This window comes from Akebia trifoliata, chromosome 5, assembly GCF_017979445.1.
Source record: "Akebia trifoliata isolate Shusen 1 chromosome 5, ASM1797944v1, whole genome shotgun sequence".
In the NCBI taxonomy this organism is placed as follows: domain Eukaryota; kingdom Viridiplantae; phylum Streptophyta; class Magnoliopsida; order Ranunculales; family Lardizabalaceae; genus Akebia; species Akebia trifoliata.
Genome location: NC_141379.1, coordinates 10,475,140 through 10,547,228, shown reverse-complemented (window position 1 = coordinate 10,547,228; position 72,089 = coordinate 10,475,140). Strand labels below are relative to the sequence as shown.

At 34.8% G+C, this 72,089-nt stretch overlaps 1 protein-coding gene and 1 long non-coding RNA gene across 3 annotated transcripts; one reads left to right on the top strand and one right to left on the bottom strand.

The window, feature by feature from the left end:
• The first annotated feature begins 3,633 nt into the window (after positions 1 to 3,633).
• On the top strand, positions 3,634 to 4,974 carry LOC147401453 (uncharacterized). Its single transcript, XR_015178478.1, has 2 exons — positions 3,634 to 4,113; positions 4,781 to 4,974. It is a non-coding gene; the product is annotated as an uncharacterized LOC147401453 (long non-coding RNA).
• A 10,204-nt stretch (positions 4,975 to 15,178) lies between these two features.
• On the bottom strand, positions 15,179 to 42,492 carry LOC147401452 (putative isoprenylcysteine alpha-carbonyl methylesterase ICMEL1). 2 transcript variants are annotated; one of them, XM_086442774.1, is made up of 11 exons: positions 42,061 to 42,492; positions 31,888 to 31,964; positions 31,611 to 31,680; positions 31,427 to 31,507; positions 31,162 to 31,236; positions 27,325 to 27,426; positions 27,100 to 27,243; positions 19,603 to 19,668; positions 19,345 to 19,488; positions 17,498 to 17,588; positions 15,179 to 15,620 (listed from the first exon to the last, which is right to left on the bottom strand). In XM_086442774.1, the coding sequence occupies exons 1-11, from the start codon at positions 42,420 to 42,422 to the stop codon at positions 15,456 to 15,458; spliced, it is 1,377 nt and encodes a 458-aa protein (XP_086298900.1). In that variant the 5' UTR covers positions 42,423 to 42,492; the 3' UTR covers positions 15,179 to 15,455. The 2 variants fall into 2 exon arrangements, with proteins under 2 accessions (XP_086298900.1, XP_086298901.1); XM_086442775.1 differs by having other exon boundaries at positions 31,888 to 31,959; positions 42,061 to 42,201.
• Between the last annotated feature and the right edge of the window lie 29,597 nt (positions 42,493 to 72,089).

Genomic DNA, 72,089 nt, shown 5'->3' with positions numbered 1-72,089 from the left:
CATTTTAAAACTGACATTACATCAATCAACAGTACTCACTATAGTATTTTCTTTATATACAAATCTAATTGACCAAATAGAAACATTAAATGCATTTCATTTTATATATCAAAACAAATACATAATACATTATGGTGGAGTATTGGAATTAGAAAGTTGGGATTCACGACTGGATCGCTCTCAGTCGGGACATGATGTTACAATTTTTCTCTGGCTTTTAGTTCCTGATTTTGTAATCGGTCGCTGCACTTACCATGTTTGGTTGATCATTTATCCTGCTCAAGCTGGCCGTTTGACGTAATCGTAAGTAATGGGTCTATTTTCGATGTGTCAAAACGTTAGACTACTATATATTGTTAGTGATCACTAACTAATCATCTTCATCTATGCCTATTAGGCATGCATGTGATTCCCAAATATACAAACCATTCGTATACGACCACCTTTAAATTACAAGTTCACTGGTAATGATAGAGAGGAATAACCCGGATTCCAGTTGTGACTCCACTCTCATATGCGTACCATACCACGTATGAGCTTGGTGGTCCTTACCGTACATCGCAAGATAGTACACTACTCCGGATGATATGACACACTATCCATTCAGGTATTTACAGACTCTTTAACAGCTCACAAACTAGCTACATATATATTATTTTCATTTGAAAATAAAGAGAAATTAATAATACAAGGTTGAGAATGGATATCGAGTTTCCTACCATGCAACTGTGGCTACCCGACCTAAAATAAATAACTGAACGAAAAAGTAAACAGCGCCTCGCGCTAATAGAAAGTAAATAAATATGCAACTAGTAACATTATCCCTGGATATCCATTTACCAACTTACACACAATACAACAATGTAAAATGTAGACATCACCCCTCGGGTGTGACTTTGACATTTTACTATTTCATACCCTTTTTCCCTTTTTTCGATTTTTATAGTTTTCAATCTCTCAAATAAAATATATATTTTCTAATACTCATCAACTCACTATGAGTTCATTGAATACTAAATCATATTTTCCAACTATGGAATTTACTTTTATCAATAATATTAAAAAAATATAAAATTTATATCAAAATGGGGTCCGAGTAGTGCATAGGACCCAACTGATGGAAATAACCCGTTGAAGTATCCTACTCACGTATAATTTGTTATAAAATACAGTTAAACATATCAAATATGCAAGTTCTTGCATGAATTTGAAATAATTAGTTGAATTCTATATTTTTGAAAACTCGCCACAAATTTTTAATAAAATCCTAAATGAAATTTTCACAATCTATGATTACTAATAGAAATTTGAGAGTTCCTTACAATCTCTATATGACGGAATTGAAGCACTTGTATGAAAATCGAGACGAACGACACGAAAATCGAGATGATTCAAACTTCGAGGTGACTGATTTTTGAATCTGACCCAGTGATTTCGAAGATCTCGATGCCATTATCCTTTCTCCCTTCTGCAACGGAAGACGATTTGATCCCGAAATCGATGAAATTTGAGGTCGAAGTTTCGAAACTCCCGTATATGAATACAGCTGATTTTTGATGATACGAGGCGAGAGAGAAAATGAAACGAAAGGATCTTGGGTGGGTTTTATAGATGTCAAGACTACGAACCTTTTTCCCTTCTACGGCGAAAGTCAACGGCAAGCTGTTTACAACGAATCTGAGGTTGAAAATTGAAGAAAAAATGAATTTAAAAAAAAAAAATGGGTTGGCTGGTTTTGAGTCATTTAAAACAAAGGTGAATAGTGAACAAAATTTATTGATATATATTTTGGGATGAAATCGATATTTTACCTATTATTTTGATCAACGATAACTTGACCGTCTAGACTCCAAAAATGACGAATGAATACTCTATTTCGTCTAATTTTTCATTTCGGATCTAATGGTGTAGTCAATTTCTACAAATTCTATGTCTAACAAAAATTTACATTTTTGGCCTGTGGTGACTCCTAAAATTAACGTCATTTTCGTTTTTGACGATAATTCGACTTTTTGTGCTTCAAAAATGATAAATAAATAGTCCATGTTCAATATTTTTTTGTTACGAACCCAATGGTGTAATCGAATCTTAATAATTCCTACTTTAACAAAAAGTCACTATTCTAATCTGATCCGACTCGGTAATCGAGGATTTTATAATTTTTCTATTCGGACTCGCACTTGAGCGTGCTTACAGGCTAAAGTATATTTTTCAATCATTTTAAATCTAAAGGTGAGCTCAGATTTCCTTAAAAATGATTAGAAACCTCCTAAAGTTTTACCCCTAAGTCCCACTTTCAAGATTTTATCAAATTTTCATTATTTATTTTTTTCCTCGAGATACGAATTAAAAATTCAAAATTTTACAATATTGGTATTTGGAGGTGAGAAGGAGACATGTTGGCACAAGTCACAAGACTGGAAAAATCATACTAGGTAGTGGGTGGGTGCATTGGGCTTCCCTCTTCTCCTGTAGTGGGATCACTACTTTTTATTTTTGTTCCATGATGTTTTTTTTTTTTTTTTTTTTTTTTAATATGAATCTCTTTTTAAATAACTCTACTAGCTAATGCAACAACTATGTTTTATTATATTATTGGATATAAATAAATAAAAATTAAAGCTTAGAAAATCAAAACTAATAGCCCATGTTGAATTAATAAATTCAGTCATGTTGTAGTAAACTGGTTATTGAACATAGGGTGATTTAGACATCCCCCTTTATGCTTTAGCAAATATTTCAGGTACCCCTGTGGTTCCCAACTGATGAAATACCCACCTTGACTATGGTCTTCTACAAAAGACTAACATAAAATGATCAAAGCACTCTCTCTCATCTTCAATACCTTAACCAAAAAACTGTTATTTTTTCCTTCAAAAATCCAGGGAGTAATCCTCTTTAGGCTTTTTTTTTCTTGTAGTTCTTATGTGTATGGTAATGAAGTTCCAATTCGGTAATTATTCAGTGGGTTTCAATTCAGATAAATTCAGGAAGTTTCACCAAAAAAATGGCAAAATTTTGGAGATTATACAAAATATGTTTTTGGGTTTTTTACCAAGCCTATCATCTTCAACCTCTCAAAAAACCATTGTCGTCTTCTGATGTTTGAATGTTGAAAAAAAATACAATTTTGAAGGTGAATGGTGAAAATGTTACCATGATCCATTATTAATTGAAGAATTGTCAATTAATTCATCACTTCGATGATTTAATCAGCTAACCTTAATTCAAAGAATTTTATGAATTTGAGAATTTTGTATAAAATCGTGATAATATGACGCCCCTCTTTGACATATGCCCCATCACAAAACCGTAGATCATTTGCTTCGGGATATACAAGGGAAAGATTTATGGGTTCGATTCTCAGTTTGGTTCCATTCATACAAGCCTTGAACCGAGAACCAAATCGAAGTAATCGACTCTCCATTTTGTTAATCCAGAACCCGAACCACAATTTATTCCAAAACAGTTCAAAGCTATCAATTTGGTTCGATTATCGATTTGAAACAGATCAAATTGTAACCCTAGATGAGAGATGAAGGTTTAGGTAAGGGCTGGGGTGAGGAGATGAGAAGGACGACAAGAGGGAGGAAGGGAGGGAGGGGAATATAATTTTTGAAATTGTTACTTTATTAGTTATCCATCTCTTATCTCCACAATTGGATTGAAGTATAAATCCAACGAGTAAATGATCACACATATATATTCTATTCTAAGAGATATTCTCCTAATAATGGAAGTCAGGAATATTAAGCAAACAAGCATCCACTACCATATTCTTCCAACTGCTCTCCATTTCTTTTATTCCATTAATTCCTGTCCATATCAAATTGCTGAAACACTTGTATAAATAGAAGTAATTTGAAGAAGATAATATCAAGGCCAATAAGGTAACAAAGCTTCTGATTTTTTTTGTGTTACAAGAGTTTAAGAAGAATGGCTTCATTGAAGGCTGAGAAACCTGCTTGTTGTTCTCAACCATGTAGTCAAGTTAAGAAAGAGCCTGCAAAGGCTCCCACTCCCACTCCTACTCCTACTCCCATTCCCACTCCCACTCCCAAGGGTTTGGCTTCTAAGCCAACCCCTAAGAAGGTTGAGCAGAAGCCTAAGAAGGTATATAAATAGATACAACATTTTTTACAATGCTAGGATGCCGTCCATATTACAAGATCCAACAGCTTCCGGTGGTGGTGTAAAAAACACTGAAAAAATGGATGGCATCGGAATGGTTTTGTAAAAGATATTGTAACAAATAGTTGTCCCCCAATCCTATGAAAGATATATACATGGTAGGGATCAGGGGACAATTTTTTGATACAACATCTTTTATAATATGGATGCCATCTAGTTTTACAACAACTCCAGATGCTAACGCATCGTGTTGAGTTTAGTTCCCACATGACATCGGACACTAAGTGCCTTATCTCTCTTCTTATAAGCTCCTGGGCCTCTCCATTCATTGCCAACTGGTTTTGAGTTGAACCCCCAAATTTATCACGTCGAATCTTTAAAAATTAAAATTTCAATTTAATTGAAATTGACGATTTTTCAACTGTGGAATCAAGTGAAGTGAGGAGTTCCATTTTAAATAAAGATTTTGAAGATTTTTGGTAGAGTTTATTTATTGTATTACTCAACCATTGGTATCCGTAAGTTGATTTACACAAAATAATTTCAAATGTTCTATTTTAGGTTATTAGTATGATTAGATAGATGACTAGTGAAGAGAAAATAATTAGATAGTTTCATCTCATCAAATTTTAATGGTTTGTAATTACAGGTGACGACAAAAGGTGGAAAACCAGCAACTAAGTGATAACAGCCCTATGCTAGCATGACAAGTGGGGGAGCCTATGAAGCTGTAGATTTATGGGTGTACTTATAGTGTGACCGTTAGATCTTGTGTCCTGCCATGTATGATGCTTAGAAGGCAGTAGTAATAATAATAATGAAATAAAAGAAATATTATCCTTACATCTCTGCTTATATATTGTTGAGGACAGGTTTTCTTTTTCGTATACTTGGGAAGAATGGCTTTAATTATAATCTCAATATACAAACTGCCTCCAAAAGTCACACAAAGTGATTCCAATAGATATTTAAAAAAAAAAATTAAACTATTTTATGATAAGAAATTAATGAGAGTGGCAGTATCATATTCTTAAACAAGAGTTGCATATTGATTAGCATTAAAATGGCATTTCCAAAGACCTTGTCCACTCCTTACGTGGTCAGACAATTTCCAAATTTTTGAAGGAACTCTCCTTTCAACATGACACGTAATTTTTGAGTTCATTTCAAACCCCTACTTTTTCATTAACATTTGGAAAAACTCCCTAGGGACCAGGGGTCTGCCCTCTTCAAAGTTTTTTCCAATCTTCATTCTAGAAAGATAACTAGAAGAATCGTCAATTCCAATTGTTGATCTCGAGGAATGGAAATCTCAACGTTTTCAATTGTTGACGAGGCTCAAATTGGACAAGCGATTGGACTGATTTTCGAACAAAAGTTAGATGAGCAACCAACGTGTAATCAGATGGAGAAAAGTTTTCTCACAAGAAATCCAATTCCCAAAGAATTCACTCTCTTAAAAAACTTTCCCATGCAATCAAACAGAACTTGAAAAGAAAACTTGAGGTACTTTCACAGCAATGGCTACTCAGCCTCAGCTTGGTAATCATGAAGCGGAGGTCTTGAGTTTGAATCACTCCCTAGGGGCCACCCTTGGGGATTTATGCCAGAAATTACCTGGTGCATATTGGGGGAGGGGACTGACCGTGCCCCCAACTCGTAAAAGATGGTTGTCAAATGCTTGAATTGGATAAAAAGTTTTTTTTATTAAAAATCAAATAATAATAATAAAATTAAAGAGCTCCTCCACATGAAAGCTTCATCAAAGATGCAGATAAAGTGAGAAAGGATCAAAATGAATGTCTTGAGACAGTTGTAAGAGAACTAAGAGAATTTCTTTATGAAGTAGAGGACATTATAGAAGATTGTGGGTTGTTACTTATACAACGACAAAGAAGGGGGCAATTCAAGTAGTCACATTACCAAATGGGGGAAGAAGATCGAGTCAAATTAATCAAGAAATGGTTATTCTTAGAGAAAGGATGAAAGCTTACCTGCGTACAAATCCAATACTTCAAAACAAAGAACATATTGGCAGTAATCAGCCAACTGCATACCAATCCTTGTGAATGTTGAGATAGTAGGCCTAGATGATGATTAGAAGAAAATTAAGAGGGTGGTCATGGAAGAACATGGCCCCTTGAGGATCATTGGGATTGTTGGGATGGGTGGAATAAGCAAAACCACCCTTGCTAAAAAGATATAAGTAACGTGGCGGATAAGCAAAGAGCCATCTTAGCTAAGTGGTAAGACGTGTGGAATGTTGTTCCCACATCTTAAGTTTAAATCCCCTTGAACTCAACTTCCTTTGCAAACCACTAACCTTATATCTATTGGAAAAAAAAGTGGGTACTAAGTGAAAATTAGCTTTGAACATCTCTTGCTTGCGACAGTTTCCAAGAGCTTCAATTTTGAAGAATTAATCAAGATTATGTTGAGAAAATTGGAAATGAACATGGACTTATCAAACATAGATGTATGAGGTCTATTAGAGAAACCACATCAATAGTTGGATGGGAAAAAGTACTTACTTATCTTGGATGTTTATGGGAGTCAATGAAAAGCAATGGTGGGTGAGCTTGAGTCATCTTTGACTTTGTCGAACAATGGTTCTTGTGTCATTCTTAGTTTGTTACAACTAGGAAGGATCAAGTTGCTCTATCAATGTGCACTATTGAGATTTCAAAAAAAGCATTTGCAAGCATTGGAGGTCAATGTACGAATTCAGAAATAGAGTGCATCACAAGGATGTAGTTGTTAAATGTTGAGGGGTCCCTTTGGCTATCAAGGTCATGGGAGGAGTGATGTTGGGGAAAGGACCCATGGGTGGAGAATGAAGATACCATGATCCAAGTATATGGATCAATATCGAAAAATGTTGGAGTTGAGAGGAAATCAATGAAGATTTGTTTCTATTCGTGTAGGCGTGTTTGACGAACAAAGTTAAGAGGTTTCCTTGTGAAAGTGCCCTTAATCCACAGGTACGGGTCCGTTTTTTCTTTTTAGGAGTCGCCATATAGTTTTATGGTATCAAAATCAAAAAATTACTCCAAATGTATAAGAAATACAGAACTACGAATAGATTATAAGTATAGGAATCAGATTACGAAATTGGAAAGTATTAGGCACCAATCTCGCTCAGTGAAAGTCGGTCTCTACTCCTCTCAAATATTTATATTGCAAAAATGGCCTAAATTCAAAATCAAAATAAAGAAATTATCTTTTCTTTTACCTGAGTGATTACAACGATAGTTCCCTCAAAAACTAGTGGTGAACGTTTCTCATGTGAATCTTCTCATGTTATCTTTATTTTTAGATCTGTTGTCGATCTTCGAGATGAGACTTTCTTCTTCTAAATCTGGATATTTTTATCATTTTTTGGATGTTTTTAGAATTTTTGAATATTTTTTAGGTTGAAATTTAGGACTTGGGGTTAAGTATTGACTTAAGATTCTAGATTTAGGATTTTGGGAAGATTTTAGAGAGTTTTTGACCTTGATTTTCAAGGGTTTCTCTTAAGCTACGAAATTAGGTGGTGATGGCTCATTTTTAAAGAACTTTGTTAATAAGATTAGGGTTTAATTAAGTTTCTTAGAGATAAAGTCAATTTCTAACTAATTTGTTAAATGGTTTAGATAATATTTTAATTAGTTTTTAATTAGGTTTTATTTTTTTGACTTACGTAGAATGAGAATTTTTTAATTTTTGGAGAACCCCTAATGGAAAGTTATTTATTAAATTATTTTGAATTCTTTAGGACGTCCGGTGGAGGGTACTTTATTAAATATTATATAGGCCCCACTTGAATAAATGGGTCGCCACTTGAAATTTGGCCCATGGGCATTATTAATTGAATTTATTTATTCAAAAAATTTAATTTGATTTATTAAGATTTCACTCTACGTTAATTAATATTTTAATTATTAATTTTTTATTTTTGAATGTTAATGTTGAAAAATTATCGTTTTGCCTTCAAAGAGGACTTTTGAGTTGCGATGTCTTTTTTTTTTGAGATTTTGGAATGTTTTAGAATTAATTTTTCGTACAGAATTCAATGAGAATATTGTTTTATGTCACTTATGGGCTTTTAGCATGAAATGATCGCGGACCCTATTAGGGGTGTTTTGATAATTTTATCAAATTTTGAAAAAATTGACGAAATATTTTATTTGATTTTAGTTTATTATTTTATGTATTCGAAAGGATTTTCTTAAGCGTAAGATAGCCCTAGAATGTTCTGATGTCAGGGGTATTTTGATAATTTAATCATTTTTTAATGATTTTTTTCGTAAAACTTCTTTTTATCTCAAAATGATGATTTTTATGTTTTTGGTCATATTTTCCTAGTGTAGTGTGATTTCTAGAGTTTATTTGAATGAAATATATCATCTGAACTTGAGAAACATATCTAGGAACAAATAAAAAAACTTTAGAATATTCATCTATCATCGGGAACTATCGCAATCGAGTTGACGAATTGGTTAATCAGGCGAGTGCAAAAATGATGTATCTAAGCCTTGTTTGACTAACACAGTTAAAAGGTTTTCTTGTGTGGGACTTTTGCCAAAAGTGTGTTTTCCTATCTCTTAGGAAATCTAATTGTAATATATATAAAACTCTTTGTTGTATTCTTAATTGTAAAAAAAAAAGGAAAACAATGAATAAGAACATATTTTCTCTCTTTTCCCGTGCACGTAAATTGTATTTCTAAAGCACGTAACTATCTTGTGATCTGTTTTATCTTCTTTGTTTTTTATCTTTGCTACATGGTATCAAAGCGGATGTTTGAATCCGTGATCTTGCCGATTTGTTTATTTGTCTTGTTGAGAATTTTATTTTTATTCAACAATGGCGAACTCAGATGGAAACCTTGATTGGAGACTGTCATCTAAGTTATTGAATGGTCACAATTACAGTCTGTGGTCTAGAGCTATGTCTTTATCTTAGGGGCAAAAAAATCTTGGGTATATCAACGACAAGATCACTCGTTCGACTACTACAGATCTGAAGCGTAAAGAATAAATCTGCAACAATCAACTTGTGAGTTTGTGGCTTCTCAACTCGATGCAACCACAGATAGCAGAGATCTTTACTTTCTTAGATTCTACAAAACAATTGTGGGACACTGTGGCGGAGCTGTATGGTAATCAAAATAATGCAACCCATATTTTTGAATTAAATGGTGAAATCATTGCTGTAGAACAAGGCAACAAGACCTTTATAGAACATTTTTGGCATTTAAAAAAAAATTTGTGGCACAAGTTGGATATGTATCGTCCACATACTATTGATGCTAAGACTCTCTTGAAGAGGGTTAAAGAAGATAAGATTTTCTCCTTGCTTAGTAGTCTCAAATCTGATTATGAGAATCTTAGAGGTAATATTCTCATGAATGCAACTCTTCCTTCTCTGTCTAGTGTTTGCTCTACTATTCAAAGAGAAGAAACTAAAAGAAAAAGGCTATGTCCAATTAATCAAATTATCATACTGATAAAGTTGAAGCGAGTGCTCTCTTTGTTGGAAAGATGACAAGAAGAAATTCTTTAATAAAAAGGAAAAAGATAATCGACATAAACCTAGGCGAGATACATATCGCTGTGATCATTGTGAAAAAATAGGTCATACTAAGGATCGTTGTTGGCAGCTTCATCCTCATCTTCGTCAAACTTTTGACAAAAGTTCTAATAAAATAGAGCGAGCAACAGTCGATGAGACCTCTATCTCATTAAATCATCTCACTGGTCTTCTACAACAACTCAGTAAGAATCTTTCCTTAGAATTTGATCCCTCTTCTAGTACTCATGCATCAGGTAACCTTCATGCCTTTCTTTCTTCTTCTCATAATAATGTTTGGATCATTGATTCTGGGACCACTGATCACATGGCAAACTACTCACGATTTTTACATGATTTTGCCCCAAGTTTTGACAATCAAACAATTTTTCGTAGCTAATGAAACCACGGTGCCTGTTCAAGGCACTCAAAAAATAATTTTTTTCTTTAGCTCACCCAGTTCTAAATTCCTTCTTACGCCATCGTTTCCTGCCCAATTGTTGTCAGTTGGGAAGATAACTAACTCATTAAACTGTGATGTCATTTTTTCTCCTACAACTATTATTTTTCAAGATCGAGTGTCGGGGAAGAAGATTGGTAAAGGAGTCTATTCGAATGGTCTCTATCTACTTAAACCTATCAATAAAGCCTACCATACTAATAATTTGTCCGAGAGTCATATCTTCCATCAACAACTTGGACATCCATCCAGTCACATTTTATCATAATTATTTCCTTCTTTTTCAATTGAATCTAGTACTTGTGATGTTTGTCAATTTTCAAAACAAACTTATTTGCCATTTGTTATTTTTGAGTCAGTTACAGTTAAACATTTTCAGTTGATTCATTCTAACTTGTGGGGCCCTGCCCCAATCACTTCTTATGATGGCTACAAATATTTTGTGATATTTGTTCATGATAAGTCTTGTGCTACTTGGATATATATCTTAAAATCTAAAGATGAGATGTGTTTCGTTTTTCAATATTTTCACAATATGGTGACTACTCAATTTAATGCGAAAATTAAAAAAATTTGCTCTGACAATTGGTCCGAATTTGCAAAAGGTCCATCGCCTATCTTTTTTCACAGCCAAGGAATTATTCATCAAACTAGCTATGTGAGTACCCCACAATAGAATGGGGTTGCAAAGAAAAAATCAGCATGTTTTAGAAACTACAAGAGCCTTAATGTTTTAGATGACATTTCCGAAGCCATATTGGTCTTATAGGGTTTTGACGGCAACTTATCTCATTAAAAGGCTTCCAAGTCACATTTTAGGCTTCAAATCTCCTTTGGAGATCTTGTTAACTCGTAAGTCAGCCACCTCCTACTTGCAGATTTTTGGATGTATATGTTATGTCCATCGTCAGGCTACTCATCATGACAAGTTTGACGCTCGAGCAGTCAAGTGTGTGTTTGTTGGATACTCTTCCACACAAAAAGGGTACAAGTGCTATGATCCTATCTCTAGGAAGTTGGTGATTTCTCGTGATGTGCATTTTAATTAAGCTGAACCTTATTTTCAACTTGAGTCTTGGAATCGGTCCCAAGAGGGTTATTTAGCAGATTTGGTACTGCTTCCAACCATTAGCTCTATCAATGAGATTAATAACATAGAAGAACATGATCCTATGGTGGCTAATCTTGACTCAACCCCTACTGAAGTTGCAGTCATTGATCCGACCTCATCCACTGAAATAGTTCAAAGGAAATCTCAAAGGGAAACTCGTCCTCCTAGAAAATTGAAGGACTACCTTACTTATCATACTATGGCCTATCCTATACAGGATCATGTAACTTATGATCATGTAACTCAGTCTCATTTAGCATTTTTAAGTGCTATATCAAGTCATGAAGAGCTTCAAAATTTTCGAGAAGCTAATCTTGAACCGATATGGAAATAGGCCATAAAAGAAAAGCTTCAAGCATTGGATGAGAACAAAATTTGGTCTGTTGTGTTGTTACCTCCAAGGAAGAAGAATGTAGGATGTCATTGGGTTTACAAGATAAAGTACAACAGTAATGGCACTCTTGAACGACATAAGGCCAGGTTGGTTGCAAAAGGGTTTACCCAAATTTATGAAGAAGATTACATAGAAACATGTGCGCTAGTCGCAAAAATGAATACCTTCAAAGTTTTATTGTCACTAGCTGTGAATAATGATTGAAAATTATTCTAATTAGATGCTAAAAATGCTTTTTTGCATGGAGATTTAGAAGAAGAAGTGTATATGAGTATTCCTCCTGGACACCCTCAAAAATCTCATGTAGGACTAATTGGCAAGTTACACAAGGCCATCTACGGCCTTAAACAATCACCTCGAACATGGTACGCCAAGCTCAATCACATGCTTAAAAGCAACAGGCTTTTACAAAGTGGCGTCGATTCTTCATTGTTCATCAAAAGGACTACTTTAGGAACTACTATAGTTCTAGTCTATGTTGATGACATAGTAATTACAGGTGATGATCAAACTGAAATCTCAAGACTCAAGGCTATTCTTCATAAGCGATTTGCTATTAAGGATTTGGGGAATTCTAAAGTTTTATCTTGGTTTAGAGATTACTTATTCAAAAAAAAAGGTATATTTCTTAATTAAAGAAAATATGTGTTGGACCTGTTACATGAGATAAGAAAAATGGGTGTAAAACCTGCAATCACTCTTACTAAGAGTGTAGGAAAAACTGACTTGGATGGTAAATTATGGTCTAATTTTGGTCGATTCCAACGATTAGTAGGAAGGTTGATTTATCTTACAATTACTCGCCCTGTTATTTCCCATGCAGTTAGCTTGGTTAGTCATTTTATGTATGCGCCTAGAACTAATCACATGAATGCAATTACAGGAATTTTGTAGTACTTGAAGGTATCTCCTAGAAGAAGAATCTGGATGAAGAAGAATGGTCATAGTTATATTACGGCCTACACTGATGCAGATTGGGCAGGATGTCCGATTGATCGACGGTCTACAACTAGATACTGCACATTTGTTGGAGGTAATTTGGTAATCTAGAAAAGTAAGATGCAGAGTGTTGTTACACGCTCGAGTACTGAAGCAGAGTATAGAGCCATAACTACGACTACTAGTGAAATTATTTAGCTCCATGCATTGTTACAGGATTTGGGTTTTGAGTCATCCCAACCATCAAAAATGTTTTGTGATAATCAGGTTGCAATTTATATCGCTTCTAACCTGGTTTTCCATGTGCAAACAAAACACATCGAAATTGATTATTCCTATGTTTGAGAAAAAGTTCAAGCTAATACTATATGTACTCCCTTTGTTCGAAGTCACCAAGAACTGGTTGACATTTTTACCAAAGGACTTCCAACTGCTTCATTTCAAGATATCATTGGCAAGTTGGACGTTCTTGATATCTTCACACCAACTTGAGGGGGAGTGTTGGAGTTGAGAGAAAATCAAGAAAGATTTGTTTCTATTCGTGTGGGCGTGTTTGATGAACACGGTTAGGAGGTTTCCTTGTGTGGGACTCTTGCCAAAAGTGTGTTTTCCTATCTCTTAGGAAACGTAATTGTAATATATATATATAATTCTTGGCGTATTCTTAATTGTAACGCAAAAAGGAAAACAATGAATAAGAACATCTTCTCTCTCTTCTCTTGTACGCGTAGGATGTATTGTTGAAGCATGTAACTATCTTGTGATCTATTTTATCTTTCCTTGTTTTTTATCTTTGCTACAAAAATTTGGATTCACCACCTAGTTTTGGATAGTCAAAGAACTGAATCTTAAAGCACAAAATAGATAAAGCATGTGGTCTACGCAAGAAAACAAGTTACAAAATTGGAAGGTGTTAGGCACCAATCCCGCCTCGCAAAAGCTATTCTCTACTTATATCAATGAGTTTTACATTGCAAATAGTTTAGATGACATATAAGAGGATTTTAACTTGTAAAGATATTTATTTGGAAAAAAAAACCCGAATGTTGCCCAGTTCCCTTGGAAGAAATAATTTATTTGAAAATTAATTATTCACAATATTCCAACCTCTCTTCGATTTTGGATCAGATTTGAGTTTTTAAGATAATTTGTTCATCAAGTTTTCTATTGATTCAATAGGTTTTTCGAATTATTTTCAAGTAGAATGAAGGCTAGGTTGATGGGGGATAGTTGGGTGGTTCGATTTCTGATGTTGGAAGGATTTTTTCATTAAAAAAATTAGGGATTTTGGGGACTAACGAATTTTGTATTTTTTTTCCCTTTTTTTTTTTAAAAAAAATTCTTATAGATATTTTGATTTCTAAAGTTGTGTGAAGGATCTTAGAAGCGTTTTTATTTTAGAAAATTTTTGCTTTTTCTTATATAAAGATTTTGAAAGTAAACTTTTAATTGGGAAAAGTGAGGTTTTTAAGATAATCTTTTCTAAATTTTGGTTAGATTTTTATTCTCTTTTGTCTTCTAATTGATTTGATTGATTGATCTTTTATTCTCTTTTAGATTTGACATTTTCTAATGACCATTAGTTAAGATTTTAAAGAGATTTTGGTGAGTACAACTAAATTACTCTTTTTTTCAAATGTTCTAGAAGATGGGATTGTTTAAATCATTTTAGGGGTTTGTAAGGTCAATCCACCGGTTGTTGAAGTTTGACTTGACTTTGATCAGCTTTATGTGTTTATATTTGTTAAAGTTACAATTATAGAAAGTTTCCAAATTTGATTTACACTTTCTACCTATTACCTGGATACCCCAAGAGAGAGATATGATCTAAATGAGACTATTATGAAATATTTATTCATGAGTGGGACAAGTTCTTCTAATCTATCTAAGGGTTTTTCTAAGTTAATTTTTGAAAGTTTTTCAAGTTTCGTGAACTACAAAATGTAGGTGACTTTATGGATTCTGCAGAGGTTATGTGAAGCATGTGTAAAAATGTCGATTTCGAGGAAAATGATTGTTTTATCCTTGAGATGGTTTTTTAGTTTAGGATACTGTTTTTAAAAGTTTTGAGGTATTCCGGATTCAGTTTTTTGCATGGAATTCCTTTTAGAATGTTGTTTCAAGTGTTCAGAGTTTTTCAATGTGAAAATTTGGTTTAAACTCACTAGGGGCATTTTGTTCATTTTTAGAAAGTTACATGATTTTTTTACTAAATAGTTTGTTGTCTTGAATCGTCGAAGAACGCTTTGTTCAAAACAAAAATGGATCACCCGAGGGAAACTAATTTTCAGTTTTTTCTGACAGGAGGATTTGGTTGATTGAGTGGTCTCATCCAATGTGCATCTTTTTTATCTTCAAATAGAGAATTCATAGGAAACCTTCTAGTTTTATCTATAAAATGGTGCCAACTTTTAAAATAAAAAACAGCAGCCAACACAGTTAACTTCTTTGGAGAAACTATGTAGGTTATAAAAAGAATTTCTTTAGTTTGATTGGTAGGATTCAATCGTATAACACTCTAAAAGCAAGTACCATTAACTCATCACCAAGACATGCACAGATAACTTTAGGTGGCTCGTATAGTAAAATATTAGATACCTAAAACTTCTCTATTATTTTCAAACATTTGCTTAAAAATGAATAGTAACAAATAACAATAACATCAATGAGCACAAGCTTTCAAGTAAACCATGGATAAATGGAAGTAAAATATGAAAAGAACATAAACGAAACAAAAAAAAAAAGGGACAGAAAGAATAGTGCCTCGCAATCTATACAAACATGGAGAGAAATAAACAAACATGAGAATCTTTTGGTTCATGAACCAAATGTGGAGGTGATCAAATCAACATTGAAACTCAAAATGATTAAAAGGGGCTGATTTTGCGAGCCAATTGCAACATGAACTCAGGCACAAGGCGTTCTTTTGGAGATGATGCCATGGCATCCTTGGCGAGGGCTGCCTTATCACCAGAATGAATGGAAGTAACTATATCTTCGAGAAGCTTATCTGTACCACCTCTCAGAGGATCCTGCATTTGCATAAGGGCGAAAATTAAGGTAGATACCAACATCTTAAGAAAACAACGTCTTCCAACGAAGTATCACAAATTCAATCAGGACAAGTATCCACAACTGGTTAGCAATTATCAGATTTCAGTTTAGAATGAATACAAACAGCTAGAAGCAATGGAGTCCAACTGAAGGAAATAAATAAATAAGCTCATTTCATGAAACCACTGGACTGAGAAGCTGCTTGTGTCAATTTTTGAAGGTCTAAAGAAGTTTGCTTAAAAAAGAAACCTCGCTGAATAAAACATATGGAAATAGGAATGCTTGAATGTAGACCCACACAACTGAAGTTAAAAAATGACATACCCAAAGAAGCTGTTGTAAATCAAGAGAACTTAAAAGTATTTCACGTGATTTTCATTTTAGGTGGCTTTCGAATGCAAGGGTTACGAATTAGAGGAAGAGACATGGAATGAAAATTGAGATCCGTTGAGAAAGGAAACAATTCAGTCAAAAAGGAGTTTCCGTCGAGAGAGAAGATGACACATGCATATGAACTATAGTCTAGGATGTATTTATTTTCTTGGATTGGTAACCATGGACTTGAGCTTTTATCTTCCAGAAAGAAAGGGAGGGGGATTCAACACAAATTAGTTCTCAGTAGTCAGCATTTCTCCCTACTACACTTCGTCTGTTTATTCATAAAGTCCATTCTGACATGTAGCCTTCCATATCATCATTCCTAATTCAGACTAAATTGTAAATTGTCGTACGGAAATCCCAATCGCCAATCCTATTCCAGTCCATTTAATCCATTGGTTTTAGATTCTGATGTTATATAAAACAAAAGGTAACATGGATAATAACCATGGTCTTGCTTGACTTTCGAGGAAAAGAGAAGTTTTTAAGGAAAAGAGAAGTCCAACAATTTTACGTGATTCCTCAACTGAACTCAAATTAGTTGCCACTGTTTCAGGAGGGAGAAAATCATTGGGATTTCCATCTCTATCCCAAATATCCTTTCACCCTCCCAGATGCCTGAGCATCATATGAAGGGAACACGAGAAGAAAAATTATTCTCTCCCAGCTGAAGGACTGATGCAGTACAATCTCATCATTTCGGCCCATATTTTTTTTGCTCTACCAAGAGTTACAACACTTAAAACTCTAAGTACCAAGTGAGTTATTTTCTCTACTTTCTAATGAAAATTAAATTACACATTTCTGACATAATTTGTGCAAGGAATGACCAAATTATGGACAAAATTAAAGTTCCTGACGTGTGTGTGTGTGTGTGTGTGCGTGGTGGTGGTGGTGGTGGGGCGGGGGGGCGCCTGATACAAGTTACACAACGATTTTGAATCAGGAGAGATTTCAGTAAATGGCATCACTTCACTCTTCAATTTTTAGCTCAATGTTAATCTTCATTGTGTCTTAGGAAAAAATCAGGGTCTCAAAGAATATTGTCCAATCTTCTTTATACAGCCTTGTATTCTTGTATTGTAAAATCAAATTTTATGACTTCTTTAAATTCATTCCACTTTGTCTCTCGCATTGTGCTTTTTATTTACCACTAAATAACCCTGCTCGCCATATAGCTTAATCCTAACCCCTTAATCTACAAATCTTAACCTTTCAAAACCTAAGCAGACATTCTTTCCTGTTAGAGTCTCTCTCATCAATTGATGACGACATCATCAATCTTATTGCAGCCTAAATTCTGTTGTACATTAGCCCCAATGGTAAGCCATGAAATATGGAGGACATCCATTAAGCAAAAAAGAATATACAGTAAAACTCTCTTGAAAATGACCTGGTAGACATGTTACAATTTTAAATCTTGCTTAAACGGGAACAAAAAATAAGAATGCATTGATCAAAAAACCAAATTGCATACCTGAAGAAACAGATCTGTGTGAGTTTTTCCTTCATATAATATAAGTTCAGCTTGAGCTCCGACTCTCCGAAGAGCATCAGCAAAAGTCTTACTGCATACAGAAACATGTTACCATCTGTTAATAGCATTTGAAAACCTCTGAGAATTTATTGGAGTGCTATTAACAAGAGTCCATTATTACAACGAAGACCAAACCTACCATTAAAGCAAAAGAATGAGGATATTGGGGAACAACTAAATTTCATTTAATTAATATTCAACAATAGTAGAAATATATTTAGATAAGTTTACAGTTTATTTACATGGCTTTGGGAGGCTCACATGGAGATGAGTTGATGGACGATTTTTTTTTTTTATTTTAGAGGATGATCTACTAGTCAGAAACTTATTTCTCAGTCAACTGTGAATTATATGTTGAAACATTCTGGGCTGTCCATTTCATCATGAAAGTTCGGTCAATTTTTCAGAGTTACAGAATTTTGAAAAAGGCTGGTTTTTTAGTGAGGATGCTCTTGATGGTGAGGAGATTATCCTCACCAAATATCATCACACAGACCCATTTTAATGTCTGTCCCACAGATGCCTGTATAAACCTCTATCAAATGGATTAAAAGTTAAAACACTTCATACAATCCATTTCAATGTTAACATTGAGTTCTTTTCTTACAAGTACAGATTTTATTGAAGAGACGGAAAAGAAAAAAAAAAAAATTTTAAGCATTCCTGGGAGGTCGAGGATACCTACAAAAACACTACTTTTTTCCACACACGACTAGATCCCATTGATATGCAATATCTTCAAGGAAAGGCCCTATCAAGTCACTCAATAACAAGGACCATGTGAACATGAGAGGGTAAATATTAAATGGAATATGTCGAATCTCTTGTTCTTAGCCTTCAAAGATCTTATGGTTCCTCTCTTTCCATAATTCCTAGAGTCACAAAGGTAACAACCTCCAAACCCAAGGCCACTAGAAGAATATGAACAGATGAACCAGATCTAAAAATTATTAGTAACTGATCTCAGAGTGATCCAACACATCCCAAACAATGAAAATAAGGAGCCCATACTTCTCTAGCCAAGTCATTGGAGGAAAATGTGGTTGATTGAACTGCCACCAGCCTTACACTAAACAAAAGTCAATAATTTCTTTAAGGGATACCAAGTGATCGATACTAAAAATTTATCCAGAGAAGTTGTCCATGGGAAAAGCACCAATTTAGAAAGGAGTTTGGATCTCTACACAACTATAGTCAGAAAACAGATCTAGAGTATTTATCCAAAGCCAAATAAAAAGATCACACTAAGAAAGTACAATCTCGAGTCCAGATCCATAATGCAATTTAACAATATGGAAAATATAAATAATTGCCCCTTCACTAAAATTAATTCTAAAACCAAGTCCCAAGTATAAGCCGATATCTTGTATTTTTTACTTCTAAGTCCCTAGGAAATCTTGATAACCTTTTTTTTTTCACTTTTTCTGAATATAAAAGTTAAAGGCCCTGCTTAAGTCAAGCCCCAAAACAGGCTGATCAACCCACCTTAAGAGACTTTTTGGAGGAGAACTAAAGAAACCATCTAAATGCTATCACCCAAAGGAATAATATCAATATTTGTTAGTTCTTCTTTTTTGATTGGTTAGAAAACAATTTTTTTACTCATTTCATCCATAACATCTGAAACAAATTATAGATGACTGAAATAAGAAGGTTATTATTTGACAAGAATGAAAATTATATCCGGAAAAAAAAATGCCTCCAGAACTAAAGTGCAAGAACTCTCTTTTTAAATAAAAGACAAATTACTTCACAATCTTAGCAGTTCATTAAGAAAAAATTGATACCTGGCATCTGATGGTATCGAATAATCTGCAGTACCATGTAAAAGGACAATAGGAGGCAAGAGAGAAACTGCATTTCTAGTGCTTGCGTCTTGTACCATTACTTCAGGAGAAAACCGTCGCAAGGATTGCTCCCCTTCCATTATGCTGTAATGACACTTTCGAACCATTAGATATAAAAACACAATACAAAAAAAAGTTACAGAGTAAAGCATGAGAAAAGGTATATATCACTAGCAACAAATTACAAAAGTCGGGTACCTTAGAAAGATGGAACGATATAGACCTCGTCCATGGAAGTGGTCAACTAAGTTACATATGTTATACCTGTTGGAAACAATTGAGAGGGAAATTGTTGATACATCTGTAGATTTAAGTACAAATTACATCCACAAAAGACAATAATAACAAAAGTTTCTCATAAAATTCACAATATATAGTAACGACTATATGGCGAAGTAGTAAATGAAACACATACGTGTAGACCAGACAGAAAAAGTGGAAGAAGAATTGTAAAGTCACTTTCTGAGAGCGTGGTAGGAATTTATATTAATAAAAGAGAAAAGATAAAAATGCCCTTACACATAAGAAATAGAAAAATAAAAGCTATTACTAAAAATAACTAGGACTAAAATAACTAAATTATTTCTAATACTCTCACTCAAGTTAGGGCAAATATATCAACTAAACTCGGCTTGACAAGGTGAGAACTAGTGATAGAAGGACCAACAAACTTCGTAAGCATGTCGGCAAGTTGATCTAAAGAAGGTACAAATACTGTCTGAAGACTACCAGATCGAACTTTATCCCTGAGAAAGTGAAGATCAACCTCAATATACTTAGTTCTTTTGTGAAAAAATAAGTCAGAAACAAGCATAATAGCAGACTTATTGTCACAGAACAAAGTAGAACAACCAGAAACAGGAAATCCCAACTCTATCAGTAAAGATCGAAGCAAATTAGCTCACATGTGCCCAAGGGTCATAGCACGATACTCAGCTTCAATAGAAGAACGAGAAACCATATTTTGTTTCTTACTTTTCCACGAAATAAGGTTATCACCGTAAAAAGTACAGAAACCAGAGATAGATCTCCTATCTGTAAGATAACTAGTATAATCAGCATCTATAAAACAAGACAAATGCGGCTGAGCAGTAGAAGAGTAGAAAAAGTCTAAGACCAAGACGTGACTTTAAAGTAGCGAAGAATACGATAACGACATCAAGATGAGTATGCGGAATATGCATGAACCAACTGACAACATTAACCGCAAAGGACAAGTCCGGTCTAATGTTAACCAAATAAATTAGACGACCTACAAATCTCTAATAAGAAGAAAGATCCGATAAAAGATCAGCAGAGTCAACATGAAAATGATGATTCTGATCCACAAAGGTAGAAGCAAAACAACAACCAAGCATCCCAGTGTCCTGAAAAAAAATCCAAAATTTATTTACGTTGAAATTGCGCAATACCACGGCGAGAACAAGCCACTTTTATTTCCAAAAAATACTTGAATGAACTCAAGTCCTTAACCTCAAAAACATGACCCAACAGCACCTTAACTCTGTCAATCCACTGTGCATCATCACCAGTCACAATAATATCATCTACATAAACCAAGACAATAGTACAACGACCATCTACTCGTCGATGAACAAAACAGGTATGATCTGAGTGGTATCTAAAAAACTCCATATATAAAATAACCTCAAAAAAACACTGAAACTAGGCTCGTGGGAACTACTTCAGACCATACAGAGATTTAAGGTGGCATATCTTCCTAAAATACTCCCCCGGAAGATGAAACCCAGGAAGGAGGTCCATATAAATAACCTCGGCCAAATTACCATTTAGAAAGGCATTCTTCACATCGAGTTGGTGAAGTGGTCAGGAGTGACACGCAGTTAAAGAGATAAAAAATCGAACAATGGAAAGTTTGGCAACTGGAGCAAAAGTGGCACCAAAATCTTTTCTAGGAATCTATATAAACCACTTAGCAACTAGACATGCTTATACCGATCAACAGTCCCATCAACGAGATATTTCACAATGAAGACCCATTTACAACTAACGGTCCGCTCTCCAGATGGAAGGATAACGAGCTCCAAGGTATTATTTTTTTACAAAGCATCCATCTCAACAATCATAGCTTTAGTCCACTGAGGGTCTTGCAAAGCCTCTGATACAGACCGAGGAATACGAATAGAATCAGTGGCTGCAAGATAGGCTTGATAAGAGAAAGAAAGACCCTGATAGGAAACAAACTGGGCAATTGGATGATCATTCAAATATCCTCGCTTACCTTTACGAATGACAATAGGCGAGTGAGTGTAAGAAATAAAAGGGATAACAACAAGTATATGTGTAAAGGTAGGAGAGGATATTCCCGAATCCAAAGAGGAGGTTGGCAAATGTGGAGGGTGAGGGCGACGAGTGTAGACCTTAAACATCAACAAAAATGGAAAAAAACTGGAGAAGGCAACACTATAGGAAACGGGTCCTATTAAGTAGAAGAGTCCTGCAAAGTAGATATAACACGAAAATATGAAACATTTTCAAAGAAAGTAACATCAAGAGAGTATATGACACAGTAAGAAATTGAATCATAACACCAATATCCTTTTGATATAGAGGAGTAACCCAAGAAAATGTACCAAATAGCTTTGTCATCTAATTTTGTATGATTAGGAGTTCTGTCCTAAATAAAGCACGTGCGCCCAAAGACTCGAGGTGTAATGGGAAAAAATATGTTATCAGGTTGAAGGACATAAAGAGGCACTTATCCCTCTAAAGTGCATCTCGAGACACAGTTAATAAGAAAAGCCGCAATAAGGATTGTCATATTCCAATATGCCTTACGAACAAGCATTCCTCGAAGAAGACATTGAACAATGTTCATGAGGTGGCGATTCTTATGTTCCGCCACCCCATTCTGCTCAGGAGTATAAAGACAAGTCAACTGGTGAAGTATATCATGCTCATGAAGATGGGAGCGAATCCCATCAGATATACATTCCCCCGCATTATCAGACCTAAGAGATTTAACAATGATATTTTATTGAGTCTGAATCATTTTAAAAAATTTGAAAAAAATAGGAAACACCTCAGAACAAGAATGCATCAGATAAATCCAAGTAGAACGAGAATAATCATCAATAAATGTAACATAATATCTATGACCATTAAAAGTAATAACAAGGGAAGGCCCCCACACATCAAAATGAACTAAATCAAATATTGCATTAAATCGATACATACGAGGAATATAAGTACGTGTGTTCAGAAATTTCAAACACAGAGCACTAAAATTTATGTCCACTACAAGTAGTTTCAAAGCATGAAATAAAGAATATAAGTGTTGAAAATCGGTATGTCCTAAGCGAGCATGTTATAAATCTAGAGTCTAAGATGAAAATGTGTGATTCCCAGATAAGGGAAGCACAGAAACCGGAACAGCAGTAGGCTGAGATCCAAACAAGTACAACCCATCCCTCTCATAGCCCTTGCCAAAAATCCTCTTCAAAGTCGGATCCTAAAAAATACAGTGAGTAGAAAAAAAAATTAAGCAATTAGAGATTTAGTAATACTATTCATAAACAAAAGATTAAAAGATAGATGAGGGACATGAAGCACAGTATCTAGTGAAACCTTAAGAAGATAAGGAGGTGATACCCTTGTTGTAGATTGGTATAAGAGATCCATCAGCAAGACAAACCTCCCTTCGAGTGTTAGGAAAAGTAGAAGAAGTAAAATGGCTAGACTCATCAATCACATGATCAGAGGCACCAGAATCAATAACCCATGTCAGAGTAGTTGAGCCAGATTAAGTGACATGAAAAGCAGAAGATGTACCTGGAGGCGTAATAACTTAGGCCACAGTCAAAGAGGAGTGAATGTGAGCATAAATCTGATCCCGGACAATAGTAGCAATCTGAGTTTGTAGCTGCTGCAAGTCAATCATGCCAAGTGAAGGAAGATCAATGAGAGGAATGGATGATGACTCCACTGTAGCGGCACAAGGAGCAAACTGTCCCAAAGATGGACTGGAATGAGATCGTGGTATCAGATGAGGATAGAGTTGAAAATAGTGAGCTTTCTCATGGCTAGTCTTTCCACAATGACTGCAAATAAGGCCACTCTATTTACTATGACCACGATTGCCACTGCCACAATTCCATGATCCCGGGATACGAGAATCGGAGAAACTCGAGTTCGTAACTATAGCCATCTGATCTGTAACTAGAGCAGAAAGAATGTCAGGGACCTGAGTTTGAAAAGGAACAATACGACGACGCTGCTCATCACTGTCAATGGTCGCAAATATCTCAAATATAAAAGGTAAAGAAGTGGTGTTGAGGATCTATGTCCAAAATGCCTCAAACTCAAGACGTAGACCCATAAAAAACTGGTAGGTCCGATGTCGAGCAATCCTCTTAACCACATAATCGGTTGCCTTTGAAGATAACAAAGTTATAGACTTATAATGAGAAAGTTCCTCCCAACATGAATGAAAAATCCAAAGTAATTCACTACACTTTTAAGTCCCTTAGGTAACCTGTACAATGTCTCGATAAAGCTCATAAATCCTCGAGTCATTCCTGACATGTGCATATGTTTAAGTAAGTGCTGACCACAAAGATGAGACAATCTCATGATACATGAACATGGTATAAATGCGCAGCTTCATGGAGTTGAATAGCCACCCAAGGATAGTGCAGTTGTCGATATCCCATGATTTAAATTTGGGATCAGTAAAGGGTGGTTTAGTAAGAGTGCGAGAAAGCCATTTAGAATTCCCCTCTACTACCTAAATAAAGTCGCACAGATCAAGACCATGACTAAAAATTTCCGACCATCGAGAAGAGTAGTGGTAATACGTTGAGTTGAAGAATTAGACCCAAGAATTGTGGCGGACGTCGTAATTGTTTATTCTGAAGTCATTGCTTTGCTTTGAAGGAAGGTCTAAAGAAGAAACTTGCAATACCAAAAACACTGAACTTCACAAACACCCTAGGTGCTGCCGCAAATTTCCAAAGGCTTTGCAGTTGTTGTCGTAGTCCTCAAAAGCACTATTACTGATATCGTAGATCTCCATGAGCACCATAGGTGTTGTCACAAGCCTTCATAGGCTATGCAGATGCTGCCGCAGGCCTTCAAACACACCTACGGGTGCTACTGAACCTAGTTGCTGCTATAGCAAGCCTCCCTAGGCTGTGTTGTTGCTGCCGCTGGCCTCTAGAAGTACCTACAGGTGCTGCTGAACCTAGTTGATGTTGCCGCAGGCATTCAAAGACACCTACAGGTGATGCTGGACCTTGGTGCTGCTGTCGCAAGCCTCCCTAGGTTGTATTGTTGCTGCCGTTGGCCTCCAAAGGAACCTACATGTGCCACTGAATCTAGCTGCTCCTGTCACAAGCCTCCTCAGACTTTGTAGGTGCTGCTGCAGGCTTTTAAAGGGACCCACAGACGATGCTAGGCCTAGCTGCTCCTGTCACAAGTCCCCTCAGGCTTTGTAGGTGCTCTCACAGACTTTTAAAGGGACCCATAAGGTTGCTGTATGTGGCTGCTGCTGCCACAAGCCTCCACAGGCTTTATATCTGTTGTCGCAGGTTCCCAAGGCACCCTAGGTGTTGTTCCAAGATCTTATAATCCCTGTGGTTGCTGCTGCAACTCTCCAAAGACAGAAAAGGATGGAGAAAAATCTTAACGGGGGGCAAAAAACAGTAAGAAAACCTATCAAAGGCAGAAACCCTATCTTAGGATAAGAAACATAGCACAGAAAGACTATCGCAGCATGTGATCAAATCCCTATCGCAACATGCAATAAAGGGAATAAGAAGCAAAGGGCCCCCGAAGGGGAGAAGGTCTAACAAAGTTACTCTAGATTAACTATTAAGGCCTAGGGAATAAAGAGGAGAAGAAAACGAGGAAAAATGCGGGGAGAAAAACGAAGAGGGGAACCAAAGAGAGGGAACGAAATTCCTCTGCTCTAATACCAAGAAGAATAATTGTCAAGTCTCTTTCTGAGAGCTTGATAGGAATTTATATTAATAAAAGAGTAAAAAGATAAAAATGCCCTTACACATAAGAAATAAAAAAATAAAAGCTATTACTAAAAACAACTAGGACTGAATGAAATAACTAAATTATTTCCAATACAGACGAACCAACAATTTTCCAAAATAAATAAGCAATCATGTTGCAAACCACTCTACCTAAAACCAATTGGTGTTAAGAGAAAGCACAACTATTACATAAGAGAGTCAAGGTGTCGAACTATAGCATAATATGTGAGCACGTGACACCCGGGAGCGGAGGCAGATAACACAACACTCAACACTCCCCCCCTCACCTATAAGGGTGGAAAATTCATTCGAAGAGACTCGAACCTGTGACCTATACGGACCGTGCCGCTTTGATACCATGTTGACAACCATTTACCCCAAAAGACCGATCTGCTGGGGAAGGCGCAGGTACGTGAGCACGTGACACCCGAGAACAAAGGTGGATGACACAACACTCAACAAATCCAACTCTGGATATGATCATGCTAGAGGGCCAAGATACCTACATGCCAATTCTAATCTATATTTTATATAGATCTATATGTATTCAACAACTTTATTTTATCTTCTTGATTAATAAAATGTTATAAGAATGGAGGTCAAGAGACCTATCAAAGAAAGGTAAAAACAAGAAGGAAATTTAAAAAACTATTGTCACAAACCAGGTCCAATAAAAAATAGAAGACCTCAAAAGACAATCCTCTAAATTTGTTAATGGATTTGCACCAAATGAACAAGAAGCCTAGAATATTCATAAGAACCTCATGCATGGGGTGATCTTTCCCTTCCAATAAGCAGCTATTTCTTTCAACCCAAATGCCCCAACAGACAACAAAGGAACATACAGCAAAGTGGACTAACCTTCACCAAACCCGTTCTCTAGAGTGGATATGATTGACCTTCACCATGGAAAAAAGATTGGACAGAATAAAGAAGCGCCCATGAGATATGGGATAAGAAGAGAAAGTGACACAGAATGACACTAGAAAAGGAGCGATGTATTGGTAGATGATTGACCAACCCAACATAAGCTTTGCACAGGTAACAAACATTCACATTGGTGATGCCCTTCCCAATTATATGATCAGTGGTCAACATCTTATAAAGAGCTGCGGACCAAATATTCAACAAATTCAATTGATTAATATGAGTGTATGTTTTGTACGGCTGAATTGAAAAAATAATGGCCAGTCTAATATCTGCTATATCGACCAGATAACTATAATAGATTTCAAGAGAATGCTTCCTTTACTAGGAAACTACTGAATAAATCAGAAAATGATACAAAATAATGCTGGGTTCAGAGTAAAAAGAATTTCTTTTAAGAGTACAAAGCTAGTTCTGTAAGCTAAAACGGAAAGGATGCATTGATTGATTGATTGATTGGTTAAGAAAAAGCAGGCTATTCATACTGATTAAAAATTCTTTACAATAAATGCTTATTTTAGTAATTAAACCTGGTTCTTATAACTTACGATAACCATTAATGAAAATAATCCAATAAGAATTAAGAGTGGATTGGCAGAATAGGATCCATGTAAAGAATCCAAGTAGTTGAGAATTGGGACAAGTCATTATCAATTATTTGAATGTCAAAATTATGTAGAATAATCTATAAATTGGATGATTGGCTACCCCAATAATTGGGATAAGGAGTAAAAGGTAATTATGATGATCAATAAATATTTACCCTCCAGATATACCAAAATAAGCTTTAATCTGAGAGACACTCCAAGAAGTACTCTCTTCTCCTTCTCCGGATTCCTTGATTGCCTGTTCAAGTATGGCACAAGCAGCAATATGCGCACCAGCTGATTGTCCCACTACATAGATCCTACACGAAGAAGCATGAACAATACAATGAAATAAATAGCAAAAATGAATTATCAAACAAATAAATAAGAAAACTTGTTACCTGCTAGGGTCACCTCCATATTCAGCAATATGATTGCATACAAAAGAAATCCCTTGGGAAGCATCCTTCACCATATCACTGATAGTCCCCTGAGGAAAATTCCTGCACATTAACATAAACCATGAGATGATCTCATGTGGATAGGTAGGTGTTACATTTGTGCGGCAGGCAAATGCATAAATCTTACTTAGGTATCAGTATGGATGTCAACAATGATATGTTTGAAAATATTGGTCTAGAATCTGAAAATTTTAAATGAAAAGAAAATGATTCAAGAGAGGTTGAACTCAATGCACAAATCATTTTCTTTAAAACGCTATTCGCTCCCTACCTGAGTATGAACTCTAGTTTGCAATAGGTTCACACAATGCATTTCCAAGATACAACTAGTCCAATCTCTTAATTACTAATCGTCGCCTTGCAATGACAAGGAATAACCCGGATAACTCAATTAACAGGTGAAAAAAAAAAAAAAAACTGAAGAAGAAAAAATCAGATGATTCTGTGTGCAAAAGAAAGCTAATAATTGACAAACATACACCATGATTGTTTGCCTCAACAATCAGATGCCTGAAACATTCTAGACCTAATCTAATGGTCAAAAGGTTTATAGACACACCCTTTCTACAATTCGGAGGGTCACAACCTTTCATGAATCAACAGGCAATTGATTTGAATCAAACAAACATGATCGACCCATGGTCAAACAATTTTGACCAATAGTCATTTCCTTTAAGCATGCTCAAAAAAACTTGACCAATGGTCTAACAAACATTTTCATGTTCAAATCCCCATGACCAACTAGCAAAATGAGGAATAGATGAGACCAAAGTGGTCAAGTTCAATCCTCGCTCTCTCTATCACTCCCCCAACTTCTTTTCTCATCTCTTTCCTTCTTTTCTCATCTCTTTCCTTCTTTTCTTTCTACATAGCAATGAAAAACATGGAGAGTCTATCAAATAAGAAGAGAATAAACATAAACACTCATTTAATCTTACATGCACAAATGTAAATACTTGCACGATTCAAAGTATTTCTTTAGTGTGGGAATGCCATAGAGAGGTATCCAATCAACCAGGAGTTCATGGAGAAAAAGCAAGTTGAGGTGCTCCATTGCACATATCTCAAGGTGTGAAATAAAAAATAATAACTCATAATGCCAAGACGTGGAAAGAGTTCCATTTTTACTCTAACATCTCATGATCTGTGCAACAAATTACAAAGATCTGAACCTACTCCATCAACTCAAACTCCACACCAGCTAGGTGCCTATCAGAGAAACCCTAACACTCAAGTTAGATTATTGGGGGTGTATAATTACACCTGCCGGTGTGGATCTGTAGAAAACTCCCATATGGCCACTAACTTATGAAAAGGTTGAGTTAAATAAGATACATGTTGCACTATCTGAATTGAAGGGCAACTGAACAGACAAGTGATTTTTATCCGAGACATCCCCGTGTCAACCAAGCTGGGACCTTGAAAAGAATCATCCTAAGTGACATGTGGCAATGGCAAAGCACTTGACTGAGTGCAGCTGGGTGGATACATAGTTAAGGAAAGATCACGGATGTGGTGATAGAATCCATGAGAATCCTAGCAGCAGATATCCAAAGATCTTTAGGAATTTAATAAGAGTTAAAATCTTATATCAAATTAGAAAGAGACCAATATAGGTTAAGTATAGAAGGATCCTAATTCGAGAAGGAAATTGAAGATATGGGAGATTTGACAAGATTCTCGCCAGAAAAGTTGCCAAAAGAGGATAGACTTTGCAAATCTATAAATAATAGATTCGACATACAGGTAAGGGACTTTTTGACTCGTTCTCCAACTCAACTTTCTTGATTTCTTGCTAACTTGATTGTTGGAGGGTCTTAATATGGGAAAACCTCCTAGATTTGAGACTTTTGTAGGGATCATGAGGGAGATCTACATCGAGATTTGAGTCAGGGAGTGAGGTATAACTTTTTTGCCTACAATTCTAAATAATGCAATTTTCAAGTCTACGAAAGGAGAATGTAATGAAAATATTTTTTTTTAATCTCTTCTTAATTAAAGATTTCTCACATTTATTTTCTTTAGCATGTATATCTTCTTTAGAAAGTTTCTAGGATCTCAAGGATTTTCCTTAATGTTAAGAATTTCAGCTTGATTCTTTTGTTATATTTGCATTTCCTTGACCTTCGAGATTTTCCCTTGATCTCTTTTTACTTCAAGCCAATTACCATTTCTGCCCGCATGTAGGACTTTTGGTGATTTTCCTGAGATCATGTGAAGGACTAGTTACTAAGTATCCTAACTTACATGTCGAGGCTCTTTAATGATGTGTATCCCAAGGACATACGTATTAGTAGATTTAAAATATAAAAAAACTACATTTCTGTCTAACAATTGAATGAATTAGTTTATGAAGGGGATGGATCGCACCAGCCCCTTAAATCATTAAAACAAATGATGAAATTGTCTTTTGTGTTATGATGTGTCAAGAAATGTCCGTATGTCAATTTTTCCTACATGAAAAAAAAAATATGCAAGTGTTATACCGCTGTTACGCAACCCCAAAAAAAAAAGTAATAAGGAAACATGGTATGGACATGTTTGAGGATATATGCATCTGTATCTGTGCCCTGGATTTTTGAAATGAAAAGTTGTATCCTCGTTTCATGTACTCATGTCTATACTTGTACACATATATGGGAATCTTAGCCATATAATTTATTCAATAAATTGAGACTTGTGAAAGATATATGTTAAAAATGATTTCGTTCATGTTAAGAAAATGATAAATAAATAAATAAAACACGTTTAGACAAGCTGATATACCTTAAAATCATATAATATATATGTATATATATATATAGAAATACATATATAGGATCCCGTTCGGCAGCCAACACCTTTGTCCTATATGGATTAGAAGTTTCGGAATGGGCTGATTTTTTGTAAGGATGGTCTCTATGGTGAGGAGATCATCCGCACAAAAAATCAGCTCAATCTGAAACTTCTAATCTCATCAAAATTGGTTTATAATTGTGGACCGTTGACTTTTTACCGTTAATTTGTAAATCAGTTTTAAGCCATATAGGACAAATTTTGGCTCCCAACATTGAATAAAAACATGCTTGAAAAATTGTGTTGGCATGTGTCTAAACCATGAGTACAAGACGATGCATGCAAAAAACAAAATATAACTAATGGAGTTTCATTGTCACATGGAGTAAGTAAACACTAATATCTTTAACATATTTAATATTTTTGGACATTAAATAATAAAGAATACAATAATTTAGTATAACGCTGAGTTCCAAACTGTTAAGCAAGTCATAATAAGGACATGCAGGTAAGATATTGTAAACGCATGGTGACATTGCACAATAGCATGGTTTAATAGGAACCAAATAATAAGTTTTCAATCAATCTATTTTTTCTGGGTTTAAGTACAAAGGTGGGATTTTGATCCCGGGTCTGCAGTCTGACTATATACAAATTTTACCACCTCACTGATGTGGCACCTTCAATGTATTTCTTACATTATAATCAACCAAAATGCAGCTTTTCTATCAGCAATCATGTTGCTTTTACTACAAGCATAATTTGAAAATCCCCCTAGCACCTATCAAAAAAAATAATAATAATAATAATGGAAATATGCAATGAAATCAGTTAGATAATAAAACTCTAATCTTGAGCTAATAGAGCCTGGAAATGGTTCCATACAAGCACCGGTACCCCCAAGAAGTCCTAGTGCATATCTGCTGGACATACATGCATAAACATCTATGCATTAGGAACTACAAATCTACAACATGGCATTGCTGAACAAAGAGAAATCACCTGTAATCTATGCATGCCACAATGACATCTCTTTCTGCTAACCGTTGTCCAAAAAGTGCACCCCATGCTTTGTACCTGCACCAATAACTCGCAAGAAGTTAACAAGAACAGCTTCAGGAAATATAGTTTTCCTATTATATTAACATTAATATGATATTATTAAATATCATCATATAACTGAATGGAATACAGACGGTTTCTTAATGTAAATGTCTCTTTATATATCAGTTTAAAGTATTTTTACTGCAAGTTCATAAATTCTCACCCAATTATCCAGGCTCCACCAGTGATAAAAGCAACAACTGGCTTTGTCCCATCACTATTTATCGGTAAATATAGATCGAGCCTGCAGAATCACAACTTCATTAGCTATTTATGCCAGAAAACCCATGAAAAAACATGACATCTGCAAATACATTGCATCCAAATGTCCAATCAAGTATAACTACCTATTTCTTGGTTGATCTCCATAAACTACACTTCTGCGGACCTGACTTGAGAAGAAATAGTAATATCCAACTGCAAATGCTTAAACGGATTAGTTATGCTTCAAGAGAACTGGACAGAAATGGCTGAATCTACTACTATGAAAACTAAGATTTAGATAAAGTTGAATAAAAAAAAGAATTCTCAAAACATAATCATAACAACTAAAAGGGCTTCAAGTAATGAATCAGAAGGTGCATCGAAAATATGGTGTGCGACAGATCCCCTCATAGCACAGACCTTGAAGAAAACCTGGCATTAATAGTACAGCATAACAGGCAAGGGCAAGAAATTTTGCAATCCACCGGTAGCCTACCCTGAATGAAAATAAATGATCAGAAAGCATTTCAAACAAAAACTACAGATAGTTGATCTCAATTCATGGAATGAGTTATTTTTCTTCGGGTGCATGCCTTCTCTTTATTCGTTCTAAGGTGTGCACATTCCACGTGTTAAAACTCACTAATATTAACAAAGAGTTAGTTTATACTTACACTTCGTTATATTCCCTATTAATACTTCCACATATGTGATTCATACGAATATCATATTGGACTATAATACCACATAATGAGTCATGCTCAGCATGATGATCAGTGTCCCAAAATATCAATCTGGTCTAACAATAATAACTATATTAAAAAGTTGACCTAAAATATGGATTCCAAATGGAATTCCAAAATGTTCAACTTCAAGTCAATTTTTCATGAGGATAGGGAGGGTATCCAAGGTATAGAGAACTCAAGGGAAAATTACTTAATGAATTCTAACAAAGGGATTTCTTTCGAGATACTCCCTAAATTTTGAGCAATAACATAGTCTAGTTAGTGAACTTTTTCTTCTTAATACCCCCTCACCCCCTTTCAATTGTTGAGATCAACATTTGTTCTAATCATTGAGATCGACCTTTTGCAATCGTCGTCAATCCCGGCGTCTGAACACAAATCATTGAGATCAACAATTCAAATCATCAAGATGGATGATTTAAAATGGTTGATCTCAATGTTTTAAATGATTGATCTCAAAGATTTGAATTATCTATCTCAGCGATTTGAGTTAGATGTTTTTTAGGGGCAAGGGAGCATTATGAAAGAAAGATTTTACTAACTTGGTTATTAAGCTACTTACCAAAAGTCAGGGTGCACTTAGAATGAAGTTCCTATCACAAGGCTCATGAAGTAATTTTCCCATAATGCAATGTACAACTGGCTCATCAAACATAATATCCATATGGGCCCCACGAGCAAGAGTACAAACAGAAAGTAAGTATAGACGAAATAATTAAGAAATTCAACTTCTCTACAAGTCTTAATATCTTAACCCTGACTATTGAGGAAACAAATCCTCAAATGGACCATTACGACAAGATATTCCACATTCGTCAAGGCTATACAAAGCCAACCATAGAACCTGGACATACCTACGAAAGACTTGTATAAAAGATGGAGCAAGCAACAATTAAGTATATTCTATGCTCCATTCACATTAGAAATAGCATATTATTGAATCTCCCTTTTGGATTTATTCTAGAGATACTTCTATAGTTGAAGAACATATCAACATGGGGTCATGCTGTTACCAAAGATAAGACAGCCAGCCACAAAAAGTAGAAGAAGAGAAATCTGATGTTATTAGTGCAAAATACTAACCCTTGCAACTCAAACTTACAAATTATAGAGATATATTTTGTATTTATGTACATGACCAAGTAAAGTAATCTTGAAAGGGATATTTTATCAAGGTATTATCTTCATTTCAATTGTATGTTATAATGAGTGTCAAACAATAGTTTACGTGGAATAAAATATTTTTCTGCTCCAAAACATATCTTGGTTGTTCTATACTTACATATGAACTTTATGGTACCAGAGTTGGTGGTGATACGTAACTTACGTTCACCATCATCATCATCAAATCCTTATCCTAAAAATTTTGGACAGACTTAGAAAATCTTGTTTATCCTCTTAGTTCACAAATTCATTGCTAATTTTATCTTTATTTGTCTTTCCATTCATCCTTCTTAGAACCATCATCTTTGTTATGGTCAATCAATGAGCATGTGGTTTCTTGATTTTCCAACATTCAACTCTATAAAGCATAGCTGGCCTTACCGTCTTCTTGTAAAATTTTTGTAGGAAACTGAATTTATTGAGAATTCTTGTATATCTATTACAAATGCCCTAATAGGGTATTTATAGACCAACTATCCTATTACAAGAATATTCTAGAAAACTATCTTATTGTAGAATATTACAAGAATATTCTAGAAACTATCCTATTGTAAAAGATTATAAGAATATACAAGAATATTCTAGAAACTATCCTATTGTAGAAGATTATAAGAATATACATGAACATTCTAGAAAACTATCCTATTGTAGAAGATTACAAGAATATTCTAGAAAGTTAAGAAAAACAAAAAATAATCAAGAATGTCCTATTTTCCTAAAATAAGCCTTGGAGATTTTTCAGCACTCCCCCTCAAGCTGGTGAATATATGCTTTCCATTCCCAACTTGCCAATGACCTTTTGAAATGTGGTTCCAGGTAATCCTTTCGTTAGAACGTCTGCCAATTGCCCTTCTGTTGAAACGTATGGGGTGCAAATTAAACCACTGTCTAGTTTTTCCTTTATGAAATGTCGATCCACTTCCACATGTTTTGTACGATCATGTTGCACTGGATTATGAGCAATGTTGATGGCTGACTTGTTATCACAATACAATCTCATTGGACTATCCCAGGTGATTTTAAGATCTTCCAGAATTATTTTGATCCACAGAAGTTCACAAATTCCTTGTGCCATTGCCCGAAACTCTGCCTCTGCACTTGATCTTGCTATAACCGGTTGTTTTTTACTTCTCCATGTAACTAGATTTCCTCCTAGAAATGTACAATAACCGGATGTCGATCTTCTATCCACCATGGACCCTGCATAATCTGAGTCTGTGTATGCTTCCAAACGCAAGTTTGCTCCCTTTTTAAATAAAATTCCCTTACCTGGACTACCTTTTAAGTATTGGAGGATGCGGTATACGGCTTGCAAGTGTATACTCTTAGGATTGTGCATGAATTGGCTAACCACACTAACAGAATATGCTATGTCAGGCCTAGTATGAGAGAGGTAAATCAGTCTTCCAACCAAACGTTGATACATCCCTTTGTCTACAATCTCATCTTCTGGAGCTTCACTTAGCCTATGATTTGCTTCTATTGGTGTCTCCATGGGCCTGCAACCTATTTTTCCAGTTTCCTTGAGAAGATCTAGCACATACTTCTGTTGTGAGACAAATATTCCTTCCTTTGAACGAGCAACCTCTATACCTAGGAAATACTTCAACTTGCCTAGGTCCTTTATTTCAAACTCTTCTGCAAGACGTTTCTTGAGTGCTCCTTCTTCCTTCGCATCATTACCAGTGACAATAATATCGTCCACATATACCAGTAGTGCAGTTACTCCCCCAAAGGCTGAGTGTTTTATGAATAAAGTGTGATCACCTTGACTTTGTTTGTAGCCCATTCCTAACATTGTCTTTGTAAACCTTCCGAACCATGCTTGTGGAGATTGTTTTAACCCATACAATGCTTTCTTCAACCTGCATACCTTCTTATCTCCTGAATTGTCATCAAATCCTGGAGGCCTCACCATATAAATTTCTTCCTCTAAGTCTCCGTGAAGAAAGGCGTTTTTCACGTCGAATTGGTGTAAACTCCAATCTAAGTTGGCTGCTAATGACAACAAAATCCTTACTGTGTTCATCTTAGCCATCGGTGCAAATGTTTCTTCATAGTCCACTCCATAGGTCTGTGTATAACCCTTTGCAACTAACCTGGCCTTGTATCTTTCAAGTGATCCATCAGCTTTATACTTTAGAGAAAACACCCATTTGCATCCAACAAGTTTCTTTCCTTTGGGTAGCTCTACCAACTCCCAGGTTTTGTTCTTCGCGAGTGCATCCATTTCTACTTTCATAGCATGTCTCCATTCTTCTTTGCTTAGGGCCTCGGATAGTGTTTGTGGTATGGTTGTGGAGTTTAGATGGGTGAGAAAGCTTTTGTGTGATGGTGACACTTTTTCGAATGACACAAAATGAGACAATGGATATTTTGTACAATTTCGGGTACCTTTTCTAACTGCAATGGGTAAGTCAAGATCATTTTTTTCAACAACTTCAGAAGACAAGTTGATGACAGGGATATCAATATTTATCTCATTTCCGAGAGTTGGTTCAGACGCTTGAGTTAGCTTCGGCTTAGCAGTGGAACCTCTCTTCCTTGAGTAAACTTGCAATGGTTTCGTGATAACTGATTCAATACAAGTATGTCCTGGGGTTATAGGTTCAAGCTGTCCAACTTCGGGTTGTTTTGAAGGCTCAACTTGTTCTTGTTCAAGTTGTTTTGGTGGTTCAATTTCAGGCAAGAGAAATGGTGGAGTGTTTTGGGTTGGTGGTTGGCTAGCTTGAGCAGGAAAGTCCATTAGAAAGCCATGATCCCCTTGATCCTTATCTTCACTAGTAAGTGTCTCCCCCTGAAGAGAAGGTTGGAAAAAACTTTCACCTTCAACAAAAGTTACATCGGCGGACACAAAGATTTTGCGAGATGGTGGATGATAACATTTATAACCCTTTTGAGTTGAGGAATACCTCACAAAGACACACCTAAGAGCTCGAGGATCAAGTTTACTACGACCATGAGAATGAATATGAACAAACGAGACACATCCAAAAACTCGAGATGACAATCGATTGTGAGATGCAAAATCAGGAAAAAATTTGGAAAAGACCTCTCAGGGACTTTTAAAATCAAGAACTCGAGATGGAGTACGGTTTATTAAGTGGGCTGATGTGAGAACTGCTTCACCCCATAAGTATTTGGGGACATTCCGTTGGAATAACAGTGCACAAGTTGTTGACAAGAGATGGCCATTCTTCCTTTCTGCCACTCCATTCTGTTGGGGTGTATCTATGCAAGAGGATTCATGTATTATCCCCTCTTTTTGAAAATATGGAGATAATACTTGATTAAAATATTCTCTTGCGTTGTCAGATCTTATTTTTTTTATTTTAACCCCAAACTGATTTTTGACCATGTCATGAAAGATAGGGAGAACCGTACAAACATCTGATTTTTGTTTTAGCAAAAAAACCCATGTGACACGAGTACAGTCGTCAATAAACGTGACAAACCATTTAGCCCCTGAAATATTTGAAATTCTTGACGGTCCCCAAATGTCACTATGGATTAATTGAAAAGGAAATGAGGATTTTTTATTACTCAAAGGAAAAGAAACTCGTTTGTGTTTGGCAAACTCACAAATGTCACAATGAAATTCACGAATATCAATATTCTTAAATAAGAAAGGAAACATGACACTTAAAGTCCTAAAGGAAGGATGTCCAAACTGAAGGTGATAAAGCCAAATCTGGTCTTTTATTGGAGATCTTGTATCTGACAATAAGGAAGATGGATTGTCAATCCTACAACTCTTATTTTTATTCTGCACATCAAGGTAATAGAGGCCACTGCTTTCCTTAGCATGCCCAATCGTCATCCCCGTAGCTTGGTCTTGAAAAATACAAGAGGTGGATGAAAAGGTCAAGCTACAATTCAAATCCTTTGTAAGATTTTGGACAGAGACTAGATTTATTGTAAGTTTTGGAACGTGCAAAACATTTTTCAGAATAAATGAAGGACTTATGTGAATATCTCCTTGACCTGCTACAGTAGCAAGTGACCCATCGGCCAATGTAATTTTTCTGTTACTAGAACATGGACTATATGTGGAGAATATAAAAGAGCAATGAGTCATATGGTCGGTTGCTCCTGAATCAATGATCCAAGAGTCGAAATAGTTACTATCCGAGACACTAAAGGCATGAGAAGAAGAAACCATACCTGAATGTGCAAATGAACACATACCCGATGGTTTCTCCAAGGAGTTGAGAAGTGATCTTAGCCATTCAATGTCTTCTTTGTTGATCTCCTTGCTATTAGAATTCTCTTGAGCATCCGAGCCATCACTGCCGGTTCGTGCCAAATTAGCATGTAACTTTTGTTGCCAATTTCTTGATCTTCCCCCATTTCTACTAGAAAAGTTTTGTGATCTCCCATGAAGTGTCACCATCACAGACTGATTGGTGGCTCCTGACTCTTCTGACATCGTGAATTTAGCAAAGATCACAAGGAAAAAAATAAAGGGAGGGTAAAAACAGATGAACAACGAACAAGATGGCAAAAAAGAGAAAAAAAAAATCGATTCCCAGGATATGAACCTAAGGCTCTGATACCATGTAGGAAACTGAATTTATTGAGAATTCTTATATATCTATTACAAATGCCCTAATAGGATATTTATAGACCAACTATCTTATTACAAGAATATTCTAGAAAACTATCTTATTGTAGAAGATTACAAGAATATTCTAGAAACTATCCTATTGTAAAAGATTATAAGAATATACAAGAATATTCTAGAAACTATCCTATTGTAGAAGATTATAAGAATATACATGAACATTCTAGAAAACTATCCTATTGTAGAAGATTACAAGAATATTCTAGAAAGTTAAGAAAAACAAAAAATAATCAAGAATGTCCTATTTTCCTAAAATAAGCCTTGGAGATTTTTCAGCAATTTTCCTTTTAATTTGATTGGGATGCATCAGTCACTAGCACACATCCACTTTACCATTTAGATTTAATTATATGGAAATATGGAAAACATCCCAATCTCTCCATCCTAATAGAAAATAGAACCAAGGTAACAAAAATGATTGCTTTTCAATACTTCTCATCCATCAATATTATTGGCCCCTCCTTTATCTTTGTCATTGCTAAAACTGTATTCCATATACTCTATTTTGGTTGTAATTATAAAACCTAGGACTCTAAAGGAGCATACTAAAGTTCTAACAATGTGTTGAATCCCTCTCTAATCCTATCAACTAACATTATGTCACTTATAAATAATAAGTGCCCAAAGACTTAATTTTGAATATGAGGAGTTACTTCATCTCTGACTAACTTAAGCAAACTTAAAGCTGTATAAACCAATTGTAACTGGGAAATCATTTGTTTTCTCATGATTTGCTCTCATAGTAGACAACATTTTCATATACGTTCTTCCTTATGTCAATATATCCACTTTGGGATTCTTTAGTTTCTCAATACCCACCAAATTAACTATCTAGGAATTTAGTCATATGAATTCTCTTAGTCAGTAATCGTTTCACTTCTCTTTGAACTTCTGTCATTTGTTTAAGTAAAAGTATTGCCTCAACGATTGACCTAGAATAAATCAAATGGTTCTATGATATTATTGTTCTTTGCCTTGGTATTTATTCCATCACTCTTTTGAATTGATTTATATATTTGACGACCTGATAGCTAGTTTTCTTCTAGGTCGTCTTTATTCTTATAGTACGGTATTACAATACATTTCTCCATTCACATGTATTTTTAACTCTTCAAAATATTATTGAACAACTTAATCAGTAAAATCCAATACTTCTCATGCATTTACATTGACAACCCCAATATTTAGAATATGGCATAAACAACGATGATATGGCATCAAAGCATTTCCAGTCAAAGGGAATTTTTCACCTTCCATTTTATCTAGAAAGGCATTCAATTTCTAAAATCATTTCTTTGTTTATCCTCTATTTCTTCTCACCAACCTTGGTTATAAACTTTAGTAACTTTTTATCTTTTCTATTTTAATTTCTATCATTATATTCTCCTCAACCATACATAATGTTCCCTTTTGTTGTTAGCAGCCTTAAAAGTTGAAACACCACAAACCCACCTCACTATCATCATTCCTCACTAGTTTCTATATATTTCTTTGCTCAAGATATTTCCGTACTAAATAGGTGCAAACTAGCATTTCCTTTGTGAATGTAAACATAGCTTAAAGAATAAGGTTAACTTTACACTCGTTTCTTAGTCTTGTTGAAGATCATGTTGGACAACCGAGCTGCGCAATGAGTTGTCCTCACCAAGTTAATCACCATCAACATAAAATTCAGTCCACTATAACATTGCCAACCATATGAAAATCTGACCTGAAGTCGTGGTCTATCTGGACAATTTCGATTTTCTAAATTTAGGTCAACTTTTGATGCAGCTAGGAGTGTTGAAATGGATTGATATTTTTAATCGACTACACAATTTAGATAATGCTTTTAATGTGGTTCTAGGGGTGTAAAATAGGTTGGGCCGGGTCAAGCTTGTCGAGTTCAGGCTTAGATTGGGGCAGACCATCAGGTTGCAAATAGTATCGGATTGAGGTGAAGACCAAAACCCAAAGCCTGGCCTGAAGCTCGTATATACAGGTTTCAGGCTGAGGTTGTCAAGTTGGCAAATATCATATAATATTTAAAAGCAAAACAAAAAAAAAAATCTACATGAAATCTAAAATCCAATATTTTGGGGTCAATATGGTTTTTATAGCCGTTGGGTGAGGGGTAAGTTATTTTAAAAAAAATTAATTTATAATCTTTGGAGGGTGGGGATTGGGCCTCAATCAAGATCTGGGCTTAGCAAGTTCAAATCGAGTCAAACTTTGGGCTTCAAAGCCTTAGGTCAAAAAATTAGGTAAAACCGTGAACCACCCTCTATTCATTGTAAATTTTCTTTGTTTGAACGGTCTAATTTCCTTGGTTTTTTTTGTATGCATTGGACCCTCCCACATTTTGTATTCTCAATTTTTTTAGTATTGGGAAAGCTTGACCTTTTATTTCCAGAGATAGGATTTTATAGAGAGTTTATTTTTGTAATATGATGGAGCTTTTGGCAAAAGAGGAATAGGAGAACCTTTGATGAAAATAAAAACTTGATTTCCAATGTTATCCTTGGCATCCAAGCACTTTTGTTTTTTGCCCAAGATTCATAAATAATTTCGGGGAGGGTTTGGTTTTTGAGGACTTCATCTTTACGTGGTAGAATGTGTTGCATGGTGGCTCTTAAGTTTGATTTTCTATCTTAATTCTTGTTTCTCATGCCCATTGGAGTTTTTGATTGATCAGTCTAACCAACCACCTCTAATATTCTACCCTTTTCATTTACACATCTTTTTACCCTATTATACCAAAAAGTTGATGGATTTGGATCCACTTAGGATTTTGACATCATTTCATCTTGGCTTTCAACCTGATGCAACCCTCCACTTCTATCTAGGTTTGGGACATGAAGTGCAAACCTAATGCCCCCATATAAGGAGTCAACACCCAATATCAACAAGAAGAAATACATGTCCATGTATGCAACTTGACAAAAAGAGAACTGAGATTTTTGATGGGTTAAACTTATTTAGTTTGTTTATAAAGTGATGTTACATGATTTTGATACTTCACTTTTAGAAAAGATAATTTTTGAATAGCTGCGAGTTTAAATAGTATTTGTATAGTGCAAAACCTTGTCCTTATATGATGGGTTGTGTAGTAGTTAGGCATATCATTCCGTGGATGCTATTTCATATTTTTTAACTCAAAGAAAAATAGTTATGAATACTGAAACCCAATGTTTGAATCGACATTCAATTTAACTTTGCTAACAATTTTACAATCTAATTTGATGTAAACAAAATTCCTTCCCAAATTATGAACCAGAAAAGATACAGGTCTATCCATTTAATATGCAAAACAATATCAATGATTTGTCCATAAAAACAAATTTCTTCGTCAAACTAACATGCCCAAAGCTTTTAATTTACAAATAATCAATTTAACAGAAAATTTCAAGGTTTCCTACTTGATGGGAGGATTATAATCCAAACTATAACATAAGACTTAAGATAAATGTCTCACTCACATGGAAAATCTTTCACACATTATCTATTCAATGGTTAACATAGTGCGACTTCTAACATTAAATATTACTTCCATCATGAATTGATTTGTATGCCCCAATCATAAATCCTTTGAATCCCCAGGTCCCCTTTAAATTAATCTTTCTATAAAATCAAGAATCTAAATTTCAACAAAATTTTATGTTCAAACTTGGAAAACTTCCAACATTTTCAGAATTTCCAACAATTTCAGCTGAGTTTTGTGCAAATTGACATCATTTTGAAAATTAAAATTATGAGATCTCATTAGATTTCAGGATGGATCAAAATTGAAAAGAAAACCGAGATTTGTAAACCTTGCTACTGATCAATCAAAACATATCAGACCCAAACAATAAATAAATAAGCACAGATTTTTTTTTTTTTTTTTTTTTTTTTTTTTTGCAATAGTAATCAAATCCACATAAATCTCATACCAACCACTTTCCAACAAACATTGATAGAAACCAAAAAACAAATCAATTAACTCTACCAAACAAACACAAAAATGGGTACCCAAGAAGACAAAAAACAAAAGGAGTAATTAAGATAAAAGAAAACAGAGCAAAGAAGAGAAAGTAGTACCCTAGAAATCCCAATAACTTAAAGCTAAGTCGAGTAAGCAAATAAGTCTCTGCAGCTGCATGTCCAACATCCCGTCTAAAAGACTGTTTTCGAGTTAGCAAAGAAGGGAGAGAAGCCTCGCTAGCGACTCTCCGCCTCCTCTGCTGGTTGCTTTTGTTGCCATTATAAGTAGAGCTGAAATCTTTAGATTCAATAGGGGTTTTTTTCTCCATTTTCGTCTGATCTTCGAAAGTTGATGGAGATGAAGATAGGAGCGGAACACGATCTTGATCTTGGTCTTGTTGTTCCTCTTCTTCTCCTCTATGTGACATTGTTGTTGTTATTGAAGAAGAATGGGGGAGATGAGGGATTTGAGATTGCATTTTGACGTGTAAGGTAGAGGAGATGATCCGTGTTTGTTTTGTGTACTTTAGTCTGATATTTGTTGTTTTTTTAAATTTAAATATAAATAAATAAATTTAAAGTTTGAATCTTTGGGTGGGCGATTCGAGATACACAAAAGTTTGGAGAAATATATATTTTATTTATGAGATGAAATGTGGCCGACCGGTGTTGGGTAGCTTTGCCCAACTCCTTGTCTATTTTGTTGCCACGTGGATTCAAATTGGTCCCTTACCTCGGAATGAATCTAGAAACGTTTGTGTCATTCCAGTATTTTCCAAAGAATGATGAGTCGTGCTGGGGTGACAAAAAGGTGATAAAATAACGTGGTATCGCTCACATTACCGTAGATTCTTTTCTGTGAGATACGAGTAAAAAGCATCAACGGTTATATGCGTGTCAATACATCATTTTTGTCACCTTTGTGCTTCTGATCGTGTCATTCCAGCATTTTCCAATAATTGGTTTGATGCATAGGCCTGCCCCCAATAATCACAACATCATAACATACGATTCGAAACTTAAGAGGGGAAAGCATATTTTATTAGGATCCCAAGGGAATATGTTCCCATATCAGCCATTCATTTTCTATTTTCTGATTTTTGGTGATATAACAAAACTAGAAGATGGCATGTGAAAATGCATATGTATCTCGAGGGTTTACTTGTAATTTAAAATATTAAGTTTGAAGATTTTGTCATTTTAAAAATTAAAAAAAGTAAGTTTACGGTTGGTTGCACAATATAATTTACTCGACTTTTGATCAAAATGACATTGATTATAATCATGTCTAAATATAACAGTAGAGGTATTTATGAAATCCAAATTTTAGTGTTGAATCACTTATACTCCACCTTCTCTTATTACAATAGTAGAGACAAAAGGTTGCTAGGATTATGAATGAATGGTATCATGTCACGTCACAAGTATTCAAAATAATAATAATAATTAATTAATTGATCAAGCAGAAAGAAAATTATGATAGAAGACAATTAAACGGTTAAGATTTTGAATTTTACCATTTTCTTTATACATGTCATTAGTTTATTGACGTAAGACCGCTTTCATAAAAAATAAATTCAAATTCATACCAATCAATTTTGAGAAGTCATGTTGAAATAACTATATTAAACACCTATAGGGGGTAAATAGGTTTTCTACCATTTTTTTAAGGATAATACAGAAGTAACATTAAAATGTACATCATAGGGGACATTTCTGACGTGGATGTGTGTCAGAACTATAGATGTTTTCATCGAGATTTCACTCATATCTCGATGGAAATCCTTTATAATTTTTTACACACATCCACGTCAGAAATGTCTCTCACGATGTACATTTCAATGTTACTCCAACACGACTCATTTTTTAAATATCAAAATAATTAATGTTCCATTCAAGCAAACATACAATATATGTATAATCAATCAGATTTTCCAAAATTAATAACATAGTAGAGTTAAGAAAAATTCAAACCATCAAAGAGATACAAATTTATAGTGGTTTAGCAATATCGATCCCTACTCCATTCTCGAAAAGCTCAATAACTTGAGTTGATGTCTTTTTATTCAATACTTTTGAATTACAACCGCTTATAAAGAAAAACGAGCAAACCACCACAACACTATGCTTGGGGTTTTCACCCACTATCTCAAAAATGTCAAATAATTACTATAACGTGAAATTCAATGGCTCTAGTCACTTGTTTATTTTTCGTCTGCCCAAAGCCCACGTTTAGGCCCTAAAAAGAAATTCAATGACTTTAGCCCAACGAATTTTGCTATTAAAAAAAAAATCCTCCCCTACTACGTGCTTTCTCAAAATCGCCTCTCTGTCAATCTCTCTTCTCTATCTTTCACTATATCTCTTTCTCTCTGTCAATCTCTCTTCTTTATCTTTCACTCTCTCTCGATTTCTATTATCTCTCTCTCTTTCAATCTTTATTCTCTCATCATATCTATTTATTATAGATTGCGAATCATTGAAAGCTATAATTTATCGATTAATCAAATCCTTAAGAACTTAAGCTCGAATCCTTTATCTTCTCTTTTCAGCTCAAAAATCCTAAGAACTGAAACTCGATCTCATCAACCCCATAAAAAAAATCACTCCAGAACTCAAAAATCCTAAGGTGCTTTGATCAAAAACCCTAAGAATTAAGTTATAAGGTGATTTTCTTTTCCAATAGTTTTTAATTTTCTTATTTTTTTCCCCTAATTTATGATTTTGTTTCTATTTTATCTCCCTCTATTTAGATTTGTCTCATTTTCTTGAATGTCATAGATTCAATTGGATTCATCAATTTTATATGAAAATTTGATTTGATATGTGGATCTTCTTTTCTCAAAGAGAAGAAGGTTTCTAATTTTGGAGTTCATAGGAAAATTGATTATGTAAATAACGAACAGAGTATTCATTCTATGAAAATCTTTTGCATTGTGGAAATCCTTACCAATCAATTAATTTAGATAGGTAGATTATGGCTTTCAAATTTATTCACACTCGTTTAGTTATAAAATTGAATCAAGGAATGTGATTCAACTCATCTATTTTTTATCTTTTAATTTCAGTTTTTTATCTAGGATTATTTATGTGTTTGTTGGAGATAATTAAATTGGCCCAACTAGAATTTAAATATGTCTTCAATCTTAAAAGAGATCGGATTGATTCGATGAGGTTCCGAACTTATCTTCTTGACTCCATGGGTTTAAAGTGATAATATCTTCAAGAGGAAAACAATATTTCTCCTCAATCCCACCTCTGATTAATTTATTCTATACTTCATGTTCATACACTACAATTGAAACAACAAAAGAAAAAGAAAAAATTTAGATCAAGTGTCAAACCAATCAGTGAATGAAAATCAAAAGGATAATTGTGTTTTACATAAAGAAAAATCATGGAAGAGTAATAATCCAATTTTTACTCATTAGGTCAGGACCCCCACCCCTTTTTTTCCAAGATTTTTTTTTTGTGAACGAAGTATGCCAACAAAGATTACGAAAAAAGAAAAACAATTAAACCCATCAATGAAAATGTAAATTAATTGAGGTGAGAATTGAGTTTCTTTTATTCTTTTTTTGCATTAAGAATGTAATAAAATTTTATTAAGAATTCTGATATCTAGTTCTACCATGAGATTACAATTCAATAAAAGTGTTTTATTTGAGATGAAAAATTAAAGAAACACTTTATGATTTAATAAATATGCAACTCAAGTGAAGTAATATTTAGGTTTTCAAAGATAATAAAATAAAGAAACGAGTTTAGACAAGAAACTCTTGGGTTGTTTTCTTGTCATCACTGCCTACATGGTTGGTATTATTTAGTAAAAATTCAGATATAATGGAAGTATTTTTTTTTTTCAATCTATAATATGGAGAAAGTTAAGTTCAAATTCCCCTATACAAGTTTGTGAAACTAATATTGCAACCAGTTATTTGTAATCCATTGATGACTTTCAACTATGTTTTTTTAAGGTTGTTGAAACTTCTCTGCTTTCACGAATATAACATTTGGAGCATAAGTTATTGGATGTGGATCCTCGTGTGAGTATGGGAACATAGTGAGTAAATGTTTGTTCTTTCTATTGTTGAATTGTTTTCAAAAATTTTATGTGCTTTCTTTTGGAAAAAAAATGGTGATTTATGCAATAGAAAAAATAGTAGCTTCAGCATACTCTAACATTTTTATAGACAAAAAGATTGATATAAGCTTCTTTATTGAATCTAAATTTGCTTAAAAAAAACAGTTTAGGAATGGCATATGACTTACACCATCCAACATAAGTCATTGACACCTTCTGTTAGGTCTATTTTGATTTTGATTTTTTGAACATAACAAAAAAATGAGATATGAGGTATAATCTTCAGACCACTTCAACATTATTCGATTTTTAATCCTCGATCCAATCAGGCCTCCTCAAAAGTAAAATACTTAGTATGAACCCTATACTACAAAGATCTGAGACCCCATTTTGTAAGGAATAGCAAGAGTAGAAGTTCACTTGTTGAGAGAGAAAAGATAAAATGGTAATCAAAAACTATGTTTATTAAGCGATAAAAAATATCTGTAATTTTGTAATTAACCTTATGGTTTCTAGCAAGGAAATATTGTAAAGAAAGACTAAGTATGCATTCCAATTTAGCAAACAAATCCTTTATGAAGTGTTTAGTTAACAAGGAATCAATAATTGAACCTGTGGCTTGGGGAGAAGATGAAATTTCACAAAGAATCTGGAGAATTGAGATTTGAACTTTTGGAGATGTAAGAGATAGAAGGCCCAACAGATTATAAATGATGGATTTTGATTGCATAGAAATCCCTTCCTTGTTTGTAAATGCTAATTCCCAATGTCCTTGATTTGAGACTAAATTTGTTATTGTTGATGTTGCCAACTCCTTCAAATCTTGTAGGCCATCCTAGTCTCCAAAATGAATATCTATGAGGGCTATAAGCATGCTTGAATTAATAAGAATGGTAGCATTGTCATCCAATGCAGACGGATTGTGCAATGCTTGCAAGCTAGCTACCATTACCTCTGACTTGAATAACATGTCAATGAGTACTTTGGCACCTTGTCTAGCAATTTGTTCTTTGATGTTGTTTGTCAATGTCATACTTCTTACCATTGATGCCATCTCTATTTTGACATCATAAGTATCCGTATTCCAGAAAAACTAATAGACTCAAGTAAAATATGATTGCCTAGAAGTTTTCAGAATACATACTAAGCATAAACAATAAAAATAAGTTAGAAATCTCTTGAATGTCTTCAAAATATCTATCGAGAGTCTGCCTTATATGCTTCATAATTATAACTTCTATAACTTTTCTTTGAATTAATTGATATTTTAACTCCTATTGGCCCTTGGCATTTTCCTTGACTAAAGAGAGATCTAGGGTTATTTTGAACTTTAATCATATATAGGTTGTTTGTGACGTCCCTTTTTGGGCAACCTATATATGATTAAAGTTCATATATAGGTTTTTTGAGCTGTAGATGATAATAAAATAAAGAACAAAAGAAAACCTTGGTAAACAAGGGGTCGAACCACAGATACAACATTAATCCAAAGAATTTTTACTTCTAATCCAATTCGATTTTAACAAGTGATTTAAAAATAGTTGCAAGAGAGATTTATCTAAAATAAACTACTAAAAAAAATATGAAAGAGAAGTGTAGATCAATTGGATCCACCTTCATAAGTTTTATCAGTGAATTCTAGTTCTCTTTTTATCTCAATCTACTAAACAAAGCTAATGTTTGTGGATCGAAAAATCAAACAGTTATAATATAAATAAGATCAAAAGTATATAATAATTTAGATAGAGATTATTAGATAAGCATTAAGTATTTTCTGTGAAACATGATTCTTCTTGAACTTATCAAAGAAAGAAACCATCAAAACTATGAAAAACATTTAATATTCAACCTAATAACAAATACATACGCTATCTCAATAACTCACGCCAAGATTATTAGATAAACATTTTCTTGAACTTATCAAAGAAAAAAACCATCAAAACTATAAAAAAATATTTAATATTCAACCTAATAACAAATACCTACGCTATCTCAATAACTCAGGCTGAGATTATTACATAAACATTGACTATTCTCTGTAAAGCATGATTCTTCTTGAATTTATCAAAGAAAAAATCATCAAAACTTTGATAAATATTTAATGGTTAAGTTAATAATACAAATCTAACATTATCATAATAAAGCTATGAAACAATTTCGAGAACAATCAAAATACTAACAAATCTTATTCCGATTTCTTCAACCGATTTAACGAAAATTTAGCCAAAAGTCATCACAAGAATAATAACATGTAAAATAAAGAAAACATGAAAGAAAAAGTAGAGATGAGAAAAAGAAAACATCTTTATTACTTAACTTAAAATCGATAGAGCCTCCTTACAACTTTCGTAAAACTAAGAAACAAAAAATAAAAACTTAAACTAAAAGAATAGAAGTTGATCTTTGGGGGGAGATTAGAGATTTTGGAGATTTTTTTTTTGAGATGCCCTTTAGTCTAGTCTCTTATTTATAAAGAGAACAGATTAGGGTTTCTTAGGTAATTAAGATTTCAAAAATATTTTGTGATTACAAAAATACCAACCAAAGTCCTACTTCAATACGACTATCTTTTAGTCGTCAAGTTTTAGTAAGAATCTCAAGGTTTGACTTTCTTCGTTGACCGCGTCGCTACCCTTAACCACGGCGTTACGATAAAGTTTTGGTCAATTGACTTGAATTTTGGTCTACAGTCTTATTTTGGATCTTGGATCATAGTAGCAATTTTGAATTTTCCTGATTCACCTTGAAACTTCGCAAATAATTTCTATTATAAGTAAATAATAGTAATTAGTTTTGAATTACATAATTTAATTGAAATCAATGATAAATAAGGATTAACCATGCATTATGCCTAATGAGGGGATTTAGTATACAATTTATCCGTAAAGTTCACGTAATTAGGACTCTAGAAATAACTTTCTAGACCCTGATCAACAACGATTGGAGGGCAAAATGTGGACCGGCTTCCCTAACCTTCCACATGCTACAATACACTTAAGGTATTAATAATATATAGAAAACCCTCATACTCTTTTGTGTATGGGGGGGTGTGTGACAATGCCATCATCAGCTGGTTTGATTTCATTATTATGCTAATTTCAAGTTTATTTTGAAATTACAACTTCCAACATGCAAGCACTTTGAGGGAAAAATTTCTCCATGCGATCAATTCTAATGCCAAATTTGAATTTTCATAGATATGCATAGTCTTCATACTACTAATCCTAGTGTAGTTCTACTTTTCTTAAGTCTTCAACTTTTATTAGTGCAAAAGATCAGATATATATTTCATAGGAACTTGTTTTAACAAAATATAATTATATGATATTACCTTTATTTGATTTTTTTAATTTTATTAATATTATAATTTTTTAAATTTGATCTTTAGTAAAGAAGAGAATCTGAACTGTCTTATTTCATAAACGATAAAACTATGCTTTCCTTTCAAATCGAAAGTCCTAATGTAACTTGGCTTGTTAATTTGTTGATCTTAAATGGATCAACTTTTATTTAAGTGATAGTTTCTTCATATTGTACGTGTTAATGCCATTATATTTGCATTCAACAACTATAGATTCGTTTAGTGTAGGAACATTTACAGTAGATTTGTTTCTGCCGATTACACTTGTCATGGAAAGTGTAACTATGTAAGTGGTTCTTGCATTTATTGGGACTTGAAACAAGTAAGGAACAAGAAATAAAATTAGATTCTATTGAATTTCCTTCATGTTTTTTTTAGTTGGTTGGTTGGTCTTTTATGTTTTTTGTGTGGAGAAATTGACTATTGTACTTGAATTTATCTTCCTTCTAAATTTTAGTCATTTTTGACCTAGATGCAACCATTTTTTTTTTCTTTTTTTCTTTTTTTTTTCAATTCCAAATCTTATTCCTTTATTCCTTTCATTTTAACTAATTAAATATCAATGAGTGTCATAGTTGATTTATCTGTTCTATGATAACAATATGCATCTTTCATCAATAGTTCAGTGCTTTTTAAATATATATTTTTTCTATGTAGATGAAATATATAAACACTTTGCTCCATAATTTTATTGGCGAGAGTAAAGCCGTAGAGATTCCATTACATTGTGGTTTTGAGGTTTAGAAAGATCATTCCAAGTCTTCCTACTCGTTGACCAATTCCTGTGTGCTTCCCCACAACCCACGAGTGCTACCGGCTGACAGAAGGAAGAGAGTGACCTTATCATCAAATTTGGTGTCTGCCTCCGCACATGCTGTCACTATAGAATGGGGTAGTAATTTAGTTGTAGTTCCCCGCGTATCTAGTTCCATTCATAAGTCAGCGATTTGGATTGGTCCGCCTATATTTATATTCGATTTCTTAAGCCATTGTATTGACCAACCAGCTACTGAGATAGACTACCATAGAGAAAGGATCGGCTACGGCTCTATGATGCTGTTCGGCAATCAATCAATAGGTGGTATATCAATTTATGACTGCTGGTCCGGGCAGCTACCTTTCCTTTTACTGGTGAATCAAGCTTTCTGCTGATCGAGCTCCTCCTTGGACAGAAGAGTAAAGCTACCTACTTCCTGATCGGGGTCTTGTGCCTCCTTCGGCAGTGGAGTGGGTTTCAATGATGAAGAATCGGCGGTTCATTACTGGAAGTGAACGCTTTGGTGAGTTAGGTGGTTCTATGCGATACGGGGGTTCAGGTGTTGCTTCATTCAAAGGTGAAGTGCCGTTTCCGATCCTGAGCATGAGCCTGAGACTGAAGCGCCCGGGTCTTAATTTGTCCGAGAAGCGAAAACTCTAACCGGAGCGAAGAACTCCTCCCGAACCGAACCAATGTGCGGCCCCCCTGCTAGGCAGTGCAGCATAAACAACCTTAGGTCATTGTGATGGGGCTGAGAGGTCTCTTCCCCATTCTCCAGTAATTCAATCATTCACTAGGAGATTAGAGGACTGGAAGAGGATCAATCGAGAGGAAATGACAACCATGAGCTATCATTCAATGCAGTAGGGTCTACCCTTTGAGAGAGGGGAAATAAAGGTTGTAGTGGGTGGTAGAAGCTGGGATTCATTAAATGGCTTTGATTTGGGAAAATAGTGCATTAGCGGATAGGGAAGGTAAGGATCTTGTTTGGTTTAGTTGTTATCCATTCAAATTAGATTAGTTTGTAGCTTCTTCCTTACCACCTCATATTGGCTCAGCTAAGTCATTTGCTTTTTTTGAGCCTCCACTCACTTAAGGTGCAAAACTTACTTTCCCTATGAAAATGATCAAAATCATAAATCATGGTGGTTTTGGTTATAATTCTAGTCGAGGAAAGGAGTAACTTGATACACTCAAAGCACTATTTAGGTGTTCTGATTCTTAATTTTTGATAACTAAGATTTATTAAGAAAAATGAAGGAGAAAAAAAAAACAACCCTCAAGTTATGAAGTTATTAATACATATAATTGTGAGTATATCTTTTTTCTAGATCTATCAATTTATTTTACCCTTTCACATTATAGTCCAAAAGTGGATGCATCGCCTTTTTCATGTTGTGTGATTAACACATCTTTACCAAATAAAAGGAAAAGAATTTTGATATGTTATTTCTTGGGCCCACATGTTTCATTGAGCATTCTAAATGGTATAGCTTCCTGATAAATGTTTCTTTGGTGCAAGCTCTTGTAGTAGAAATAAGGTATGTTGAGATTGTTATCATTTGTAAAAGTAATTTCTTATAACAATCAATTCCTTCTCTATGTCTCAAATATTCATTCTATTCTTTTTTGTGATCCATTTAACAAATTAAAGTTTGTCCTTCAAGTTGATGCTTGATATTTCTGCAGATAACAACTAACTTAGTACTTCTCAATACAAAAAGGGTGCAGTAAAATTTGATATTTTAAAAATTACTGGCCTAGTGAGTGATTCTTTCCTTTTGAAAAATAAATGAATTCTTGCTAATAATAATCTTCTCATCGAGATGAGGTATCGCCGCGGGTGGAAAAACTTTGGTTTGTCGATTTTTCTTGTTCTTTTACTTTAAATATGCCCACTTAAAAATAATATACTATTTATTTTTTTAAAGATGCGATTGAACCCAATACTTGATTGAGTGATACGCTTGAGCATAGAAATGTGGTATATTAATGGTTTTTATGGTCTCCTAACATTGTATTTTGTCAGGTAGCTATTGCTATGCTATGACTTTCCTTGTTCGGTCCAATGAAGGCATATGCTTATCTGGTGAATACTCTTGGAGCTTATTTGAAACTATTCAAAAGGTTAAAATAGATAATCCAATACCATTTATATAATTGTCTATGTACCCTTGTTTGAAATAGGCAAGATTGTGTGTGTGCCTGGGGGGGAAAATAATTGGAGGTACAAATATAACATTGCAAAGAAGAAGGGAATGGATGATATTTGTCATGTCTAGTATTGTGTTAGAATGGTGTGCTGAAATACATCTAACCAGATAACCATTAACTCGTTTGGTCAAAACAAACAATAAGAAAGATAAAAAAAATAGTTTGGTATGATAATTACCCTACTCCTAATTTAAACCATACTTTTAATCTTACTAAGAGGTTGTTTGTTTGCATTAATTTTCAGCGCTTAATGCTGAAATCATTTAGTATCAGCACTTCCTTGAAATTAGCGTGTTTGTTTATTGGAAAAATTTCAGCGTCAAAATGAAGCTGAATGTTTACCGTTATTTGTGTTGAGCAACGGTCAATTTTCTCGTGGACAAGTATACTCTTCCAAAATATATTTTATTACCTCTTATGTCCTCATTTTCTATTTCTTAAATCCCAATCAACAACATCCCCAAAGTGTAAAAACCTGAGTTTTTTATTCGTATCTCGAAAAAAATACTGATATTTTAAGAAAATCTTGAAAGTAAGACTTAGGGTAAAACTGTAGGATCTTGTTCTGATCATTTTTAATGAAATCTGATCTTATCATTTGATTCAAAATGATCGAAAAATATACTTTAGCCTATAAACACATTCAAGTGGGAGTCCAAATAAAAAAGTTACAAAATCTTCGATTATCGAGTTGGACCAGGTTAAAATAATGACTTTTTACTAGAATAAAAATTATTAATATTCAATAACACCATTAGGTTTGTAACACAAAATTATCAAACATTAACTATTTATTTATCATTTTTGGAGATCAGGAAGTCAAATTATCATCAAAAACGAAAATGACGTCAATTTTAGGAGTCATCCCAGGCTAAAAATGTAAATTTTTGTTAGAGATAGAAATTGTAAAAATTGACCACACATTAGATCTGAAACAAAAAATTAAATGAAATAGAGTATTCATTCGTTATTTTTGAAGTCTAGACGGTCAAGTTATCATCAAACGAAACAATAGTCGAAATACCAATTTCGTCCCAAAATTTATATAAATAAAAAAAATTTAGTTTTTTTATTCTTCGTCTTCTCCAACCCGTCCAAAATAGCCAGCAAAATTTTTAAAAAAAAAATTATTTTTAAAAAAAATTTTATTTTTTTTTAAACTTCAACCTCAGATTCACGACAAACGGCTCGGCGTCGTCAACCGATGCAGAAGGGAGAAACGTCCGTAGCCGTGTTCTCTACAAAATCCAACCAACCTTTTTTCATTTCATTTTTTTTCACCCTGTATCGTCAAAAATCAGTCGTATTTATATACGGAGATTTCGAAACTTTGACCTCATATTTCGTCCGTTTAGGGATCAAACCATCATCGGTTGTAGAAAGGAGAAAGGACGATGGTGTCGAGATCTTCGAAACCACCAGGCAAGATCCAAAAATTAGCCATCTCAATTTTTGTACCGTTCGCCTCAATTTCTGCGCACGCGCTTCGATCATCTCGCATAGAGTTAGTAAGAAACTCTCAATTTCTATTAGTAATCATATATTGTGAAAATGGTATTTAGGATTTTATTAAAAATTTGTGGTGTGTTTCTAAAAATTTAGAATTTAATTGGTTATTTCAAATTCATGCAAGAACTTGCATATTTGATATGTTTAATTGTATTTTATAACAAGTTATACGTGGATAGGATATTTCTCCGGACTTTATGTTGGTCAGTTGGGTTATGTGCACTGCTCAAATCCCATGTTGATAAAATTTTTGTAAATTTTCAAGTTAATTAAAAAAAAAAAATTTTAAAGTTTGAAAAATGATTTAATATTCAATGAACTCATATTAATAAATTTTAAAGTTTGAAAAATGATTTAATATTCAATGAACTTATATTGAGTTAATGAATATCAGAAAGTGGATATTTTGTTTGAAAGATTGAAAATTGTAAAAATAAAAAAAAGTGTATGAAACGGTAAAATATCAGAGTCACACCCGAGGGGTGATGTTTGCATTTTACATTGTTATGTTGTGTGTAGGTTGTTGAACGACTATCCAGGGATAATGTTACTGGTTACATATTTATTTACTTTCTGTTAGCGCGAGGCGCTGTTTATTTTTCTGTTTTATTATTTATTTTAGGCCGAGTAGCCATACTTGCATGGTAGGAAACTGGATATCCATTCACAATCTTGTATTGGTAATTTCTCTTTTATTTTCAAATAAAAATAATATATATATATATATGTAGCTATTTTGTGAGCTGTTAAAGAGTTTGTGAATGCCTAAAGGGATAGTGTGTCATATCATCCGTAGTGGTGTACTATCCTGGGATGTACGGTAGGGACCACCAAGCTCAAACGTAGTATGAAACGCGTATGAGAGTGGAATCAAAACTGGAATCTGGGTTTATTTCTCTCTATCTTTACTAGTGAACTTGTAATGTAAAGGTGGTCGTATATTAATGGTTTGTATATTTGGGAATCACATGCATGCCTGATAGGCATAGACGAAGATGATTAGTCAGTGATCACTAACAATCCATAGTAATCGAACATTCTGACACATCGAAAAGAGACCCATTACTTACAGTTACGTCAAACGGCCAGCCTGAGCCGGATAAATGGTCAACCAAGTGTGGTAAGTGCAGCGACCGACCACAAAATTAGGAACTAAAAGTCAGAGAAGAATTGTAACATCATGTCCCGACTGGGAGCGATCCAGTCGTGAATCCCAACTCTCTAATTCCAATACTCCACCATAGTGTATTATATATTTGTTGTCTTACTTTGATATATAAAATGAAATGCATGTTTAATGTTTCTATTTGGTCAATTAGATTTGTATTTAAAGAAAATGCTATAATGAGTACTATTGATTGATGTAATGTCAGTTTTAAAATGTTTAGTTACTCATCTCTGACTAAATATACCAGTTAATCGTAGTTTCTTCTGTAAAATTTAGTATATTTTAAAATGAGTCAATATGTTTATTCGTTCATGCTAGGAGGGGTTATTAGCAGAAATTGTTTGTTTCCTTACTAAGTAACTATTGTTACTCACCTGTTCCTTCCTATTTTTTTAGCTTCAGAGCCTGTAGTTGGCTAGACAAGCGTAGAACCAACGAGTGGGGATCATCTGGTGGGTCAGATAAATGACTAGAGTCCATTACCTGGTGAGTACTGGGGTTATTACCCCTAGTGGTGTCGATTCGTCCAAGAGTAATATAGATTTTGATTTTGAGCGTTAGAAATTTTGTTAGAGTGAGAAATTTCTGTATAATCATGTATATAAACTTCTTCTTCCGCACTCTGATTTTCGTATGTTATTAGATGTATATATAGGCTTCCGCTAGTATTCTATTTTATATGTGTATATATGCAGGATTGTATGTCGTTTATTAGGTGTAGGTTAAACGCCTTGGAATACTAACATCAACAGAGGAGACCATGCCGAAATTTCAAGGTGCTACCAAGTGCCTTGAGATCTGACATGGGACTTTGTGTTAGCGTTTGGCGAGGCGTTTCAGATGGTATCAGAGCATAGTATTAGATCCGTATGAGATACAGATGTACTATATTTTGAAGAATGGACTGATATCACGGATATTAGAGTAATATTAAGAATTTAAAATTCGAGTTCATTAGTAGTTCTTTATTAGATTACGAGCTCTACTGTGTCTAGAGTCCATAGAGCTTAGTATGATTATGATAAGATTCTAGGTTCGTTCTATTAGTAATGAAAATGGTGTTCATTATTAAATCCCTTGTTAAAGTAGTAAATGATGCTTTCATAATAACAACTTTAGCCATATGATGATAAATGCCTTGTTGCTGATAAACAGAAACGAGATGAGCGGATGAGGCAGAGGTAGAGGAAAGGTTGAGGGAGAGGCCAGAACGTCGTAGAGGCGGGACAGGCACCGGATCAGACCCCCGATCTGATAGCTCAGATAATATCGTTTATGGGGCAAATAACTGAGCCCAAAATATGTTTAGAGAGGAGATGCTTGAGTCACAGGCTAGACTAGCCGAGGAGGTGGCAGAATTGAGGAAGCGTCAGGCTTCTTCATAGGGGACCGATCACATTTTACCTCAGGATCCACCGTAGAGACCACAGCCACAGGTTGTACCATCGAGGGTCACGAGGACTCCCCCACCCCAAACACAGACAGATCCGGGGATGTGGTTACAAAATTTCCAACGACTACATCCACCTCGAGTTGGAGTTTTTTTCGATCCTGCTGAGGTCAAGGAATGAGTTTTAAAAACCTGAGAGATTTTGAGTGTCATGCTGAAAGCTCCCTCGATCCGAGGGGTGTGCGGATCAGCTTTTAATTTTTGAGGTTTGGGAGTCGCCACCTAGTTATTACTGTCTAGGAACTGAACATTGACTCTAAAAGGCAAATAACCCTAATCTACGAAAGAAAATATGGGTCCAGGGATCACGTTACGGCGTTGGAAGGTGTTAGGCACCAACCCCGCCCCGCAAACGCCGGTCTCTAATTTTTCCAAATAAAACTACATTGCTAAAATACCTAAATAAATAATAAAAAAATAAGAATGAAAAATACCTAGATGATCACAACGATAGTTCCCTTAAGAGCTGGTGGAGAGATTCCTTACTTCGTTTTCGTTACTCGATCCGCTTCGGATCTCCAAGATGAAGTATCTTCTTCTTAGATCTAAATGCTTCCTAATTTTTGATGGATTTTTAAGTAATTTTTGAAGGGTTTCTAGATTTTTTTAAGCAAAAATTGAGGTTTGGTGTTAGGTAAGAAGTTAAGACTTCAAAATTAGGATTTGGGGAATGCTAGAGAGATTTTTTGACTTACTTTTTCTAGGATTTATTTTTACCTACGAAAATAGGTTGTAGAGACCCCTATTTATAGGTTTTTAAGAGCTTTTTAAATAGAGTTAGAGTTAGATTATGCTTCTTTTAGATAGTTTTAGAGTTTAATTAGAATTCTATTAGGGTTAAAGTTTGACTTTGGTCTTATTAGATTGATTAGGGTTTTAACTTAAGTCTCACTTGATTGACTAGAATTTAGGGTTTTGACTTAAATCTTACTTGATTGACTTGATTTTAGGATTTTTACTTAAGTCTCACTTAATTGACTAAATTTTAGGATTTTGACTTAAGTCTTACTTGATTGACTTTAATTTTAATCAGGATTTAACTTTACATTAATTAATGTTTTAATTATTAATTTCAAAATTTTTAATTATGAAAATTGTAAAATTACCGTTTTGCGATCGGATATGACTTTTTGCGTTTTAAGTTATTTTTCAATGTTCCAAGATATTTTGGAATCAATTTTTCATAAAGAATTCAATGAAAATATTATTGTGTCATTTCTAAAAAATTTTGTGCGAAATGGTCGTGAACTTTATGAGGGGCATTTTCGTAATTTTGTCGAATTTTGTGAAAATTGGCGAAATGATTTATTTATTTTCGATTTGTTGTTTTATATATTTGAAAGAATTTTCTTAAGCATAATGTAGGCTCTATATATGTTTTGAGGTTAGGGGTATTATGGTAATTTGATCGATTTTTAGTGATTTTTATAGTAAAGCATCTTTTTGTCTGCAAGATGATGATTTCTATGTTTTTGGAGTTATATTTTCCTAGTGTAGCGTGGTTTCTACAGTTTTGTTAGTTTGAGATATTTCATCTGAATTTCTGAAACATATCTAGTAACAAATAAAGCCTTGAAATAATGATCCATCATTGGGAATCGTCGCGATCAGGTTGACGAGTTGATTAATTAAGTGACTGCAAAAATGGGGTGTTTACAGATGCCCCTCTTTGGCTGAAGGTTGAAGCAAACTAGATAGCAAATCTATTTCGGTAGATAGTGCAATATCCGAATGCCAAAGCTAGTGACAGTTCATTTTGCAGCCTGATTTAACAATTCGTCGGGCGTTCGGATCCTTGAGTGTAAAACTCTCCTCAAACTAAAAGTTGTCAGGTTCTTAAGCGCGAGCTCTCACTGGCAGTGTTAGATCCTTGAATTTTATAAAATTATCCTTGACTAATAGAACAAATGTGCACATGTGTATTTGAGATAAATCTCATGTGGTCTGAGTAAAGACTGAACATAATTTGAGTATAAATTGAGTAAAATCTGATATGCCCTCGGTGGCATTTGAGCAAAATCTGAGATAACCCTTGGCGACATCTAAGTAAAATCCAAGAAAACCCTTGGCGGCATCTGAGCAAAATTCGAGATAACCCTTAGCGGCATCTGAGCAAAATCCAAGAAAACCCTTAGCAGCAACTGAGCAAAATCCGAGATAACCCTCGACGAGATCTGAGCAAATTCTGAGATAACCTTCGACGGTAATTGAGAAAAATGCAAGAAAATCCTTTGCGACAACTGAACAAAATCCGAGATAATCCTCGATGACATCTGAGCAAAATCCAAGAAAACCTTTGGTGGCAACTAAGCAAAATTCGAGATAACTATCGGCGGTAACTGAGCAAAATCCGAGATAAACCTCGGCAGCATCTAAGCAAAATCCGAGAAAATTCTTAGCGGCAACTGAGCAAAATCCAAGATAACCCTCGGCGGTAACTGAACAAAATTCGATCCGAGATAACCCTTGACGGCATCTGAGCAAAATTCAAGATAAACCCTAGGCGGCATCTGAGCAAAATCCAAGAAAACCCTTGGCGGTAACTGAGCAAAATTTGAGATAATCCTCGGCAGTTACTGAGCAAAATCCGAGATAACCCTCGACGACATCTGAGTAAATCTGAGAAAACCCTTAGTGGCAACTGAGCAAAATCTGAGATAACCCTCGACAACATCTGAGCAAAATCCGAGATAACCCTCGGTGGCAACTGAGCAAAATCTGAGATAACCCTCGATGGCATCTGAGTAAAATCCGAGATAAGCCTCAGCGGCAATTGAGCAAAATCCAAGAAAACCCTTGGCGGCAACTGAGTAAAATCCGATATAACCCCCGACGGCATCTGAGCGAAATCCAAGAAAATCCTTGGTGGCAATTGAACAAAATTAAAGAAAACCCTTGGCGGCAACTGAGCAACATCCAAGATAACCTTCGGCAGCATCTGAGTAAAATTTGAGATAATCCTCGACGGCAACTGAGCAAAATTCGAGATAACCCTCGATGGTAACTGCGTAAAATCTGAGATAACCCTCAGCGGCATCTCAGCAAAATCTGAGATAACCATCGGCGGCAACTGAGCAAAATTCGAGATAATCCTCGGCGGCATCTGAGTAAAATCCGAGATAACCCTCAGTAGCATCTGAACGAAATCCAAGAAAACCCTTGGCGGCAACTGAGCAAAATAAATAAATATGGGAGAGAATGGATGAATATGAGAGAAAATGAATAAATCTGGGAATGAAAGAATGAATCTGAGAAAGAATGAATATAACTGGGAAAGAATGAATGAATCTGATAAAGAATAAATAAATCTGAAAAAAAAATGAATAAGTATGGGAAAGGCATTAATGAATCTGGAAAAGAGAGAATGACCTATCTCCTATTCTAAGTGGAAGGGTAATAAGTTAATTTCTGGGCAAAACCAAATATGAGATCATAAACGCTTCTATTTGAACCTCAAAGTTTTTCAAAAATTTTATGAATTTTTTAATTTCTTTTTACCTTAGGGGTTTTTAAAAAAAATTACTATCAAGAGGGTAACTTTAAATGGGGGGTTCCCATTATCCTTCAGGATTAACATTGATTAGGCTTGAGATCAAAAATGCACTTAGTTTGATAGGAAACATTGTATTGAACACATATTGTAAAAAAACAAAAAAAATGCCCCTAGTATAAGGGGGAAACTACATATCAGAGAGAAAGAAAGTGCCCATTGTATGAAGGTTTGAAATATTTAATTATCATAAGCGCAATAAAGATTCAATTTTTAATTTTGACTTTTTATATTGAAGATTTTGAATCAGGCTCAAGAAAACAAAATATTTCCTTTCGAGATTCATTATAGAATTCACCATTTTCCCTTTTGATTCACTTGGGGAAGTAAAATTTTTTTGATCAATCGTAGACAAGATACTTGTGACTTCTAAGTTTTTGTTTGGTTTAAACTAAGTGTTGAACTTGATTATTCGAACTTCAAATGTCTCAGCTCGAACCTCTTGAGATTTTCTTCTATTTTTTTTTGTTACTCTAACTTTTGTCTAAATCACTTTTTTAGGTTTTCAATCTAGCGAGCTTAATTTTTGCCTGAGTCGCCCTTTTCGGGTTTTCAACGTAGCAGGCTCTTTTTCTTTGTTCTAATTGTTGTCAAGATCGTCCTTTCGAATTTTCAACCTTGTGAGCTTGCCTTAATTTTTGCCTAAGTCGCCCTTTCGGGTTTTCAACTTAGCATGCCTCATTTTTCTTTTGTTCATTTTTCGGAGCTTTTGGAATTGCTGTCTGATCATGCTTTGCTATATTCCTTGACTTTTCACACGGTACTTAGGAGGACTTTTATGGGTAGGTTTAAGACTGGGTATAAAAAGAAAGGAATTCTAAGGCTCAAAAACCCGAATTCCCCTTGTGTGGCATTTTCTATTAAATTTTCTTTTTTTTTTCTTTGAAATTTGTTCCCCATTTTGACAATATTTGAATTTTATTTGTGAGGAAAATTTTTATTAATTTATTAAATTTTTTTTTTTATTTTTTTTTATTTTGATGTGGTCGGGCCTGAAGTAACTTCTCAGGTTGCCTACATACCCTAGAATTTTGGAATCAGACTGAAACGTAGTTCGAATTTCCCCCCCATGGATTAGGTGATCAGGCTAAGAAAGAAAAATGTTTTTTTTTTAAAGGTTGCAAAGGGATAAGAAATGAGATATTGAATTGTGTAACAAGAAATTGATTCGTCCAAAGATTGCCTCCTTAAATGTAGTACCGCTTGATCTGGTCAAGGTTTGTTGATTCTAGTAGTTCAATTCCATCATGGTCTTGAAGTCTGACAGTTTTTCCAGGTAATATTTCTTTGATGATGAACGGACCTCCACCAATTAGGTTTGAATTTCCCTCTAGGATTAAAAATAAGTACTCGATTCTCTTTGAAATCTAATGGTTTTTCAAAGTAATGTTTCCTTGCTAATGAATGAATCTCTCCAATTAAGTTCAGACTTCCTCCTATGGTTGAGGAGGGGTGGTCAATTTTCTTTGAAGTCTGATGGTTAAATCATTGACTTGTAAGTGGTGAGCTTTGACTTTCTCGTAAGTGACTCTTCTTTGATAAGTTTACACGTGGTACAGAACTTCTAGGTTATTTTTTTTTCAATCTGGTTTAGCTCTTCGTACCCAATAACGAGCCTAGTTCGTTTTTAGCAATTGACTTTCCGTCAAGACCTTGAGATACGGGATTTCCTTTTCAACTGGTAAGATTACTTCTATCTCATATATTAGAGAGTAGGGAATAGTTCCAATGGAAGACTGTATTTGAAGTACGACACCCCCATAGTGTGAATGGTAGCTTTTCTGACCAATCTTGGTGTGATTGACACATTTTCACGATGATTATCTTGAGACTCTTATTAGCTATTTCAACCATTCCATTAATCTGAGGATGGTAAGGGGATGATTTGTGATGCCGAATCTTGAACTTTGAACACAAAATAATGACTTAAGCTTTGAAGTACGACCCATTATTAGATATCAGCTCAAAAGATATCCCCATATCGGTTGATAATATGTGTTTGAATGAACTTTGTGATTCGAGATGTAGTAAAGATAACGCTAATACATATCCTAACATCTTCTTTGATTCCATTGATATGGGCGAGTATCTACTCCGTGTTGAACAACACCTAAGCTTGTACCTAACTTATCCTCATAAGATCACACGAACAAATCTTTCGAAATTTCTAAGTAAATCCATTATCCCTTTGTGTTCCTTTGGAGGACAGGATGTTTTCTATCTGAACTTTTCTATGAATTATTTTCTTCCGAGGTCAATGACCTTTGCTTTCCCGATTAAAGATTGAGCCCAACCATTTTCTATCATTGAAGTTAGATTATTAGTTAATCCGTTAATGCACTCGAGGTATTCAAAAATTTTCTTTATCCGATCAATTTCAGATGGGGCGACAAACACCTCTATAGACTCGATAAACTAACTCGACTAAACAAGAAAATAGTAGACTCACTTTAAAGAAAACATGACATTGATGGATTGGTAAAAAAAATTGGACTCAGGCTAACCCACATAACTCATGGAAACTCAAGATAAGTACCACAACGGATTTGATTACGGACTGAGGACTTGGGACATTTCTTACAACCGACAGGACTGAGGCACTGTGATCTTCAGGGAACAACTGTGTAATTTTGAAAGATTTTGGGGTTATTTCTAATGATTCACTTGGTGTTGACATTCATTCTAACTGACCGGACTACTGATCCTAATAAAACGATGGACGATTGAGCTTAGGTACAATGATAACCTTGTAACCCCATAAAATGTGGATTATCAATTTCAGTGTTACCCCTTTGATAACATTTTAAATGAACCTTGAGATTTTATCAAATTCTTTGCACCAATCCATTAAACAATTCATTCATGCAATGATTATTCAGAAGACAAATAATTTTATTGCACTCTTGAAAATTATTAAAAAATAATGTTTTTATTATAAAAATTTTCACAAATCTGATTATTTTTTGCAATCATTTTCTTTTTATTTTTAGAAAAAAAATATTTTGGTAATTTTCCAAGGTCCATGCAAAAAATAGATTTTTTGTAAAAAACATATTTCAAAAAAATTTCATGCAAAAATAGATCTTTTGTAAATCATTTTTCCTTCCTTTTCTTTTCTTTTGAAAAATATTTTTTCTGAAAAATATTCTTCTTCTGGAAAACATTTTTATTCTTTTAAAATGGGTTGAAACCCGAATTTAGAAAAGAATTTGATTTCCATTTTGATTTAAATGGCCCGGCCCATCATGATTGTTGGATCGAGATGGACTGGGTCATTATGAATATTGCAAAAAATGGATTCTTTATTGGGTCGGTGCACCCATTTTAATCAAGTAAAACAAAAAACTTTAATCCTTGAAGACAACCATACATTCTGATACCATCATTCACATACATTCATCATTCACAAGGTCCCATTCAATAAACAACTCGGGAACACCCACGATAAGTTCGAGTCGTGACCTACAGGAGAGATTTCTAGACTCTAAGTTTACTAAGTGCAATGCATTTTTATCTAGCCACACTTGTCCAAGTACACCTATATATCTCTTGAGCGTATTTCAGACGGTATGTGGTAACTTGGTTTTATAGACCATATATGTGATAATCTAAAACTTCAACTCACTTCTCTAAAGCCAAAAGTAACTAGTTTAATCCCCAGATCAGAGGTGGCGCGTGATGCTTAAGCAAAGACACTCTTAAATCACCTCTTTTCTAGAATAGACGTAATCTATCATCCTAGTACCGTAGGACATCGAAGTAGGATCTCGCTTAGGCACTGATTTTGACCAAGAAGTGCAATTGATGTACTTGGATATACCTATGGGTACGAGTCAAGAGTTGTAGCTTTTATAAATAGTTTGGCATCCCACTAGGGGACCGACCACGTACTAGTACTACGTTGGCAACAGGGACATGTGACCGTGCGGCTTACAATAGGTCAAAGGCTCAGGTCGCTCCAGCCTGGGTGCATCGATATACCTTTCAGAGTTACTTAATCCAACAGTACTGATGCCCCAATTTGATATACCCTAAGGTACGTGACTGGAGTTGTGGTTTTCATGAATGACATCGTATCTTCGAAGAGACCGGGCCACGTACTAGTGCCACGTTGGTTATATTGGGACATGCAAGTGTGCAAAACAGTAAACGTGCATGTGATGTGTGCAAAACAGGGTGGGGTGTGCCCGGGGTATTTTTTTAAATAAATGAGTCTGTGGGTTAGATCAAACCATCACAATATGGATACCACATGAATATTATCCAAGACAAATACCAATCCAATCACATCATTAAGCTAAAAAATAAGCACATATATCAAGATCTTGTCAATATTAGATTGGCATTCAACACAATGACTAATAATAGAATTTGATCTTTTGAACAAGCATACAATTCTTAGTCCAAACCAAAAATATATATATTTTTCTTATGGTCCAATCAAGGATTATTTTGGGTGACCCTAAATAAATTAAGATTTTCAAATAATATTGAATTGAGGGTAAGCTGATAATTGTGGAAGAGTGATGAATCTTTTTTTATTTTATTTTATTTTATTGAAATTTTTTACATTTTTTAATTTATGACTCAACAAATTTCTCAATGAGAACTTAGGTTATCTCGACTAACACATTATGATTTCAAAATTACGAAGGGTCATTATGCCACGTGGTTCATCATGTCGGCAATCCAATGTCATAACCTTATAGATTTTGATGGAAAAATTTGAATCCGAAAATAAAATTTACATTACTTTTTTTTTTTTTAGCTTTGATCCAAGGTTTTGAAAATGAGTGACTATGAAATCAAATTTTAAATCAAGATTCAAAATAAAAATCAATTTTTAAGAATTTTCTCAAATTTTTTTTTTTTAATTCTTAGAGTTTCATTTGCCACAAGCACATGGCATTGAATCACTCTTGAGTGCCACGTGACGAAGTCAATAACTCTTAGTAAGAAGGAAATCTTACTAAGCTAGTAAGATTAGCCCATTCGCCCCTTTTTTTTATATAATTTTTTTTTTAATTTTATGTTGCTGCCAGCAACTCTCACATCAGCCACACTTCCATTTTTGTGTTTTTGTATTTTAAGCAAATTGATTTTATTTTTATTTTTTTTTAAACCACCACACACTTATTATCCACAACAGAACCAGATGCTAAATCTATCATCACAACGAACCCAACCTTCAAACCCACCACCTGGAATTAAGGTAGAAGATACTTGGAATGATTTTTGGCGCTGAAACAAAGGGATGAAGGAGATTAGTTTAGATCTGAAAGGTTGCAGGGGTTGCTAGTTTGGATTAGTGGTTTTGTTGGTCTAGAAGGAGATTGATAGAGCAGGCTTTGAGAATTAGTTTCGTTTGTGAGAGGGATTAAAAATGGTTTCGTAGATCAAACCGAAAATATAGAGATAGAAGTAGAAATTGAAAATGACACCATTAAAAGACCTTCAAAGCTATCAAGAAATAATCAGAAAACGAGCATGGATGATGAGAGAAATAAAGAGATGGCGTTGAAAGAAGCTTAAGTGATGGAAAATCACTAAAAATCAAAATTGAGAGAGAGAGAGAGAAAGAGAAAGACGTCTCTCTTTATTTGCTGTTTTTTTTTGTCCTCTTCTTTGTGGAAAAGAAAATAAAAATAGTAAAAAGTATTTTCTGCTAATGGCATACCACATAAATTTTTTTTTCTTAGAATTCTCTCCTCATCACGAACAACATTAAAAAAAAAGTAATTTTTTTATATCCTACCACATCACTCACAAAGAATTTATTTTCACAACTCGTCGCCTATGCCTAGTAACAAGTTAAAAAACTTCATCCAAAATTTAAAAAAAAAATCATAACTCTCATCCCAACCACCATCATTTCGTCCTCAATTCATATGTCAATTTGAATCTTTCATTGTTTAGGGTCATCAAAAAGTGACTCTTAATTGGATCAGAAACAAAAATACAATACCTAAAATCCAAATAAACAATCCACAATCAAGCCACGAAAATAAAAATAAAAGATAAAAATAAATAAATAAACAAATAAAATAAACCAAACTAAATAAATATATAAATAATCCTAGGTCGATTTGGCAATGTTCCCATACTTGGGGCTTTTCAAGTTTGATCCTCAATAATCCCCAGCAGAGTTGCCATTGAAAGCGTCATCGATCTGCGGGGTGCGCGGATCCGCTTTTGATTTTTGAGGTTTGGGAGTCGCCATCTAGTTATTACGGTCTAGGAACCAAACATTAACTCTAAAAAATAAATAACACTAATCTACAAAAGAAAATACGGGTCTGGGGATCACGTTACAGGGTTGGAAGGTGTTAGGCACCAACCCCGTCCCGCAAACGCCGGTTCTACTTTTTTCAAATAAAACTACATTGCTAAAATACCTAAATAAATAATAAAAAATACCTAGATGATCACAACGATAGTTCCCTCAGAGTTGGCAGAGAGATTCCTTGTTTCATTTTCATTACTGGATCTGCTTCGAATCTCCAAAGTGAAGTATGTTCTTCTTAGATTTAAGTGCTTCCTAATTTTTGATGAATTTCTGGGTGTTTTTGAAGGGTTTCTAGGTATTTTTTGAGCAAATATTGGGATTTGGTGTTAGATAAGGAGTTGGGACTTCAAAATTAGGGTTTGGAAAAGGCTAGAGAGACTTTTTGACCTATTTTTACCTATGAAAAATAGGTTGTAGAGACCCCTATTTATAAATTTTTTTAAGAGCTTTTTAGTTAAAGTTAGAGTTAGATTATGTTTCTTTTAGATAGTTTTAGGGTTATATTATGTTTCTTTTAGATAGTTTTAGGGTTAGATTATGTTTCTTTTAGATAGTTTTAAAGTTTAATTAGAATTCTATTAGGGTTAAAGTTTGACTTTGGTCTTATTAGATTGATTAGGGTTTTAACTTAAGTCTCACTTGATTGACTAGAATTTAGGGTTTTGACTTAAGTCTTACTTGATTGACTAAATTTTAGGATTTTGACTTAAGTCTTACTTGATTGAATTTAATTTTAATTAGTATTTAACTTTACATTAATTAATTTTTAATTATTAATTTCAAAAATTTTAATTATGAAAATTGTAAAATTACCGTTTTGCGATCGGATATGACTTTTTGCATTTTAAGTCATTTTTCAATATTCCAAGATGTTTTGGAATTGATTTTTCGTAAGGAATTCAATGGGAATATTGGTTTGTGTCATTTATGAAAAATTTTATGCGAAATGGTTGTGAACTTTATGAGGGGTATTTTTGTAATTTTATCTAATTTTGTGAAAATTGACGAAATGATTTATTTGATTTTGATTTATTGTTTTATGTGTTTAAAAGGGTTTTCCTAAGCGTAATGTAGGCTATTGGGATGTTTTGAGGTTAGGGGTATTTTGATAATTTGATCATTTTTTAGTGATTTTTATCGTAAAGCTTCTTTTTATCTGCAAGATGATGATTTCTATGTTTTTGGAATTATATTTTCCTAGCGTAGCGTGGTTTCTACTATTTTATTAGTTTGAGATATTTTAACTGAATTTCTGAAACATATCTAGTAACAAATTAAGTCTTGAAATAATCATCCATCATTGGGAATCATCGCGATCAGGTTGACAAGTTGATTATTAGGTGACTACAAAAATGGGGTGTCTACACATGCAGTGCCCGAGAGACCAGTGGGTAACGGTGGCTACATTTCAGTTCGACGGGGATGCCAACCATTGGTGACAATCCGAGAGGAATGTTTTGGGGGATGGACTTTTCGAGTAGGCCGACTTTGAGAGGATGTTCTTAGATAGATTCATATTCGAGACATCTCAAGATATCAAACATCAGAAATTTTTGAGGTGGTGCAAGACAATCTATATACTACAGATTACGAGTTGAAATTTACCAGACTATCACGATATGCACCCGAGCTCATTCCGACTGATCTGTAGAAAGTCCGCAGATTTTTCAGAGGACTGTAACCCTATTTGAAAGCCATGATGTTAGTGATTGAGACCACCAGCTACAGAGACACGATGAGTCGAATTCAGAGGATTGAGCGAGAGGAGAGGGAGTTGTAGACTTCGAGGGGGTAGACCAATCGACCCCAGGCTTCTTTTCCACCTAGATTTGATCCGACCAAGAGGTCGATGTATTCGAGACTGAGTGCCTCTAAACTAGCATATCCACAATACCGAGCTCCTACTCCATTGAGTTATGGATTAGTTGGGGCTCCAGTGAGGCCAACAGGGCTAAGAGGACCAATCAGGCAGATTTCAAGACCACCGACACCAACTTCCCAACCAATCGCCCCACAGAGACCTATATAGACGGGACCATTGGAATATTTTTCTTGTGGCCAGACTGGACATATCAGGAGAGACTGCCTTCTATCACAGTCACGGGCAGGGGTGACTCCCAGACCCCAGGGTAGGGTTTATCATCTGACCCAGGAGGAGATACCCATTTCGGACGAGGTGGTTGAAGGTACAATCTTAATTTCTAATATAAAGATTCGAGTCTTATTCAATATCGGTTCCTCTAGATCCTATATTTCCACTAAGATTGCACGGTTGCTAGATTTAAAAATTTCTGACACGAGCCGAGTAATGAAATTATCTACCCCATTGGGAGATCGACAGATAGCCCAGAAACTTTGTTGAAATGTATAATTAGGATAGAGGACCAAGAGATGATTACCGACCTCATGATATTAGATTATTGCGACTTTGATGTCATCTTGGAGATGGATTGGCTAGTACAGAACCATGCCCAGGTCGATTGTTTTGCCAGATCAATAGTCTTTAGAAGGTCAGGATATCCGAAAGTCAAGGTTCAAAGATCTAGGTATAAAAAAGATATATCTTTATACAACCAATTTGGAACTTTGAGAGCACCGGAGATAAAAACGTTGACGGATATGATAGAGGTAGTCAGGGAGTTTGGGGATATTTTTCCAAAAGAATTACCAAGTTTGCCGCCATGTATAGAGATAGAATTCTCGATTGACTTGATGCCAAGCACAAGGCTTATTTTTATTTCTCCATATCGAATGGCCCCGGTAGAAACCTGAGAGTTGAAAGCGCAGATTGATAAACTTATGAGCTTGAGATTTATTTGACCAAGTTCCTCACCCTGGGGAGTACTGATTTTATTTGTTAAGAAGAAAGATGGGTCGCTTAGATTATGCATCTACTATCGGAAGTTAAATTAAGTGAACATTAAGAATAAGTACCCTCTTTCGCCCATCGATGATCTGTTTAATCAACTATAAGGTGCCCAGTACTTCTCTAAGATCGATTTTCGATCCGGGTACTACCAGTTGAGAATCCAGGAAGCGGACATTCCGAAGATTGTATTTCAGACCATGCTAGGACACTTCGAGATTTAGTGATGCCTTTTGGTCTAATGAATGCATCGACAACATTTATAGATCTCATGCACCGGGTATTTTGGGAACATCTCGATCGATTTGTTATTGTATTCATAGATGACATCTTGATTTATTTCAAGTCAAGGGAGGACCATGAAAGTCACCTCAGAATCACACTACAGTTGTTACAGGAGCATATGTTATACGCCAAGCTTAGCAAATGTGAATTCTGGCTTCAGAAGTTGAAGTTTTTAGGACACGTAGTGTCAAGTGAAGGGATATCAATAGACCCTTCCAAAGTTGAAGCCATACTATCGTGGAAACAACCAAAGACAGTGACAGATATCAGAAGTTTTCTCGAAATGGCAGGATATTATAGAAGATTTATTAAGAGATTCTCCACTCTTGCAGCACCGTTGACGAAACTAACTCAAAAAAATGTTCAGTTTGAATGGGATGACAATTACGAAACTGCATTTCAGGAGTTGAAGACAAGATTGACGATTGTTCCAATTCTAGTATCTCTGATTTCAGGTGAGGGCTTGACGATCTTTACTGATGCATCCGAGATTGGTTTGGGAGTTGTATTGATGCAATTTGAGAAAGTAGTGGCATACGCGTTTAGAAAACTAAAAAATCATGAGAAGAACTATCCTATTCATGATTTTGAGTTGGCTGCAATAGTGTTCGCATTACGCATTTGGAGACATTATTTATATGGAGAGAAGTTCAAAGTATTCTTCGATCATAAGAGTCTCAAGTACATATTTTCATAGCGAGAATTAAATATGAGACAACGACGTTGGATGGAATATCTCAAAGATTACGACTTTACCCTTGAGTATCACCCGGGAAAGGCCAATGTAGTTGCCGACGTGTTGAGCCGAAACACTGTACCTTATATGATGATAAAAGAATGGCAGTTGCTTGAACAAGCCACATAAACCGTGTTTGAGACTCCAAGAGAAAGGTATAGACCGCACATATATCTGGATACATTGAAGATTGAAAATGAGCTGATAACATGAGTTAAGGAAGTCCAGAAGGTAGATGAAGATGTGGAAGAATATGAGCTGAGAGCTAGGGACCTGACTGACCTAGATTGGTCGAAAGGATTAAATAAGGTTCTCAGATTCAGAGGCAGGATGTGGATACCACAGGACTTACAGTTGAAATCCGATATACTGGGTGAGGCACACCGTTCTCAATATTCTATTCACCCAGGAGGTACGAAGATGTATAGAGATCTGCGAAGAAATTTCTGATTTTCGGGTATGAAGAAGATAATCGCAGAATATGTAAGTAAATGCCTAACATGTCAACAGGTCAAGGTCGAACATCAAAATCTTACAAGCTTACGCCAGCCATTACCCATAGCAGAATGGAAATGAGAGTATGTGACTATGATTTTGTAGTAGGATTGTTGAGAGCCAATGATGGGTCAGACGCCATATGGGTGATTGTTGACCGACTGACGAAATCGGCACACTTCATTCCGATTCGAGTCTCGTTTGGTGTCGATAGACTGAGCCAGATATCCATAGTTGAGATAGTTCGATTGCATGAAGTGTCAATTTCTATCGTGTTAGACAAGGATCCCAGATTTACTTCTCGATTCTAGGAGAGTCTACACAAAGCCATGGGTACTCAGTTGAACTTCAGTACGACTTTTCATCCACAGTCTAATGGACAATTTGAACGAGTTATTCAGATTTTAAAAGACATGTTGCGGGCATGTGTTTTAGATTTTGGAGAAGGTTAGAAGCGTTATTTACTGTTGATGGAATTCTCCTATAGTAATAGTTTTCAAGCCAGTATCGGCATGGCACCATTTGAAGCTTTATACGGTAGGCCGTGTCGATCACCAATATGTTGGGTAGAGACAGGATATGCCACAGTGTTGGGACCCGAGATTATTGAGAAAACTACTGAGGCAGTACGCATCATATGAAACTGATTAAAAACTACTCAGAGTAGAAAGAAAAGTTATGCAAACAAGCGACGCAGATCTTAGGAATTCCAAGTTGAGGATAAAGTATTCTTATAAGTATCGTCCAGAAGAGGAATCTCCAGATTTGGTATGAAGGGTAAATTAAAGCCGTATTTTGTGGGATCATTTGAAATAGTTGAAGGGATAGGATCAGTGGCTTATAGATTGATTCTACCACCGCAGCTTGAGCAGTTTCACAACGTGTTCTATGTATCCATGCTGAAGAAGTATTTGCCAGATCCTTCACATGTAGTTGATTTGCGGGAGTTAGAGGTAGACGAAGATGTGGCTTACGAAGAAGGTGTGATACAGATACTTGACAGGAGAGTAAAACAACTCAGATCTAAGTCTATCCTTCTAGTCAAGGTATTGTAGAGACACCACAACGTTGAAGAAGCCACTTAGGAGAAAGAGTTAGAAATACAAGCTAAATATCCAGAACTATTCAAAGACTAAGGTATAATTTTAATTTCGAGGACGAAATTTTTATTAAGGGGGGGGGGGAAAGAATGTAAAATCCCGAGTTTTTGATTCGTATCTCGAAAAAAAATATTGAAATTTTAAGAAAATCCTGAAAGAGGGACTTAGGGTAAAACTGTAGGACCTTGTTCTGATCATTTTTAATGAAATTTGATCTTATCATTGGATTCAAAATGATCAAAAAACATACTTTAGCCTGTAAGCACGCTCAAGTGCGAGTCCGAA

Excerpts from the sequence above, each read along its gene's own strand:
- LOC147401452 (XM_086442774.1), bottom strand. The coding sequence starts at position 42,422 with ATGCAATCTCAAATCCCTCATCTCCCCCATTCTTCTTCAATAACAACA. Across the intron at positions 31,965-42,060 it reads AAGTTATTGGGATTTCTAGG|GGTAGGCTACCGGTGGATTG; the intron begins GTACTACTTTCT and ends ATTTTCATTCAG. Across the intron at positions 15,621-17,497 it reads ACACAGATCTGTTTCTTCAG|GATCCTCTGAGAGGTGGTAC; the intron begins GTATGCAATTTG and ends ATGCAAATGCAG.